Below are 72,089 nucleotides of genomic sequence, written 5' to 3'. Positions count from 1 at the left end.
TCAGAAGCAAGTGACAGCTCAAGAGAGAATGCAGAGCAAGGGGAACACTCCTCCTTTGCTGGTGGAGTACAAACTTGTACAGCTGCTTTGGAAATCAGTGTGGACATTTCTCAGAAAACTGGGAATCAATCTCCTACAAGACTCAGCTATACCACTCTTGGACATCTACCCAAAGGATGCTCAATTAAACCACAAGGACACTTGCTCAACTATGTCCATACCCAGAACCTGGAAACAACCTAGATGTCCCTCAACTGAGGAATGGATTAAAAAAAAAGTGGTACATTTACACAATGGAATATTACTCAGCTGTTAAAAAAAAGCAGGAAATTTGAAAGAAACTGGATGGAACTAGATAAAAATCATCCTGAGTAGGTAACTTAGACTGAGGAAAAAAACATGATATGTATTCATTCATAAGTGGATATTAGCTGTACAATAAAGGATAACTATGCTACAATCCACAGACCAGAGAGACTAGGTAATAAGGAAGGTTCATGGGGGAATGCCTAGATCTTCTTGGGAAGGGGAAATAGAAGAGATTTCATGAGTGGACTGAGGGCAGATAGGGATGGGAACATGAGCAATCAGGTTGGCAGGGACAGAGAAGGAGAGTGAACCAACAACCAGGGAGCCTGCATGAGACTGGCCTAGGCACTCTGCATATATGTTATATCTGTGTAGCTTGGTCCTTGTTGTTGGTTGTTTTTACTTTTTTACTCTTTGCTCTTTTGAGGAGCCTGCCATCCAGCTACCAAATAAATATACACAGAGAGGCTTATTATTACTTATAAATGCCTGGCCTTAGCTTGGCTTGTTTCTTGACAGCTTTTCTTAACAAATTATCCCATCTACCTTTTGCCTCTGGGCTTTTATCTTTATCCTATATACCTTTCTTTACTTTTTATGCCATGTCTTGCTGTGTGGCTGGGTGGTTGGCCCCTGGAGTCATCCTTCTTCTCTTGAACCTAGATCTTTCCTCCCAGATTTCTTCTCCTGTTTATTCTTTCTTCCTGCCAGCCCCATGTAGGTGGAGTTTTCCTGTCCAGACCACCTGTTCCCAACTATCTGTCAGCTGCTTCCCAAATAATTGACTTAATATAAATTATAAATTTATATAAGCTTAATATAAATTATAAATACTCAGCCAATAGTTCAGGCTTGTTACTAACTAGCTCTTGCAACTCAACCCATTTTCTATTAATCTCTGTGCTGCCCTGAGGCTCATGGCTTTTACCTCTATCCTATTTTGTGTGACTGACTCATTCTGCATATGGCTGGTGACTCCTCTGACTCTGCCTTTCTTCTTCCCGTCATTCTCCTAGTCTGGATCTCCTGCTTAACCTTATTGTGTTGAGTTGTTGGCTAGTCAACTTGTTTATTAAACCAACCACAGTGACATGTTCACAGTGTACAAAGGTATTACTCCACAGCATTTCCCTTTTTCTGTCTAATTAAAAAGGAAGGTTTGGGGGTTGGGGATTTAGCTCAGTGGTAGAGCACTTGCCTAGCAAGTGTAAGGCCCTGGGTTTAGTCCTCAGCTCTGGCAAAAAAAAAGGGAAGGTTTTAACTTTAACATAGTAAAATTATATACAACAAAAATAGTTATCAAGTAAGAATTACAGTTACAATATCTAGTCTATTTGTATTTGACAAAATTAGAGAAAATATTGTATCATCTATTTTATCTTTGTGAGTCTAAAGTTTTATACATAATTTACCTTTTATTATAACTAAGGAAACTTTGACTATCTAGTCTTCAGTTCCATCAAAGACCCCAGAAAGGTGAAATGTTACCTAGTGATAGGAACATTTGTCTGTCTGGACAGTCACCTAGGTTCTTCTGTAATGTTGGGGCATCCATCTTTGGCCAACAGGTCTAGTATATCTGACAGACATTTTTAAGATGCAGGAAATTTTGAAGGACAGCCATTCCTTGTCTTGGCAAAGTTTGGCAGTTGCTTTCTTTTTAATCCTTCTGGTCCAGTTTTGACAGTATACTGCCAGCAATTGAGGCAAGAGCAGTTTTCTTTGCTCAGTGGCTAGCTTTTGACACAAAGAAAGCAAAACATCTTTGCATACTTAAAACAATTGGTCTACAGCATAAACAAATTTAACACATCTTAAAATAATATTCCACAACAGGTTCTCTTGTAAGACTCTTAACAGGAGCTGTCTCTGACTATTTTGCTGGCTTTTGGGACCCTACTCTTCATACTGGGTTACCTTGCCCAGCCTTAATATAGTGGAAGGTGCTTAGTCTTTCTGCAACTTGATATGCCATGTTTTGTTGATATTCATGGGAGACCTGCCCTTTCCTAAACAGAAACGAAGGGGGAGTTATTGCAGAATAACTTGTACACTGTGTGAAGATGTGTTGGTGTGATTGGTATACTAAAGAGCTGAACGACCAATAGCAAGGCAGGTGGTATAGGAGGGACTTCTGAGGACAGAGAGAACTCTGGGAAGGAGAGGTGGAGAGACACCAATGATACTATAAAGAAGTCAGACATATGGTACAGATCAGAAGTACTTGAACCATGATGCAAAATGTAGATTAAAAAGTATGGGTTAATTGATTTATGAGAGCTAGTTGGGAAAAAGCCTAAGCTAAGGCCAAGCTTTCATAATTAATAAGTTTTCATGGTGTATTTGTGAGCTGGTAGCCCAAAGAAAAATCCATCTACAGGGAGTGGATGGGGGGTTGGGAACAAAAGAGAGGGAGAGGGAGGGGCTGAGAGGAGAAAGGAGGAAGGAGAAACTGTGGCCAGGATGTTAAACAAACAAACAAATAAATTTATTTATTTATTTTAAAAAGAACCAGACATGGTGGCACCTGCCTGTTATCACCAATAACATGTTCTTGCTGTCATGGATATGTTGATATCAAAGAATGGGAACTAGGTGTGTCCAATCTGCAATCAGTGGGCTACAAGTGGCCAAGGATAACATGGCCTAACACAAGACTTTCCCAGGACTATACTATGGACTTTGATAAATTCTTTTTTTTTTTTTTTTGTGGAGCTGAGGATCAAACCCAGGGCCTTGCACTTGCTAGGCAAGCACTCTACCTCTGAGCTAAATCCCCAACCCTGGACTTTGATAAATTCTTAGTTTTTGTTTGGCAGATGGTGTTGCAGGATATTTGACCACACCATGAACTCCAAGATTGGATTGTTTACTGGAAAAACATGTTTCTAGTTGTGGCATGGTTCAGCCCTATCATACCCCTTTAACCCAAGAACTTTCTGCTTGAATATTGAAAACAAGATTAAATAAAATCCACCACAGGTTGAGAGGCAGGACAAGTAACCAGTTGACAAGAAAAAGCCATAGAGAGTGGGAGGAAGTCAGAAGGATGAAGAGAGATGCACAGGAAGTAGAAGGGAGAGACATCTGATTGGAGGAGTTTTTGTTTTAGATAGGGTGGGAGAAGCTTCCTTTTCCAAGATGAGAGCATAGCAGGAAGGTCAACTGACTGCTTTCTCTGCCTTTCTGAGCTAGCAGGTTTTCACCCCAGCATTTGGCTCCTGAGTCCTTATTGGTAAGGTAGAACAATAGAGACTAACTTAAAAGCAACATTTGGTGGTGGTGGCATCAGTAGCAGAGGCTGTGGCAGTGAGATACAGAGGACCCACTGGGTTTCAGTCCCAGTAACAAGCAGCAGCAGCTGCAGAGACTCAGTCAGTGGCTGAGACAGCAGTAGTTTCAGGTATAGCCACTCTGCTGCTGATAAAACAATAGGTGGTTCTGTCTACATGCTAAGTTTTAGGGAATGAATGGCACTTCCATCATGGAGTCACTTGTAATAAGTTCTGAAGGCCACCTAAGGTCTGGGGCAATGTTACATCCCTGCCCCTGGTCTTAGTGAATAAGTCAAATTGTGCACTCATTCTGCTCAAAGGACCATTCACTTGATTGAATCAATCCTTTGTTTTATGTAATTGGCCACAAATTTTGAGACACAGAACCACACTCTTACTCCAATCAGTAATAGAAGCAAAGGCCCAGCTAATGCTGATAGCAGAGAAGTTAGCCAGGGGAACTGAGAGAGAAGAGACTGGTACCAATTATCTGAATTATGTCTCATTTGCTTTTAAAACACAGTGTGCTGGCTGGTCTTACGTCAACTTGACACAAAACCTTAAGTAATCTGAAAGGAGGGATTCTTGAGAAAATATCCCTGTGAGATCTGTCTGTAAGGCATTTTCTTAGTTAGTTATTGATGGGGGAGGGCATAGCCCATTGTGGATAGTGCCATCCCAGAGCTGGTGGTCCTGGGCTCTATGGGAAAGCAGGCTGAACAGGCCACATGTAGCAGGCCAATAAGCAGCACTACTCCAAGGCCTCTGCATCAGCTCCTGCCTCCAGGTTCCTGCCCTGTTTGAGTTCCTGTCCTGACTCCCTTGATGATGAACAGTGAGGTAGTATGAATGTAATTGGCCCTTATAATCTCATTATGAGTGGCACTATTAGGAGGTGTGGCTTTGTTGGAGTGGGTGTGGTCTTGTTGGAGGAAGTGTGTCACTGTGGGGGTGGGCTTTGAGGTTTCCTATGCTCAGGATGCTGCCCAATATCTCAGGGAACTTTTGTGAGAGCCAAAGTTACATTTTAAGTTTTAATTACTGTGCCTTAGACATCCATGAAACAAAAATGCCTCTGATCTTGAAGCCCTTTGCCCAAGGACAGAGAGTTCCTGAAACACTGGAGGCTGTTGTTTTGGGGAGATAACAAGCCACATGTTTTCACTCCCCTAAACAGGTTTGTTTGACCTATCTGTCCTGATGTGCTTGATCTCATGTGGGTGGGAGGTTCATAGGCTGGAGGTTCGTCAGGATGTAATGCTTGCCCCTGATTGGACATGGTGGAAAATGCAATGAATTATGGGTTTTCTTTCTTAAGCTGCTTCAAACTGTGATTCTGGGTCATATCCCAAGAATCTGGATATGGACCTGGCCAGAGCCCATCTACCTGGATAGTATTTAATTAAGGCTTGCTTCAAATTTGGCTTTAAACGGTGGTAGTGGTCTTATCCTTGATTGGTAGGATTAACATTTTCTGGAGGCCCCCAGTGAGATTCAGACCACCACTCCATTTCTAAAGCTGGACCTTCACCCTGGGGCTGAGGGGTTGCTTCAAGAGGCTCATGCCTTGAGATGTTCCAAAGCTCTGAGACTGCCTTCAGTTTTCAGACTAGCAGAGTGACCTTCCATGCTGAGAAATGCAGCAAGCATCTATGGAGGCCTTCTGGTGAGTCATAATCTGGTTCTATTCTATGGGATCCCTAGCTGGGATGTGGAGGGGGGTTCAATGGGACCTCAATATTCTGACATCTAGGGCATGTAGTGAGATGTAGCCCACCCATCTGGTTCTGGTTCTGGTTGGAAAGTTTTATTTCTTTTCTGCAGAAAGTTTTGTTTGTCTTGTTGGAAAGTTTCCTTTGTCTATTTTTCATGAAAATTGTTTCTCCCTATTTTATTATACGGTTTTATCTGTATTTTCTGGTGTTTTGTTACAAGCATGGAGTTGAGACAAAAATGAGTCAGATATTTCTACTGTTTCTGTGTGCCAGCCTCCAGTGACCACATGGCTGCATTTATGGCCAGGGCTCAGAATTAATCTCTGAGCTCTCTAGTCACTGGATTCAGGTTTGTAGGAGTTCAGATGTCTTTTGGGTGTGGATAACACGAAAGTTGTTTTAAGCCATTCTTTATTGGAAAGCTGACTCCAAAGTTGGATTATGGCTGGCTCGCCCTTCACTAGAGCCAGGCATGCTTATTTCAGAGTTTCCTCTGTGTTGCTGTGTCAGTCTGAGCCCCTGACACAGGGACAGGGAGAAGAAAACAAAGCAAAGCAGAACAGCCAAAAAAGTAGACTTGGTTTATGTGACCATTCTGTACCTTGAGATTTATAGATTTATTTTCTTGGATATGGTTTAAAATCTGAAAAGTTAAAACTAGTTACACTTGGAGTTGATAGTTAAAATTCTATGTGTGGGGCTGGGCGGTGGTGGCACATGCCTTTAATCCCAGCACTTGGGAAGTAGAGTCAGGTGGATCTCTGTGAGTTTGGGGCCAGCCTGGTCTACAGAGCGAGATCCAGGACAGGCACCAAAACTACACAGAGAAACCCTGTCTCAAAAAACCATAAAAAAAAATTTAAGAATTAAAAAAAAAAAACCCTATGTGTGGGTAATTTTAAAGGAACCAGGTGGCATGATTCCATTTTGGATTGCCACCATCTTTAGTCAGCCTTAGGCTGGTTGCCATCTTCACTAGGGTTGGAGAAGGTGGATGCCATGTGACTTCGCTATCTTTGGGCAGCCACAGAGCTGGCTGCCATCTTTGCTAGGGTTAGAGAAGACAGAGGTCATGTGATTTCACCATCCTTTTGATTCAAGGTGACCACATGGAGTGGACCTACCAAGGAGGCAACAACAGGTCTCCAAGATATTTTGGACTGGTGTGGGGGGCAAAGTTTTGTATGATAATTCTCATCCTGCCCTAAAAACAAGGCTTATGAAATATACAATTTAAAAACAATGCTTATTCAATAAGTTATTAAAGCTGCACTTCAATGCTTTTATATGCAAGAATGTACCTTGCTCTGACAGCTAGATTTTGTAATTTAAGAGTCACCTAGGTGATAATGGCTTTAAAGACATGAAAGGATTATGGGGGACAGCTAAGGTTTGCGAATCTGTGGCAAGGCTAGAGTTCCTAAAGAGGGCCCAGCTGTAATGGTGTACCTTAGCAGTTTCGGAAATGCTAGTGCCATGTGATAGTCACCAGTCACACAAGCCACAATGAAATGGAGCAGGTTGAGATCCAGAAGGCAGGCTCTATATATACTGCCAAAGAGGTGATTCGAGTCTCCAGAGAAAAGTAAAAATATTGTGAATGAATCCCAGATACTGAGCTTTGGGTTATTTGCACTGTTGGAGTTTGGTTTTGCCTTATGCAGATTGTGGTTGTGCCCAGTTTTCTCCTTCTTGAAGTAAGAAAAGGGTACTTTATTTTTGATATTGCAAGTATTTTTGATATAGACTTTTACAGAAAATTTAAATAAAAAACAGATTTTTTTCAAGGAACAGATTTTAAAATATTTAAATTTATAAAGCTATGGGACATTTTAAGTTATAAAATGATTTATATTATTAGTATTTAAACTTAGAATAAATAAAAGGCTAAAATTAAGGCCACAGCTATGAGTACCATATACTAAACACCTGAAACTGGCATGTTACTATCTTATGATGCAGCAAGACAATGAGTGACCTAAGCAGTCTGGCAAGGAGCTTGGAGCAGCTTCTCAACCTATGAGTTTTGGCCCTTTGGGGGTTGAAAGAACTTTTTACAGGGGTAGCCTAGGACCACCTGAATGTCAGATGATTGCATTGAGATTCATAATAGTGGTGAAATTGCAGCTGTGAAATAGAGATCAGAATGATTTTCTGGCCACGGTATTGAGAAGGTTGAGAAACACTAGTTTATAGAATATCTTCTTACCGAAAGTCTATTCATGCTTAAGAATGTATGTCTAACCTCACATTTGTTAACTTTGCTAAGATTAAGCTACTTTGATAAATGGAGTGATATAAGAAATTTATATTCTATAATGGTGTACTATAAAAGGATCAGGACACTTCTCAGTTTATCTGCGGACTGTGTCTATGAGTTAAAAGTTTTATTTTGATACTCAGTTGAGAGATTATTGATTTTTAAGGCTCAAACTTAACAGAGATAAAGCTTTCCCCAAGGTCTGGCATTTAGATAAAGCTCCCATTCCCTCAGGGGCTTGAAGAAAGAATCTGCTTGCTAAAAAGGGAGTCATTCTCCTTATCTCTGGGAAAAGGAACTTATGACCTTTCCATTTACATATGGCTGTGGTGCCCATTAACTTGTCAAGGGCAATGTTAGTCTTTAGGCTTCCTCGGTTGCTGCTCACAAGCCCTATCCCAGCAAATCCTAGTCTTATGAAAGCTAAAAAGTTATTGTAAACCATAAAGGATAATTAAGAAAACTCTGACTAAAGTAAATTCTTTAATGAACAAATAGCAGCTGCTGAGAGACATTGGATTATAGAAGGAACTGCTGAACTAAGCCAGCTTATATACTTTAGGATGTCTTGGCTTCAGAACAGAAGTTGGGATATGTGTTACATTGGGGGAAAGATTGTATTTTTGTTTCCATGGGAAATGAAAAGCTATGGATTCCTTCAAAATTAATAAAAATAGATTTGACCAGGAGAGACCTCCTGAAATCTTGGCTGCAATGTGAAGGAGGAAGCCAAGAAAGACTACAGGACAGGTGACATGTATGCTGATTTCTCTGCATAGGAACAGTTCTGAGTCTGAACAGCAAATGTTACAACTAGTTTCCCCAGGACTTGACTGTCCATTTTCTCCATTTTTGGGGGGTACCCTGGAGATTCTATCACCCCCAGACAACAGGAAGCAGTCTAGAGAACATGGCATCCACATTCCCAAGAAGTGGGGGTGAGTGGTTTCTGGTCATTCAGTGGATGTTTGTCGTTGTTTAGGGGGATTGGTTGCAAGTTGTTATTGGTCATATTCAGGGAAGAAACTAAATAAAGGAGGTTAGATTCAAGGATCTTTTTCCAAGGGGGGGGATTTAAGAAAAGATAGATTATTGAATCTACTTTTAAAATAAAAATGATAGGATAAAAAATTAAATTAGGGACTGGAGAGGTGGCTCAGTGGTTAAGAGCATCTGGTTGCTCTTCCAGAGGTCCTTAGTTCAATCCCCAGCAACCACATGGTGGCTCACAACCATCTGTAATGAGATCTGGTGCCCTTTCCTGGCCTGTATATACATAATAAATAAATAAATCTTTTTAAAAAATTAAATTATTGAATCTACTTTTAAACTAAAACATGACTACTAGACTCAAAAATTTCACATTGGTATGGATTTTTGTATATTGATACAAATTTAAGGTTATTTTTGTTAGGTTGTATATATGTTTCTACTCTTGTTTGAGGTATTGTATCTATGCAATTCATTTTAAAATGTAATATACAATTTAAAATACAGGTTAATAGTTAGTCATCTATAATAATCAAACTTGTAGTCATGCTAGATATGTTTGCAAGGTTAAGCCTAGGTTTGTTTAGTTCAGATATAGTTAATAGATAACGGTTCTCAAAATTGTCAGAGATCTGATGAATATGGCATTTAAAATGTTTGATGGAAAAAGCTTACTATGACACAGAGAGAGACTCCTGGCTCCTCACAGTGATACCAAGGTCTCTGAAGAAGATGACAGGACACCACAACAGCTCCACCTGGATTGTGGTAATACTAACCACTGGGGAAGAATGCTCCAATACTGTACCTGCTCCTAGAACCCTGTCCAAACTGGGGATAAGCATGACACTGAAGAGTTTATTGCCCCACTTTGCCTAGACAAAATGAGATCAGTCTCTTCCAGTTCTTCCTCCACAGGAAGGCCTCTCACCTTCTGGGGCTGGTAGCCAAAGACTAATGCTGTCCTGGTACCTCTGCCTCCAATGCCATGGAGACCACAGCAACCTGGGTGACTAAATAATGGACTAGTATCTGTCATGTTAACTGATACACATGCTTTTTGGATTATTCTTCATGCTATAATTTAGTCTTCTCAGATCTCTGTTGGTATTGATGACTAGGCTAGTTATAGTTTTGTCAACTTAGCAGGAGCAGGCAACCAGGTTCTTCCCCAAGGCTGCATCCAGCTTATTAACTCATTTCATATGTAAAAAAATCAAGCCTTGTTATTTTCTAGAGCTACTAGGTATCCTGTAGAGAAAAAGGTAGACAGGTTTGCCTTGGTGGCAGGCTTTATACTAAAAGAGAAACAGGTGTAACTTTCAGGTTTCAGGTGTAATTTTCCACTAAAGGAACATGATTTGCAATGACTGTTCTCAGTAATAACTGTTTATGTCTCTGGTAAATGATTAGATGGAAAGAAAAAAGGGTTAAAGTCTTTGCAAGTTTTAAGGAAATGTTTTAAGGTATATAAAGATCTGAGGATGTGAGAGTTTATGTGATTTCTGAAGCTTTAAGGTATATAAAGGTCTGGGGATGTAAAAACTTAAATAAGTTCTGAGAGTCTCAGAAAATTATTTAAGATGTAAATGCAAGTTATAAAGGTATAAACAAGCAATTTAAGGTATAGGAAATAATTCAGATTTCTTTTCCCTTCTATGCTATTGTTACACTAAGATTTTGCAAGTCCAGAGTTTTAACATTGATCAATGGAGTTCTGATAAGCTGGTAGAGCATTAACTACTTACTGTTTGGTCACAAGCTCAATATTTTAGATTTCTTTTGGTTGTCTTCTAAGTATAGACTTAAAAGTGCTTCTCATGAGATCAAAGACTTCTTTGTCCAATCTATATCTGGCTCTCTGGACAGAGAAAAAAATGTTCATGCTTCTTAACTGTAGATGGATTTCTAAATGGTCTTATTAAATAAAAAACACAGAGCCAGGTATAGGGGTGAAAACCTGAGAGATCAGGGAAATAGTGAAAGCCATAGCTAACCTCACCTCACCAACTCTGTAGCTTCCAAAGCGCAAGCTACTTCCTATCTACCCATGCCTTGCTGTTCTGTCATCTGATTTGCTCTCTCTGTCCAACTACATCACTTCCTCTTCCTGCCCAGCTCTGTCACTTCCTGTCTGTCTGTACAGACCTCCAGTCCTCCATGGTTAACAAGTGTTAGAATTTAAGGCATGTACTACCATGCCTGGCTCTGTTCCTAGTGTGGCCTTGAACTCACATAGACCTAGAGAGATTTCTGCTTGCCAAGTGATAGGATTAAAGGCATGTGCTACCATTGCCTATATAGTAGCTGGCTTTTCCCTCTGATCCTCAGGTTAATTTTATTGGGAGACACAGTATATGCGGGACACAATACATCACCACAATCAACCTCTATAAATTTTGCTAGGACTCAGAGGTATGAGTCTACTCCAGCTGTTTTACAGATACCTGTTATCTACATATTTTATAAATATGGATTTCAGTATAGATTGGAAATGCTAATAATATCTAAAACTTCTATATCTTTTTGTAAACTAAAAAAAATGTGTAAGCTTCAGAGAACCAAGGGAATCATAAGACTTGGATTCACCTGTCACAGGTCAAAAGGACTCCAGATAAGTACAGCCTAATCTTCCCTACCTGCCTATTCCTGAAGATGGTATCTCTCTCTTTCCTGGTCTTGGGACTCCTCCCTTTCTCCAATTACTAGTACTATGGGCCTAAAATTTCCAAATGTAATATTTTCCTTTAAGTTCCTAAATTTTATCTGTCTTAGCAGATTTCCACTTGGCTGACAGACACACCTAAGCATCAGCTGCTGACTAAAAACTGCTCCAAATGACTTATGAACCCTGGACTTGCTGAAAGCTAATGTGTACCAGTCCAGTCAATGTGAAGGCTCCCTGTCTCTTCAGCTGGGTCAGTGAATCAGATGCTTCTGATGAATGCCCCATTACCTGAATTCCCTCCTTGCCTTTGATTAGCATTCCAACCTTCCTGGGCCCTGACAACAACATCCTAGTTTCAGCAAGAAGTAGTTATAGAAGAGTGTACATTGCCCCTTGTCCCCAACAGGCTGGAATGTTAGATCAAAAGGAAACTCCCTAGCATAGGGGACAAAATAACTACCTATAGTGTCTATTGGCATACCAGGAACAGTACCTGTTAAAACCAAATAGACCCAGATAAATCAATAGGTAGATTCATTAGCTGAAATAGTTCTAAATATGATAGGGCACTCAACCTGCTCTATGTAAAACAGAGACATTATTATAGCTTTAAGAAATAATCATTGTTTCTATATAAACCACTCAGGAAACATTAGAAACAATCTGGCTGTACTAAAAAAAATCATTGCAAAAAAGGGGGAGATGAAGTAAATAACTGGTTCCCATTCTCATTTCTGGTTCCGTCTAGATAGCAAGTCTTATGCCAGCCATCACAGGGCCTTTGGCCCTTTGCTTCTGCTAATTGCTGTTGGCTCTTGCATCATTGATGCCTTAACCAAATAATTCCTGTCTGGGTACCATTAAGCTGATGGTTATTAGATCCCATTGCAAACAGGTACTTATTACAGAGTTGAGGATTTGACTCAGGATACTACTAAAGGGGGCCAGGGAAATGTGAGAGCCAAAGTTACATTTTTTTCCTTTCTTTTTTTTTTCAGAGCTGAGGACCAAACCCAGGGCCTTGTGCTTGCTAGGCAAGGCTCTACCACTGAGCTGAATCCCCATCCCCCAAAAGTTACATTTTTAAGTTTTAATTACTATGCCTAAGAGATCTATGAAATAAAAATGCCTCTGATCTGCAAGCCCCTTGCCCAAGGACAGATAGTTCCTGAAATGCTGGAGGCTTTTGTTTATGGGAGATAACAAGCCACATGTTTCTCATTCCCCTAATAAGTTTGTTTGACCCAACTGCATCAATGTGCTTGATCACCTGTGGTGAGACACTCATAGGCTGGAGGTACATCAGGATGTATGCTTGCCCCTGATTGGACCTGATTGTGATGAATTATGGATTTTCCTTCTTAAGCCACTGCAAACTGATTCTGGGTCATTTCCCAGGAATCTTGTTATGGACCTCACCATCCACCTGCCCAGTAGTTAATTAAAGCTTGCTTCAAATTTGGCTTTAAACTGTGGAAGTGGTCTTATTTTCAATCCGTGGGATTAACACTGCCTATTGCCTTTTGATTAAGTTGTAGTTAGCATCATTTCTGCTATGCTCCCTGCCATGATGATAGTGGACTGAACCTCTGAAACTGTAAGCTGCCCCCCCCAATGAAATGTTTTCCTTGATAAGAGTTGCATGATCATGGTGTCTCTTAACAGCAATAAAAACCCTAAGAAAGAAGTTGGTACCAGGGAGTGGGGTATTGCTGTGATAGGCCTGATCATGATTTTGTTTGGAGTAATATGGACTTTGAAAAGCAGTCAAACATTGTAAGTGTTGCTTAATGGACCATACTAGTAGAAGCATGGAAGACAGTGTGCTGAGTATGATTTGATGAATAGTGAGGTGCTCACTCAAGAGGTTTCAGAGGGGAAGAATTTTAGTATGTTGCCTAGAGTTCCTGTGATATTTTGGTAAAGAAAGTGGCTGCCTTTGCCTTTGTCAGAAGAGTCTGCCTGAGACTAAAGTGAAGAGTTTTGGATTAATTCCATTGACAGAAGAATTTTCAAAACATATTATATATAGTATAGACTCTGTTGTGTGGATATTAGGGATAATTCTAATGAAGATTTATAATGAAAAGGAGCAAGCTGAGCAGGGTGAATTACAAAATGTAAATTTTGAGGAGAAAAAGAGCACCAGGAAGTGGGATGGAGCTAAGTGTTCAAGGAGATAAACGGACGAAGAAATGGAATAAAGGGAATGAGGACCTCAGGACAAGATCACACCCAGCTAAGTTTCCAACTTGTGCAAAGAAACTAAAGAAAAGATTAGAGCCAGGTGTGGTGGGGCACACCTTTAATCCTGGCACTGGGAAGGCAGAGGCTGGTGGATCTTTGAGTCTGAGGCCAGCCTTGTCTACATAGCAAGTTTCAGCACATCCAAACTTAGGCAGTGAAAGACAGAAAGCTGGTGAAATTGCAATTTAAAAGAGGGCCATGTTCCAGCCCCTGCAAGCAGCGAACTTGGCAGCTTTAGTTGCATGGTTCTGGACTTAGAGCTAAGGATTGTGGTGGTATTGTGTTCCCCAAAATATTGTGCACCATAATAAACTTATCTGGGGTCAGAGACAGAACAGCCACAATATTAAACATAGAGGATAGGCAGTGGTAGCACATGCCTTTAATCCTAGCATTCCAGAGGCAGAAATCCCTCTGGATCTCTGTGAGTTCAAGGCCACACTGGAAACAGCCAGGCATGGTGACACAAGAAGTGAGCCTTTAATCCCAGGGAGTGATGGCAGAAAGTAGAAAGCTATATAAGGCATGAAGACCAGAAACTAGAAGCATTTGGCTGGTTAAGCTTTTAGGCTTTGAGAAGCAGTTCAGCTGAGATTCATTCTGGATGAGGATTGAGATGCTTCCAGTCTGAGGAAACAGGATCAGCTGAGGAACTGGCAAGGTGAGGAAGCTGTGGCTTGTTATGCTTCTTTGATCTTCCAGCATTCACCCCAATAACTGGCCTCAGGTTTGATTTCATTAATAAGACTCTTTAAGATTCATGCTACAAAGGGTAGAAGAAAGGAGCTTTGGAATAAAGCCACTGAGGCCAGACATGTGTCGGGGGTATCCCTGAATGGAGACCTAGTAGAGAGGCCATTCCTTGAAGCTGTGAAGTTGAAGCCTGGATTGTGTTGGGGATCACAAGATGTTGGAGATGCCATAGCCATGGGATACCTGCTGAGGAAAGTGTCTCACAGGGAGTGGAACCAGGCCAAGGAAAAGAAGTGTGTTGCAGTCAAAAGGGCTGAACAGTGTTGGAGATCTGAAGAGTGTTTTGATGTCAGACATGGAGGTGCAAAGTTTGCAGTTTGCCTAGCTGGTATTTGATCTTGCTTTGGTCCACTATTTCCTCACTATGCTACCTTCCCTATGTTGGAATGGTAATGTATATCCTTTATATACATATATGTTGGAAGTATGTGATCTGGTTTTTTTTTTTTTTTGACTTAACAGGGGATTTCAGTTAAGAGATTGCATAAATCTCAGAAGAGACTTGGAACTTTAAAACGTTGCTGAGATTGTGACAGACTATGGGGACTTTCGAAGTTGGACTAAATGTATTTTGCATTATGATATTGTTAAAAAGTTTATAAGGGTTAGGGAGTGGAATTTGGTAGTTCGAATGTAATTGGCCCCCATAATCTCATAGGGAGTAGCCATATTAGGAAGTGTGGCTTTGTTGGAGTGGGTATGACATTGTTGGAGGAAGTGTGTCACTGGGGGTGGGCTTGAGGTTTCCTCTGCTCAGGATACCACCAAGTGTCTCAGTCAACTTCCTGTTACCTTCTGATCAAGATGTAGCAGCCAGCATCATGTCTGCCATGTTTACCACCATGCTCCCTGCCATGATGGTAATGGACTGAACCTCTGAAGCTATAAGCTGCACACCCCCAATTAAATGTTTTCTGTAGTATATACCTGCTGAGCTCCTGGCTTGGCTCCAGAGGGCAGCCCCTAGCTCCAATCCTTCCTTTGTTCAACCACACCTTTTGTTTCTCTTACCATCACCTATGTGAATCTTGTCTGAGAGTCAAGGATCAGAGAGTCTCCCAGAGATCAAAGGCCTATGTAAAACTTGGTCCAGGAAACCCAGAAAACCATGGTACCTGAGAAATCAAGTAATTTGCACTTGGTGTTTGGTCTCTGGGAGCTCCTTTTGGGTTGCTTTGAAGGTATGGAAATTAACTGGCTAAACTGTAATTAGAGAGAAATAAAAATGCCCTAAGCAAGGGGAAAGTGCTTCAGTCCTTCAAGGCTGAACCCCCCTGCAGCTGTCAAGGGCTAAATATATTCTTAAGGTGCCTCTGAGTCTTCTTTCCATGGAGCTGCATGTACCCACATAACCGTGCCATGACGTACAGCGACAGTTTTTCTTTATAAGAGTTGCTGTGGCCAGGCAGTGGTGGTGCATGCCTTTAATCCCAGCACTCTTTTTTTTTTTTGTCACAGCGATAGTATTCCTAACTAAGACACATGGCAAGATTTCTGTCAATTACTCTTGATTGATTAGTATAGAAACAACAGGTTTCTTCTAAATTTCTTCTAAATCCATATATAGTCTCCCTTATTTTATGAGAAGTAAGCCTAAGCCTCTTTGATTTTGTAGGACAAATTATCCTTGGGAATTTAATTCAGAAATGGAAATTTTAATACCTCTAGACCCTGATCAACCTGTTTAGTTTCTTAAAGTCTTTTTTAATCTCTCATGATAAAGGGTGATGTGCTATTAAGACAACTATGAGGGCTCTGTCTAGGAGTGGGGTAAAGACTGGAACACTTTTTAATTTGTACTCCAGGGTCCATATTAAAATTATTTTACCTTCTTCCCCATTATGTAGATATACATGGGGACAGAGTATGTAATAGAATGTATAAAAGGTGTTTCTCAGGGTGGAAAGCATCAGAATAGGCACATTTAGTCAAATTATTAGTACCTGCCCACCAAGTAGTCTCAGGGCCTCAGTAACACTGCTGTTGTCCAGATGAGTTGATCCACAAGTGAGAACAGCAGGCATCAGAATAAGGGAAGTGCCTAGGTTAAATGTTTAGAGTATTAGACAAGTTCCAGCTCCTTGTAAGTACTCTAACATTAATTTGGGTTGTCCCTAGTCACAATGAGTTTTGTCAGTCAGTGGACTGACAGTCTTGTTTGTTCATATCACTATGTAGTATGAGGATGGAGGATCTAAGCATAATGAGCAATATTGACTGATTTCTGGCTGGGAATGATTATCTTGTTAAGAGTAGAAAATAGGGATGAGGATCCCTTAGCTTCCTGGACAATGGGTGGCAGGACTGTGACTCCCATGTTTGTTAAGTGAGGTAGTTTCTTTAGAGGATTGAGTTGGTCAGGACTCTGGTATGGGTAGGAGATATTTGTTAGGACCCAGTGTTAGGGAGACCAGGAAGAAGAGGCAGTTTAGTCCAGATAATAAATCTATATCAAAGGTCCCTTCCTAAGGCATGGAGTCTGAGTGCCCAGGTTTTCCCTGTTTCCCACAGGCCAGAATTTTTTGGATGTCCCTTGGCATTGGAGGATAGCAACTCATAGCGGAATTCATATAGCATCTAGGAGGGCCAAGATTCTCTCTTTGTTTTTAATGTTCTTTCCCCCAACCCTGAGAAGCCCTCTTTCTCTATAAGTAATATCATGGATAGTAGATCTATTCCAAGGATCCCTTCCTGTGGCATAGAGTCTGAGTGCCCAGGTATTCCCTGTTTTTTATAGGCCAATTTTTTTTATGGCATTGGCAATGGAAGACAGTAACTTGTAGTGGAAGCCAAATAATCTCTAGGAGGGCCAAGTGTGGTGATCAGAGTGCTGAGATAAGCCACTAGTTAGCCATATAGGCTACACAGTGGCGGCACACACCTTTAATCCCAGCACTAAGGAGGTGGAGACAGGAAGTGATATGGTTAGGCAGAGAGAGGAATGTAAGGTGGGAGGAGACAGGAGTTTATTCCTTTTCAGCTGAGGATTTTGTAGAGGTAAGAACTAGTGGCTGGCTGCTCTGCTTCTCTGATCTTTCAGCACTTACTCCAATATCTGACTCTGGGTTTTTATTGTTAAGACCAATTAGAATTCATGCTATATCTAGTGCCCAACTTTTGTGGAATGAATTCACGGAAAAGTTGCTTGCCTGTGACTTTACAGCCATCAGTACAAGCTGAAGCCACATGCAGCCAGAGTCACTACCCCACCAGATAAGTTTCTGTTGCATCATATCTGCAGCAAACTCCATAGGCTTTTGGGTTCCAGAAACCTTAGGAGTTAGTCAGTTTTGTGTGTTCCCCCTTGCAGACAGCTGGCTTTTTGGCTTCTTCTCTCGCAATGGGTTGTGGGCTCTCCCTGGACCCCCTCCTTGGGCAGCTGCCACACTAGGTAGCTACCTTGAAACCCACTTGGGCTTCTACTGTTCTACAAAGAAGCAGTCAGCCTCACATCAGAATCATCATTGTAGGCAGATTTGGTGAGGCAATTGGGAATTTTTTTAAATTTATTTATTATGTATGCAGTATTCTGTTTGCATGTATCCCTGCAGGCCAGAAGAGGGAGCCAGATCTCATTACAGATGGTTGTGAGCCACCATATGGATGTTGGGAATCAAAGTCAGGACCTCTGGAAGAGCAGTCAGTGTTCTTAACCTCTGAGCCATCTCTCCAGCCCTGGGAATTCTTAAAGGGAGGAATTAGTTAAAAAAGTTTTTTTTCCCATATTAAAAAAATAGGAAACACTTTACAATGCGGGGAGTTAGTTCTCTGTATGATAATATGCTAGATGGTTTGAAAATGGAGCAATTAAATGAGAGGATAATTAATGTAGATGGGATTTATGTAATGTCAATTATAAATATTATCTGTTTGATCATTTTTGTTTTATCATTTAAAAAGTTGATTAATATGAGTGCCAAGATAAAAAGTTTAGAAAAACTTATTAAAACAGATCATAGAGATATTCAGCCAGACAGAAGAATTTAAAGGAGAACCAATCTCAGCATTGTATTATAAGGTTACAAAGGAACAGCCTAAGGTTTTCAAACAGGCAACCTTAATTTATCCAGTAATCTTACAGGAACCGCCAAGTGAGAGATATCCTCAGGGCTATGTAAGAACTGAATAGACTCCTGTGAAAATATTAGATTTGAGGAGATTAAAGGAAGTGATAATCTTATACGGCATGCATTCACCTTTTGTGAAGCAGATGTTAAACTCGTAGTCAACTTGTAATAGAATTATCCCTCAAGGCTGCAGAGACTTAGTTATAGCAGTCTTGGAGCCTGGTCTTCAATTACAATGGAGGACCTGATAGAAGGCTGAGGCTAAGACCATTGAATAAGGACAAGAGGTATAGAAATCTCCCAAGACCAACTTCTTGGTGAAGGAGATTATGCTAATTTAGAAAGAAATTTAGAAATTATGCTAATTTTCTAATTGAAGTAGGAGAGAAAATTGAGTCATTTACTAAAGTTATACAGGGCCCAAAGAAACCTTCATTGATTTCTTATAAAGATTGACTTCAGCAGTAAATAGAATGATACCAAATTCAGAAGCTAGACAAATGATAATTGAATCTCTGGCTTTTGAAAAATGCTAATGTCATTGGATGGTGGTGACAAATGCTTTTAATCTTAGCACTTGGGAGGCGGAGCCAGGTGGATCTCTGTGAGTTCGAGGCCAGGCTGGTCTACAGAGTAAGATCCAGGACAGGCACTAAAATTACACAGAGAAACCTTGTCTTGAAAACCAAAACAAAACAAAACAAAAAAATTAAAAAAAAGAAAGAGAAAAAAAAACTTTAAGAAAATGCTAATGCACAGTGCAAAAAAAGTAATTAGGCTTTTAAAGGCAAGATCAGCACCCTTGGAAGAATGGATCCAAGATACAATCAATATTGAATTTCATAACCATGATGATGCTTGGATAGGAGAGGTGATTGCCAAAGGTTTGAAGAAAAATCAAAATGTCAAGTGTCTAAATTATGGTAAACAGGGTAACCTAAAAAGGGATTGTAAATAGGGCATTTTTAGTAACAATACTTTTTCTAAGAATAATCCCATCAGAACACCCCTCCTTTCTGGAGTATGCAGACGGTGTGGCAAAGGCAGACATTGGACTAACAAATGTAGATCAACAGGGACAGTCAAGGTAACCTTTTGCCATTGGGAAACACCTTGGGGGGCTTCTTGCAGGCCCCCAGGTCAAATTCTGTTTAGTCCTTTCCTGTCACCATGGAGTAAACTCCTTCCCAGAGGAACCTAATGCCTACTGTAAGAAACCATATTGCTCTGGATGATAACACAGCTATAGAAGAAAGAACAAAAAATTCAGGAAAAACCATAAAGCAAATATTTTGGCAAATTTCTATAAATGAACAAAGATCAAAATTAAAAATACTAATAAATGACATTGTCATTGAAGGTCATGTAGACACAACTGTGGATATAACATAACAATAATTGCATCAGAATCTTGGCATCCAAATTGACCTCTTCAGGAGTACCTTTTGCTAATGATGAAATTGACACAAATTATGGGCAGAAAGTGAACCTTGGCAAAGAGCTTGCAGTAATTTTTTGGGAGAGGTTAAAAAGATGATTCAATCTATAAGGAGAACTAACTGGATCCTTCCTCTCATTGTACAGGGAACACAAATATCTGGAGCCCCTACATTCTATACTGATGCAAATAAATCAGAAAATATAGTGATATTTTATTTGTATTGAAATGTGATTTTATTTGTATGTCAATAAAGTTGCCTTGAGGTCAGAGCAAGCCAGAGCAGAAGCCGAGCAGTAGTGGGGCACGCCCTTAATCCCAGCACTTGGGAGGTAGAGCTAGGCGGATCTCTGTGTGTTCAAGGACACAGCCAGCATAGCAGACACACGCCTTTAATTTCAATACCAACCATAGAAGACCTGGAGGTCTGTACAAACAGGCAATGACGAGGAGGTCATGTGGCTGGGTTACAACCAATGAGGGAGGAGAACAGAAAGTCTTTAAATAGACAGGATGCACAGAAGTAGGTCTCTTGCGGAGAGGAGGAACTGCAGAAGCAGTGAAGGGTAAGGTTTTCTGCTTTGGCTCTGACCTCGTGGTTTTTAACTCTGCAACTGGCTCTGTGTTTCTTATTTAACAAGCAGGATACATCTACAAGAAAAGGCAGGTTATAAATCAGAAAATTTAAGTAAAGTGTCTCAAAGCCCTTATGATTCTGTCCAAAAGTCAGAACCACATGCTATTCTGATGGTATTAATGGGTTTTACAGAACCTCTTAACATAGTTCCAAACTCTTGGTATACAGAAAGAGTTGTTTTATACATTGAAATTGCTGAATTTATTCCAGATAAGTCAGAATGCACCAGAGGAAAAGCTGGGTCCTACTGTGCTCTCTGTCCACCCACCAGTGGTGGGTCAGCCCCCTCCAGGTCTTCTCATTTTTCATTTTTGACAATTCTATGTAGCTGTTAGTGACAGTACTCTCTAGGTTCCCCCTTTGTGGCCACAATTTGGTCCTTAAAGTTCCTCAGTCCATATCCTGCCAATCCCTGGAACCTACCTGCATGGTAGGAATTATGATAATATAGAGTCATTTATATCTCTTTCTTTGGCTTACAACCAGTGAGAGAGTGGATCCCATGAAGTTCTAATTTCCCTAGGAATCTCATTGTGGAAAAATACTGAGTCCTTAAGATGAAAGTATCTCTGGTGAAGAAACCTTTACTCCATATCTGTGATTAATAGAAAAAGGCTGTTAACTGACTAACCATGTCTAGATATTAAGCTCATAAAACAGTACACATATTCTTGACCTTTTCCTTATATCTCTCATTGGTTTAATTTCTTCCCTTGTAACCCTTATAGCTATCCCTTTAAGAGATAGAACTTTTTGTAACCCACAGCTGTTGTCAGTCACCAATTAAGATGACCAAGTCTTTGCCAAGTGTGACTCTTATCAGAATACGTGTCCCTGAGAGTTTACTTTGTAGTTTTTACTAACAACTTGTTAATGAATGGAGATATATATTTGGGGGGACAAAGATGAGGATGAAGATGGAGAGATCCAGGAAGGGTATAGATAGAATTGATTTAAGAAGAATAAACTGAATGGACTAAAGAACTCAATGTGCTTAGATTCATTGGATATCCCTCAGATTAGTATCCTAGCTGCTTGTAGCATCTGTTCTAGGCCCTTGTAGAAACTCTTCAGGGCAGGTACATGTGGAGAATTCATTAGTAGAGCTGACCCTCTACTAATGGGTAATGGTAAGCTGGCTTTGAAGGCATGAGAGTGGGAGAACTGGCCCTGCCTCCCCCACCCCATTTTTTTATGTGGTGGTGTGGGGGAGGGAAAGATTCTCTTGAACTTCTATAGCCCCTAACCACCTGTGGTAGGCAGGAGAGCTAGCCTCAGAGACATGAGAGCTGGTCCTGCCCCTCACCAGCTGCAGCACATTGGAGAGTGGGCCCTGAATCTGGGCAAAACTGTCCCTGCCCCTTGCTGTTTATGGCATTGGGTGAGCTAGTCAGGGCAGTGCTGGAGAGACTGCCCTGGTGTGAGGATGAGGGGGAGCTGGCAAGCTGACCAACCCAGCTATCACCCAGACACAGAACCAAGGCTATGAGATGGCCCACCCTGTCTATGAACTGCTAAAGCATTTGAAGGGGCTGGTCCTGTAGACCCAAAGCTGCAGGATTTCTATGACAACAGGGCAATAGCAGGATATCCAAGAGGAGTCCCAGTGAGGGTCCAGTTTTGATAGTGTAGCAGAAGCCAGAGGCTTCAAGTCAGAACAATGACTCATTGCAATGAAAACTTGCAAGTAAAGCTGTAAAGACTAAAGTATATTCTGTGTGACTCACTGTGACACACTACAGCTTCCATGATGAGATTTTTTTACTTCTTTTAATTTAATTTTGTTTTGTTTGGGTGGGGGGAATTTGCAAGAGTAGAGGGCAGATACAAAGGGTTGGGGAAATGAGTGAGATTGTGATGCATGATGTGAAATCTACAAAGAATCAATAACAAGTTAAGAAGAAAGTATACTGACTATGTATATGGTGAGGGACTTTCCTTTTCATCTTCTGACAGCCTAGATCAGATCTATCAGTTCTCTGGGTTCAGGTACCTGGTTTGGGAATCATTTCAGTTAAAATAACTGTTGCCGCTCCCACATACCTGGATTCATCTTTAATGAAGCTGTTCCTATTTGTGTCAAATGCTGCATCAAGAACTTTCAGAGGGATGTGCTGTGGAACAATCCTTTTCTATACTATGAATATGTATTACTCTCATTGGTTAATAAAAAGCTGACAGGCCAGTAACTAGGCAGAAAGTTAGGCAGCAAAGCCTAAGGATGATGGGAAGAAGGAGGGCAGAGTCAGAAGAGATACCAGCCAGCCACCAATCAAGCAGGATGTGTAAAGTGAGGTAATAAGCCATGAGCCATGTGGCAAAGCATAAATGGAAATATGGATTAATTTAAGTGTAAGAGTTAGCTAGAATCAAGCCTGAGCTATCTACTGAGCATTTGTAAGTTATATTCAGCCCCTGACTGAGTTATTTGGGACCAGGTGGTCAGGACAGGAAATGTCCATTTACATATGACATTCCAGCATGTGGCTGAAACTTCCACATAAAACCTGACAAAGCTTAAAAAAGGATTCTAGACACACAAGAATGGAGTCAAGCATGGCTTCTTGGTAACTGCACTTTCTCTGGTGTCTCTGTTTGCTGGCAGTGCACAGAGGTGTGGCTCCTTTAAGAGACTGCTTCCTGGCTTGGTGTTAGTGGCAAAAATGGGCAGCTCTTTTAAAAGGCCCTACTGCCAAACTCTCATGTGGTGTTTATGAACAGGCAGTGGCACGTAACTGGGTGGCAGCATGGACCCAGAAACTTCCCAGAGTTAGAGCAGTAAACATGGCTTTCAGAGCTGGCAATAAACATACCTCCTCCATGAGACTAGCCTCTTAGGGAATCGAGGGGAAGGAGCCAGCACCAGATTGCCATGATTTAAATTACACAGCAGTCTTTTTTTTTTTTTGTCATGCAGACAGAAAATGTTACAGATGCAGTAAGGACAGATTCAGACAAAAAGAGCCTCTAAATGGGTCACAGTGTGTTCATAGGTTTGGGAGAGAGAAGGAAAAGTGTATAAAAATAGTTTAAGAATAAAATAATAAAATCCTTTAACAAGAAATAGAGTAATAAAAAATTATAATAAGCTATGCAAAGATGAAAATACACAGAGAATATGGATTTGTATGTTATTGTGTTGTCTTTAAAATTTTGGCTGCTAAAAGACCTTGGATTATGGAAACTGCTGGATTAATCCAACCTATATATGTTAAAAATATCTTGACTTCAAAATTTAAGTCAAAAGATACGTTATTTTGGGACAGAGGTTCTACTTTTATTTCCACAGGAAATGAGAGGCTCTGGATTCATTCTGGGTTAAGAAAAATTAGGTTTGCTAGGAAGCCTTCATGGGACCAACCTAGGCCCTCTGCATGTGGGTGACAGTTGTGGAGCTTGATCTGTTTGTGGGACCCCTAGCAGTGGGACCAGGATCTGTCCCTGGTGCCTGAGCTGGTTCTTTGGAACCTACTCCTTGTGGTGGGATGCCTGGCTCAGCCTTGATGCAGTGGGGAGGAGCTTAGTCCTGCCTCAACTTGATGTGCCATGCACTGTTGACTCCCTTACCTGTGGGGCATACGTGAGCTACAAAGATGGTGCCAAAAGGAAGTTAGCCTAAGTTGTTTACTCAGAGTTAGATACAAATGGTGCCAGAGGAAGTTATCTTAAGATATGTATGTAGAGATTAGATACAAAGGATGGTGCCGAGAGGAAGTTAGTTTAAACTGCTTACCCAGAGAGTAGATACAAGGATGGTGCTGAGAGGAAGTTAGCTTGGGTTGTTTCTATGGAGATTAGACACAAATGGTGCAGAAGGAAGTTAGCTCGAGTTGTTTATGCTGAGATAAGATACTAAGATCAGGAGATGATGTCAGTGGTAAACAACTCATAAACAAGAAAATGAGTATAGGGTGACCTTTAAAATGATTGGTTGGTTCCTTCACCCCCTCCTAGGGTTCTGAGGGTTTTTGCTATAAAAGAGGCTTACTGCCTAATAATAAAGGAGCTTGACTTGACTCCCTGCTGCATCTGATTGTCTCCAGGTAAGAGGAAGGCTGGGAAATGGGGTGAGCGGCACACTTACCTTTCCTTGGTTCCAGGCCACCTCTTCAGATGTCACCTAAGTTCCTGGTGGGACAGGACCCCACACTTACTCTTTCTGAGGAGTTGATGGGGGTGGGTAAGAAGGAGATGGGGGAGGAAATGGAAGGAAAGAAAGGAGGAGAAACTATAGTTGGAATGTGAAATTTAAAAAAATTAAAAAAAAGAAAAGTCAGGTTTGATACATGAAGATTCCCTGAAAAATCTCTGGTGGGAATAGATGGGCCAGATGAGCCAACATTCAGAGTGCCTCTGTTGCCATTTCCTTTTGGTTCTGCATCCAGAACAGCTTCAAGACTGCTGGCTGAGATGATCCAGCCTCACAGAATACTCCACTCAGGACCTGACCATAATCCTAATTTTTCTCAGAGTCCCCAAAGATTACCAGGACCCCCAATCAACAGGAAGTAGTCTACTGAACTATGCTCACATTCCCCAAAATAAATTATGAATGTTTGTCACCATTTAGTGGGGTTGATTACAAGTTGTTGTAGATAATGGTCAGGAAAAAAGCTAAGAAAAGGAGATTAGATTTAGGGATCTTGTTCTGAAAAGAAAAAGGGGGATATAAAAATGATAGGATAAAAGGGTAGATTATTGGATCTACTATAATCCAAAACAACTATTAATCTTACATATTTTACATTAGTATAGATTTTGATTTATTGATACAAATTTAAAGTTAATTTTGTTATATTGTATGTATATTTCTACTCCTGTTTAAGGCATTGTGGTATTGTGTTTATGTGGCTCTCTTAAAATATACATAAAAACTAAAAATTTAAAAAATACAGATTAATAGTCATCTATAATAGTCAAACTTATGGTCATGTTAGGTATATTTTCAAGATCATAAACATATATATTTAGATAGATGGTCTTCAAACACTTAAAAAACCTGCAGAATATGGAATTTAATATATTTAATAACCTAAGGCTTTTCATATGGAGTTTGTTTTCTTTATGGCAAAGGTTAGCTATGTGGGCAAAGAAACTCAATTGCTGACAGTTACTATCCAAACTGGACCACTGGGACTCGAGAAAGGCAACTGTCAAACTTTGCCAAGACAAGGTAAGACAGTCCTTCAGGATTCCCTGCATCACAGAAAAATCCAAAGATGGATGCCCCAATGTTGCAGAGGAACTTTGGGTGACTGTCCAGGCAGCCTGATATCCCTATCATTATGTAACATTTCATTCTTCTGGGATCTTTGATGGATCTGAAGACTAAGTTGTAGCATGAATCTTTTTTTTTTTTTGTATGTGGAGCTGAGGATCGAACCCAGGGCCTTGTGCTTGCTAGGCAAGCACTCTACCACTGAGCTAAATCCCCAACCCCATGTAGCATGAATCTTAAAAGTTCTTAATTATAAAAAACAAACTCAGAGCCAGTTATTGGGATGAACACTGGAAGATCAGAGAAGCAGAACAAGCCACAGCCACCTCACTTTGCCAATTCCTCAGCTGATCCTATTCCTTCAGACTGGAAGACTCTGAGTTCTCATCTGAATGGGTCTCAATTGAACTGCTGCTCAAAAGCCTAAAAGCTTAACCAGACTTAGTTTCTCTCCTCACGCCATAAATACCTTTCTGCTTCCTGCCACCACTTCCTGGGATTAAAGGATCTTGTTACCATGCCTGGCTGTTTCCAGTATAGCTTTGAACTCACAGAGATCCAGGTGAATCTCTGCCTCTGTAATGCTAGGATTAAAGGCACGTATGGCACCATTTTCTGGCCTCTATATCTAGTGGCTGTTCTGTTCTCTGACCCCAGATAACTTTATTAGGGTGAACAATATTTTGGGAAACACAATATCACCACAACTAAGTAGTTATAATTATACTTTTCCTTAAACTTTAGACTCACCAAGGTAAAATAAATAATTAAGTATTTTCTCTATTTTTCCCAAATGCAAATGGATTGTATATTGTTACTATAATTCTTACCTAATAACTGCTTTTGTTGTATGTAGTTTTACTATATTAAGATTACCAACCAAGATTAAAACCTTCCATTTTGCTGGGCAGTGGTGACGCATGCCTGTAATCCCAGCACTCGGGAGGCAGAGGCAGGTGGATCTCTGTGAGTTTGAGGCCAGCCTGGTCTACAAAGTGAGTTCCAGGACAGCCTCCAAAGCTACAGAGAAACCCTGTCTCGAAAAACAAAAACAAAAACAAAAAAACCTTCCATTTTAATTAGACAAAAAGGGGAAAATGCTGTGGAACAATCCTTTTCTATACTATGAATATATATATTACTCTCACTGGTTAATAAAAAGCTGACAGGCCAGTATCTGGGCAGGAAGGTAGGCAGGAAAGCCAAACTGAGGATGATGAGAATAAGGAGGGCAGAGTCAGGAGAGATGCCAGCCAGCCACCGAAAAAGCAGGATGTGTCAAAATGAGGTAATAAGCTATGAGCCATGTGGAAAATATGGGTTAATTTAAGTGTAAGAGTTAGCTAGTAACAAGCTTGAGCTATTGGCATTTATAAGTAATATTCAGCCTCTGAGTCAGTTATTTGGGACCAGGCTGTCAGAACAGGAAATGTCCATTTATAGGGATGTCATCTTAAGACAGTCATGGATGATCACCTGCAGGTCATCATCAGAAAAGATGGTAGTAGGATTTATGGTGGTTGATTTCTCAAACCAGACAGACACAAGGGTAATCCAAAAGTAGAGCTTGGTACTGGGTCATGCAGGCATTAGACAGCCAGCATTCTGGTGTTTCTTGTAGGAGGACCTTGACCACTTTGGGGCTGTGAGTTAAGATCTTGACCCAGAGTTAACGTTTGCTTTTTTTCCCATTAGACTAGCAGTAGTTGCCACAGCTCTTAGATGAGTGGGTCATCCTGTGGCTACAGGATCCAATAGTTTGGACAAGTATGTCACAGGACATTTTTGTGGCCTCAAAGTTAGGATAAAAGATTTGTTTTTGGAATGTCTTTTGTTCCATGGACAGATGAAAAGTTTTTGTTTGAGACATCTGGAAGTGTTAGGGCTGGAGCTGAAGTCAGAGCTGTTTTTAAAGCCTTGATTGCCTATTGTTTAGTCTCAGTCCAGATTAGGAGCTCAGTGCCCCACTTTGTGTTGGCATATAGAGGGCTTGCTATTCCACAGACTCTGATATCCTAGCCATACCTAGTAACTCTTGAATCTGTCTCTCAGTCTATGGATTTGGGATCTGAAGGTTTGCACCAGTCCTGGCTCCTTTTGCCTCCCCTCATCAGGTGTCCTCTGATGCACCCATCCAATGATGGGCTTTCTTGCCCCCGCCAGCGGGGTTTCAACAGGGGCAACCCACCTGTGGGAGCGAATGAGAGACAGGGGACACAAGAGATGGACAGCAAGACAAGATTCCGATCAAGCTGCCAATCTTTATTTCTCTTCGCATGGCTTATATAGCATAGGAGGGGAAGGGGCAGGAGGAGGGAAGGGGAAGGGACATGGAAGGGGTGCAGAATGTGGGAGACGTGCAGGTCGTGCAACTGCAAGATGTCGGCTAAGGTCACTGGTCAGGGGCCATTTGTTCTGTTGCTAGGCTACCTGACCATGGAATGCTCTTTGCATTTGGTTGCCATGGCACCTGACAGTGGAATGTTCTTATGTTTGGGAGCCTCCAGTTAGTAAACAGGTGTTACTGCTCTGGGGAAGGGTGGTGAGCTTATGACTTGTTCTCTGGCTTAGCTACTACTTTCCATGGTTCATGTTTGGTTCCTGAAATCTTGGTCCCTAACACTTTCTGAGCCATCATTGTGCAGCCCAAGTTTTATAACTCTTGCAGTAGGCCCTCAGTTGGCCCATTTATAATATATTTTAGCTTTAGAGTCTAGGTGGAGGTCATCTATATATAAGAGTATGGTCCCAAGAAACCTCTGAGGGAAGGGGGAGAGGTCAGCACTTAGTGTCTCATCAAACAGGGTTGGAGAATTTTTAAATCCTTGGGGCAGCCTGGTCCAGGTAAGTAGCCCTATGTGGCATCCCTCATGTCTGCCCATTTAAAAGCAAATGGGTTGACTCACTTCTACCAATCGGAGGCTGAAGAATGCATCTTTCAGGTTCAGGACAGTGTATACCCATTTCTCTGGAAGAATCAGACTCATGGGAGTGAATAGGTTTGGACTGCAATGGTGCATGGTATCAACACTCTTATTAGAAGTCCAGTGTTTGCACAGGCAGGAGAGGTACATTCCAAGTAATTGGCAGTGACCAAGAGGCCTGTTTTTCTAAGCTAGGCAGCTTTGAGTATTGTTTAATCTGGTCAGGGGTAGCTGAACTAGTTAATTGAACTTGGTGTTGGGCCTGTCCTGGGGGCTTAGTTTCTGCCTCACCCCTTGTAATCTTTGTTGCCAATCTGAAGGATAGCCCAACTGTATCATTTGATTGGGGGCAGGAATTTCAGTTAGGAGATATTGTTTTGACAGAGGACAAGACATCAAAATTTTGGTGGGTATCTGGAGTCTGTGTCTCATCAATAGAGAAGGTGACGGTTGCTTTCAGTTTATGCGAAAGGTCTTGTCTCTCAATCAATTTTTGTTTGTTCATTTTTTTGCTAAACACATTTTGAGATACCTCCATAAACTGGGACCTATTTATACCTTTAAATCCATCTAATTTGTATAACCTTTTTTCTAATGCATAGGGCCAACTGGGTGAAAAGGCAATCTTTTTAGCAGCCGTCTTTAATCCTTCTAAGAAGGACCTGATAAAAATTGCCTCCTTGACCAGTGTTGGACAGAGAGAAAATCCATTCCATCCTGGCTGCATTGTCCAGCAGTGGTCCCTTTGCCCAGCCAATAGCAGTTTCTTTGGTCTTTTCAGAAATGGTGGGTTTTCATTTTCCAATTACATATGTTATGGGTTTAAAAGAATACATAAACTATGAAAGAGGAAGGAGCAGATTTTTTTTTCCTTTTCTCTGTTTATTGGGTGCAACAGGCTATTTATAGAAGGTGGGGGAGGGAACAAAGGGATTCTATTATTCCCTCTCTGTGTGTATTCTACTTAAGAGGCAAGGGATCCCTTCTCACTTCCAGACAGGAAAGAGGGCTGTCTTAGGTAGGGTTTCTATTGCTGTGAAGAGGCACCATGACCACGGCAACTCTTTTAAAGTATCATCATGGTGTAGAAACATGGCAGCTTGCATGCAGGCAAGATGGTGCTAAAAGATCTACATCTTTATTAACAGGCAACAGGAAGTGAACTGTCACACTGGGTGTGGTTTGAGCATATATGGGACTTCAGAACCAGCCTCCACAGTGACACACTTCCTTCAAAACGGCCACACATCCTAATAGTGCCACTCCTTATGGGCCAAGCATTTAAATACATGAGTCTATAGGGAGTTATATCTATTCAAACCACAGCAAGGAGCCATTAGGAATTAATGGAGTCAGTTGATGAAACAAGGAAGTGCTCCATGAACCAGGGTCTGGAAGAATAGGTTTTAGGATTTTCTGGGTGATCTGGCAGACTTAAAAGGATTTGTGCCCCCCACAAGAGGGCATGTATGGGTCTTAAGCTGGGAGAGGGATGTCACCCACCAGAAAAAGGTATCAGTCAATACAGAGAAACTAGTAAGGATGTCTGGGATTTCATGTTTCAGAAGACCTGAACCACCACTGGGCCATTTGACTCCAAAGATGACCAACTGATTTCACAGAAGGTCCAGAGCTTTCAGTGCAAGAAACATCATATCTGTCATCATTTGCAAATCTCTCATTTGGGCCTTGGTGGCCCACTTCTACCATTGCTGCCACCATTGCCATAGCAACAGCAGCAGCCATTGCTGCATCCATAGTCACTGTAGGAAGGGACCCAGGGCCCAGTCCTCTCCTTTACGCCAAAGAAAGTCATCTCAGGGGGTGGCAGCTGCTGGCTACAATCTGAGGAAGAATCACTCCCTCTTCCATTTTAGATCTCTTTCTCCAGTCATCAGAATAGAGGGACACACAGAGACAACACATAGTAAAGACAACCAGAGGTGGCTACCACACATTCATACACCTGATTTTGAATGTTTGACTCATGGACACTGGATCAGCAGCCACATCCAGCCTTTCCTTTGTGTCCTTAACAGAAAGCGTCTTAACCAGACTCACCTCCAGAGGTGACAGACCAGGAAACTTTCTAATTTGTTTCCTTTTGGGGTAGATGTGTCAGACTCTTCCTAAGTCTTAAGCAGTGACTGATCAAAGGAAGTTCTGGGGACCTGGAACTTATTCAGGTTGCACAATCCATTGAACACCATATATTCTCTGCTCTGAGGAGCTCCAAGGCCCCCAGTGTCTTGAGGTTTGGTCTTAGTAGGACCTCCAGAAATGTTGTGAGGTATTCTCTCAAATATTATTAAAGGACCAGCCTTAATAATATTTTTCCCAGGGGCCCAGAAGAGAAACTACAAATGGCAAGAATTGTTTTGGGGGAAAGTATCTAAGTGCATCATGTCCTTTGTCCATTAACTTTATTCCTCTATGACAAAATTCTATCCATACAGCTTCAGCTCCAGCCTCACATTGAGCTCCTCTCTGTGCCCACTTTTCCTGTCCTCATAGTTTTAGTAAGCTCCTATGCTTTTGACCTCATCTTCTTCTTCCATCTATCTTTCCCAGCTCCTTACTCTTGGCCCTGATAAACTCTACAAGAGATCTGCCTTACCATCTACAGAATCTGCCTTTCTCTCTTCTCTCTGGCCATGTAGCTCTGTCTACCATCTACAGAAAAACTGTCTTGTTCTTTCTGTCCTGCCTAGGAATCTTGTTCCATCTTTTATTCCACTGGGATATGCAAAAACCTCCTTTGTTCTTAGTCAATAGTTCTGTAATGTCACTAGACCTGAAGGCAAGGGATGGTCTGAGCTTCATTTGCACAAGAAGCAAAACTATATGTCTACAGCATGCTTGTCTCCTAGGCTCTGCAGGGGAGTTAGTTACCTAGAGAAAGGATCAGCATCTGAGAAGCTTATACTGTTTGCCAATATGGTCTAGTAGTATATGGGCCCACAAGAATTTCACAGCAGAAGACAGATGAAATATTAAAAACTGAATAGCACCAAATATTCCATGATAAGTGGCTTCCTCTAGAAAAATACCTTGAAATTTCTAGGTATAGCTTTAATATCCAGCAGAATCTCTATATATTCTTGCGGTCTGCGAGAATTCCCATTTTCTTGTATAGTAAAAAAGGGATGTTTAATTCTTTCTAGGGTAATGAATGATGTTGATAAATATTGTTTGGAGATGACTGGATAATTGATAAGTAATTATCAATATATGGTTAATATTTGTATCAATAATATATATTTATAATCTATAAAATATATTTATAATCAATAATCTATTAGATGGCAAGCTGAGAATTAGTTTAACCATCTAATAGGTATATTTGTATATAACTAGAATATCTCTGTCCCAAGAAGGGGGGCAGAGGAATATTATAAAAATCTATCATTAGCTAGTATATCATAATATGGTCAAATGTGTCTAAATACTATGATTTTGACTTATCAAAAAGAAATGATTAGTTTGGGATATTGACTCTATCTATTAATCTCTGGTAGTAGTATAAATTTGGTTAAACTGTATTTTAAGGAGGTATAGTTAGATAAAATTATCTGAATTAGTCATGAGCATCTGTGAGACCAAGGCTGCAGCTGCAGCTTACCTAATTTAAATTTATAATCAATGCAATATTAACCCATAAGCTGTGAGAGGACAGCAATAACCTGTGTCAGGGTATACATAGCAAGACTTACATATAGAACAGTTGTGAAAAGTACATGAGGGGAATATCTGATAGTATATACATTTCAGGATCAGGAGCAGAATTTATACAATTAATAATAGAACATTTTTTAAGGGCAGTCCAACCCCTGGGCTGGAGAGTTTAGTTCAGAAAAAGGGTAAGTGACAAAGGGGCTGTAGAAGTCTCTCATGGTTACTTCCTGCTGATATGGGGACAAAGCTGAGGGTCTTAAAGGCTGGAATGATGTGGAAACCCAGGAAGAGCAGGCTGTAAAATATGTGTAGCAGGATTTCTTGTGTTGTTGGCTGGAAGGCAGGGTGCAGAGTTGAGCTAGACAGCACATCCATTTGGGCTAGAGGGTGGGGTGCAGACCTGCAGCTAGACAGCATGTCTGTGGTCCCGAGGGTGACAACCTGTAACTCTTTAGATGATTAGAATTTCTGCTTGGAATAAATATATGTATTAATGGTAAAACATTCAGTTGAGGAGTTTTAAAGATGAGGAATTTTAAAGAGAAAAATTTTCCTCTTAGGTGTACCTATGGAATATTAAATGCATGGTTTTAGCAAATGAGAGAAGGAGATTTCAGGACAGGGAGAGGTAAGGCTCCCCTCCCCCACAGAGGAAAAAAAAGAAAATTTGAAAGTGGGAGACATAAACTGTAGTAAGGTTGCATTCCTCCTGATCCTTCTTGGCTTGTGAGCACTGATGAATTTTGGTCTCTTGAATCTTATAAGAACCTTCCTTTTTTTTGCTTTTTAAAATTATTATTATATTTGTGTTTTAATTTTACACATCAGCCATGGGTTCCCCTGTCCTCCCCCATCCCGCCCCCACCCTACCTTCCCCCCATTCCCTCCCCTCCATTCCCATCTCCTCCAGGGCCAAGACTCCTATTGGTGAAATTATTAAGGCCACTCCACATAGTTAAAAGGGAGGTTTATTTTGTGGGGTAACTTCCCTGAAGGATGGAATGATAACACCCCCATAGCAAGAACTGCTTCTTTTCCTCCCAAACTCAGTGTAGCTGCTGTTCTGCCTATTTAGGTAGTAAGTGTTGTGTGATCTCTCTTTTTTAATATGCCCAATATTTAGTTTTTTTCTACAAGACAGGTAGCAGTTACAATTCTCTCAGCATTTAAAGGTCATTGCTTAACCTAGATAAGAAGCGCATCAGATCTCCAAGTAATGGTATCAGCAGTGGACAGTGGCCCCTAGGATAAATTTTGATATCCTAGGCTATGTCTGTCATTTATAATTTCTGGAACAATGGGCTCAATTATGCCTTGGGATTATATACTAAAGTTCTTTAAAGTTTAAAACCCATCTATAGCATTTGAGCTGGTATTAGTTCATAGCAGAGGTTAATGATACATCCAATTGTTACAATATGATTTTTTCTCACAGTGTTAGGTATGGAGGATGACATATGGGCAGAATATGCCATAATTTTCTCCATATAACCATCTTTATTCTTGAGCTTCTGGCTACATTATTAACTTGAACTAGGCCTATAAGAGATGAAGAAGTAATAGTCAATTTAATTATTTGGCCAATCTTTTCCTGAAATGTAAGAAATGTCCATGCTTATGTCTAGCAATTTAATTATTTTTTCCCTGTATTTTAAGCATTTAGTTAGTCTGAAATATTTAATTTCTGAACCCAGAAAGCCATAACAGTTTAATCCAAACTGGCAGCTCCCAAGGGAGCTGCCCTATATGGATCTGAATTGTTTTTGTAGGAGGTTTGCAATGATCTTAATTCTCCCAGTAAATCAGGATCAACCGTTCCTGGGACAATTTTTAGACCTTGCTCAACAGAGGAACTATGGCCTATTATTAGCCCCAGTGCTCCTTCTAGGGGAGGTGTGTGGACTCTGGATTAAGGCATATATAAGTCCATTCTTAAAAACTATATATCTCAGACCTCAATAAAAACTTTATCCATCCATCTAATTTAGGCATACATCCTCAGTATCTCTAGGTTATTTATTGAGATTTGTGTATCATTTATAACTTATCTGGCTGCTTATATATTTATCTATCTCAATAATTGGCAATTTATATATCATAAGTTATTTTTTAAGTCTCCTAAATCTTCTCTATATCTAAGCTTTCATAGCCTAAAAAACTTACATCTAAAAGCATACGTTGATTCCTCAGGAGACATAGGTGACTGGTTATTAAGAACAGCCAAAGTAAAGTGACTCCCCTTACTCAAAGGAACAGTAAAATGTCCTTCTGAAATCTGTTTGGTGAGTTATCTGTTATCTGAAGTTAGAATCTTTAGACCTGGTAAATGGGGATATAATCTAAATGATCTCAAACTATAATTTGGGCAAAATTCTGGCAGTAGGAGGCATGGCAGTTTTGTCTACAGTGGGAAGCTTAAATGTTTTAAATGCCAGGAGGCTAAGAAATGAATTGATTATATTCAGCATACTTAGCACATATATAATTATGATTTTGTATACATTAGAGAATTTGATCATTATTAAGATGATCAAGCTTTAGTTTGTATCTTAATGATTGTCTTTAATAGTTTATAATTTAAGTACAATTGATCCTTAATAGTTTACAGTTAAGTTGACCAATAGTCAATAAGTTGTATTTCTTAATTATCTTTAATAGTTTATTAAAGTTTATTCTTAACAGTTTATAAGTTAGTTGTCCTTGTAAACTTAGAACTTTAAGTTTTATACCTGCAGGTTAGCCTTTAAAATACTAAGTTTGCACTGAAGTTACTTTCATACAGAATCAAGAGCTCTATACAGGAACACAGCATGTAAGGAGAGTAACAATTCAATAAATCCTTTATGGTGTATCATGAATTAAGATAAGCACAGTAAAAACCCAAATAATTGTTATATGAATTTTAAAAAGGGAAGAGGGTCCCTTTATGTTTTACTTTTATTTTACGTGCACTTGTGTCTTGCCTGTGTGTGTGTCTGTGTGTGGGATGTCGTATCCCTTGGAACTGGAGTTACACACAGTTGTGAGCTGTCATATGGGTACTGGGAATTGAACTCTTATATTTTTGGTTGTCAGCCTAGCCTTTAACAGCTGAGCCATCTCTTCAGCCCCGAGAGGATCAATTAGTAAATGCTGCAGCCTGAATAACGTTCACTGCCAGTCACTGGGAATGGCAAGGTGGGGGGAGGTGTGGAGATTTAGGCTGAAGTGAGCCGAGACATATACAGAGGGTGGTTAGATTCAGAGAGAAAAAGGAGGCAGATATTCAAAAAGAAATAAGCATTTATTTAAGTAGGATTTCCTAGTTCCAGGAGTCTCTGGATGTCCAAGGAAACCTGTAAGAATTCCGATAATGGGAAGGTGTCCCTTCCTACGTATCTGATCGTTAGCTAGAGGTTCTTAGACCTGGCCAAAATTTTCTATGACTAAGAACTTTGTAAATACAGTCAACCCAAGGAAGAGGAAGAGGGAGAAAAGGACAGTTGTTTTTTGCTTTTTGTTTGTTTGTTTTGTTTTTAATACAGCGATTGGAGATGGCTGAAGAAAGTTTGCCATTAGTTTTAAACTGGCTTTGGTGAGGAGGCTTTTTTGTAATTTTAAAAGGTGGCCTGCAAGAGAATTCAGCAGAGAAAATTTCTCAGAGGTGGGTTTAAGCCAAAAGAAATTCTATTAGCTCAACAATGACTACACTGGTGTTCAGGATTCAAGTGCAGCCCCGAGTCTTTCTCAGTATAAGTTTTAAGCACCAAAACCATATCCTGTTTGACACACTTCACTTAACAAGAACAGTTAGCCTGAAGCAGAACTGCAGAATCCAAAAAGCAAGGTTAACACATTTAGAGACTTTCCTAGAGCTATGGACTTTGATGGATTAGGTCTTTGTTTTGGCAGGTTGTTCTGAGTTTTATGGCATGAATGGTCCTTCCATTATAGAGTCAGTTGTGCTAAGTTGGGGGCCTGTTATAATAATCACTTAGTTTTTTCCCCCCTACATCTGAGCCAAGGAGGTTTGTTTATCAGATGCAGCTGAAGAAGGGACGGATTCAGAAAATCTCAGACATTGGTCTCTGTTGGGGCTCAGGCTGTAACCATCCAGAAGGAAGCTGAGGTCGACATTTTCTGTACACACTGTCAATGTCCACACATGGACCAGGGAAAAGCATTTCCCAGAGCCTAATGCAGAGAAGGCTCTGCCATTCCCATAGGTTTGAAGTACTGGGGTCCTTGAAGTGGCCGTGCCCATGCTCATACCAACAACAAACATTCATTCAAGATTGCATCCACACACTCACTTAAGGCTTCCTCTACTCCGCACATTCAACACAGTTGGTAAAACTGAACCACTTCCAGTGAGAGTGCTTGTCTCCCTAAGACAACTCAAAGAGTGTTAAACAACCAACTGTCCTAACGTAGGGCCAGAAAGTTTGTGGCTTTGCATTTGACTGTATTAGCTCTCCTCCTCCTTTCATCCCAATGCTACCCTACAGTGTTATTTATGAAAGTCTTTAGGAGAAATAAATAAATCAGGAGCTGAGATGGTACCATGATTAAGAGCACATGCCATTCTTGTGGTGGACCCAAGTTCACTTCCCAGTACATACATTAAATAACTCACAATTGCCTATAACTCAAGCTCCAGGGTGTCCAACAACCTCTTCTGAATTTCACAGGCACCTGCAATCATATGCACATATCCTCACACAGATTTACACATGTACACATAATCAAAATAAAAATAGATCTTAAATCAGTAAACTTTACCTCATGTTTTTAACTATACTTAAATATGCTTTACCTTTAGACCCTGTTGTAAACTACATTATTGAGCAATGCTTTATATATATATATACTGTCTTCCCCTCTCCCTTAACTTAATAAAGTAATTTTTGCTTTATTCTAGCTCATCCTGAAAACCTCTTCTGTGGTGGAAACAAGGACTCAGGTTTATTTAGAGGTTCCTAAGGGTGAATGGATTCCTCTGGCTACTGGCAGTGTGGAGGGTTATCTCCCCAATACTGATGACAAAATGAAGCCTTTTAAACTTACAGAAAATTTAGAAAGGTTTTGTTGTTGTTATGATTTAAAAAAAAATCTTTGACCCAGATTTTATAATACTAAGCCATGTTAAAGAAAGTGTTCTAAAATTGGCAAAATACCTCCCATTGGCGGGCTATACCCAGCAGAACCTTAGAGGAATAAATCTAATCAATTTCTGATAGCCATAGCCAGTTGATAAATATTACTAATGTAAGCAGAGTGTAATGAATATGGGGGTCCTGTAAAAAGAACAGTATTCACTGGGGAACCAAGGAGATTTTTTTTTGTTTTTTTTTTTTTACTTTGTTGTAGCTAGAGACCATAATTGGTGCAAAAGATTGACTGACATGGAATGTGGTCCTGAGAATGAAAAGCACAGGTCCCTCACACCCCAAACCTGATGAGCACATGTGGAGAACAACTGGGCTAGCTTTAGGTTACTCTGAATTGTATGCAATATCAGCTTTCTTTCTGCCTACCATTGAATGGCTCTGTCTTAGGAAGCAGGAATTATGACTGAATTACTGCTCTATCTTGAGTTGTAAGTGAAGAAATGACTCTACACCTTACTGATACAAGTGAACAACCATCTGCCAGCACACCAGGAGGTACAAATTGATAATTTATTTGTACTAGTAATGACACTTGAAAATCTATCGAATTAGTTCAAACACATGAGCTTACCAGTCATAAACAATGGAACCATCTCACCTAGAACCATAAAAGGACTACTACCTCAAGATCAAAATGTGGTAGACATGACTAGTCATCTTGTCACTCATCATGAGCCTTATTCTCAGAAAATTACTACAATGAAAAACACCTGCCTCTACCATTCTAGGTTGAGTACAGTTTCTCCTGTCCTCAACACTCAGCTCACTATAGACTGACCCTCAGGTAACCTGCCATCTGGACTAGCATTTCACATCTCTACTGAACAGCATCTACACTCCCTAACATTTTTTTCTGGTCTCTCCAGACTCTTTCATGGGCCTATATCAGCTGTGTCTGAACTTCAGCACAGCCTCTTTAAACTTTGAAACATCTCTATCCCTTTCTGAGCCACTCTGTAACCTGCATATTTGTATATTATTGTGTGGCATGTTAATGTGCAACTGAAGACTTCAGATTGACTTCAAGATTGGAATAAAATAACTTGTGGTTGCCAGCAAACAGCTATCAAGTAAAACTTGGATTACTTGGTAAATTGTAACCAGCAAGACTGACAAAGGTTGTAAATTTATTGCTTATTCAATAACTGACACTATGGTGTAGTGGTATTTTATTTGTGCTCTAACAAATAAAGCTTGCCTAGAGATCAGAAGACAAAGCCAGCCACTATACTAAATATAGATATCAGGAGGTGGTAGCACACATCTTTAATCCTGGCATTTGGAAGGCAGAGATTCATCTGGAACTCTGTGAGTTCAAGGCCACAATGGGAATAGAACCAGACGTGGTGGCACGCATCTTTAACCCCAGCACTAGTTAGCCATAAAGGTCTGGAGGTCTGTACAGACAGACAAGAAGTGATAGAGCTGGGAAGAAATAGGAAGTAATGTAGCTGGGTGGAGAAAGGAAGTAAGATGGCAGGGCACAGAAAGATATATAGGCGTGAGTATACAGGAAGTAGCTCTGGAGGCTGAGGAGTCGGTAAGGTGAGGTCGGATGTGGCTTGTTCTGTTTCTCTGATCTTTCAGCATTGACCCCCAATATCTGGCTCTGGGTTTATTTTATTAATAAGGCCATTTAGCAATTTTTGTTACACTATGGGAACACATACACATCTATTTCCACATTGCACAGATGACCCACAGCAATCTGTATCATAAACATATTCATCTATCCTTCTACATAGCAGAAGCATGATCATACAGTATCTTGCAAGGTGACAGTCTTTTTGGTGGAAACAACAAAATGCTCAATATTACCCATTACTGAATCTCTTCACAATGATGAACTAGGAACATAGCAAACTCTTCCAAAGGGATCATTCACATGAAAATATTTCAGATAGGTGTTATTAAGTAGGAAGAATTTTCCAGATGAAACCATAACAACATACTTTAGAATCCAGCAAAATACTAAATTCAAGTGATAATAGAAACATAAATGTAGAAAAATCAATGTAAATTTATGATCTTGAGTATTTACAATTATCATCATCAGGGCCAGAGAGATGGCTCAGCAGGTAAGAGCACTTGCTGTATTTTCTTGCAGAGGACCCATGTTCAGCCTCCATCATCCAAAGGGTGGTTCACAATTTATCTTAACTCCAGTTCCAGGGGGATATGGTGTCCTCTTCTGGGCACCTCAGGCACCAGGCACACAGCAAGTGCACTTACACACATGCAGACAAGACACACATACACATAAAAAAGTCTTAAAACATGAAAATATTTACTATAATCTTCATTTACTACTGATGGCATCTGTATGTTGGTTTAGGGTTTATTCTGTTTCTTCTGTAGGTTCTTTAATACTTAACTTTTTCAACTTTGTCAATTGCTCACATGCTAGGGACAGGTGCAAGTACTTGTGACTAAAGTGCCAGCAAAATCAAGGTTCCAGTCAAGTCTTGGCTTCTGGCTTCAACTGAATGGTATCAACTTTGTGCCTAGTCCAGCAATGGTTATACCACATGGCTTGAATTATGTTAATATTATTATGCTATTCATTCAGATTGATTTCAATTCTTATTTATGTTTTACCCATGATTAGAATACCCAGATCTATAAATATTTGGAAGTAATAGTTTCTCCACTGATTACTTACCCACAACAAACCAGACCATTGGAAGCTTTAGAAGCCATCATCTTACCCAAATGACCAAGCTTAATTTCATCAATAATACCATAGCTAACACCTAAGTGTTTCTGGACATGTTGCAACATGATATATAATCTGCCATGTGTTCTTACCCAAAATGTTTCATCTGAATCTAACTTCTCTTAGATAGAAGATACAATGGCTAAGGGCTGGGAATGTAGCTTGGTGACTGAGCACATCTGTACCATGCACACCCTGGGATCAACCAGCACTGAAAATTTAATAAAGAACAGAGCAAGGCTGAATAATATATATTATAGTTTCCTTAGGATACATACATTGGTAAAAAGGACAATTTGAAGGCTAATGACAAATTTCTGAATGTTGTAAAATTCTGGATCATTTCCTCAAGAATTATGGTACATGGATAGATGAAATCCCATCTTGGCTAATGTAGTGAGGGGTAAAATGTCATGTCTTCAGCTTTTTATTTATTTATTTATTTATTTATTTATTTATTTATTTATTTATTTATTTAGAAAGAGGATCTATGAACAGCCAAAACTGGACGTGAAGTCACTATGTAGCCAGGCTTGCCTCCAGCTCTTGATCCTCCTGTCTCCGCTTTCCAATTACTGGGATTCATTCATATACTATGCCCAATGCTAGAACATATTGACATAACACCAAATACCCATGTATACAGAAAAACTGGATTAACATTGTAAATTGTTAACAATTCTGAAGCTAGGTGAGGATAACTTTTCCATAAGCATGAAAAAATTCACACATGTATTTTTATAAGTGGCTTCAATATGTCTATCTGTAATGTGTTATGTACCACTCAGGTACAGTTTATAACCAACTTAAAGTCCTTATTCCAGTTGGCTAGGACTACACTAAGGTATTCAAGACTTAAATGTAGCCTCAAGCTTTTAGAGCAAGGGGCTTTAAAAGCAAAAACCATTGTTAGCTTGCTCAGCAGCTGTAGGGAGTGCTTTTACTCAAGCAGGCAGTTTAACAAAAGCCAAGATAAGCAGTTATCTGGAGATGTTTGTACATAAAGGCAGTTTAACAGGAGCCATGTTAAAATTATCAGGGACATCTTTGCCTCAGGTTCCTAAAACAGAGTTGGGTAAATTTCCACAAGATTCTCTATCAGAAGTCAATTTTAGTCAAGCCAAAAATGGCCTTGAAAAGAACAGAAGATGGAGGAGATTCTGTCTTGCCCTGTCCCAAATCCTTAGTTTATCTGTCTGGGCAGAGGGCATAAATTATAGGGTTTCCCTTTTGAATTTTATGGGTTTAATCATTTAAAAAAGTACTTATTCATCCGAGTTTTAACATATCCACACAAAAAACTTAAGAAATGGATTCTGAATGAAAATCCTTTCAAGTACTTCTCATCTGATTGCATCCAGAATGAAGTTATTTAAAATTTAATAGTGGATGAACGCATGAGGTTATTCCAAACTATCTGCAATATAGTTTGTTATTCATATTGGTTACAGTAATGCTAGTAAAAGTGAAAGCAAAGTAAAAGATATTTTAAAGAACACAGGCATGGACCAAATACTTTCTCAAGAATTTTATTATCTATTACAACTCTGCCCACAGCTTTGGCTTGTATTGTGCTAGTGATTAATGAATTATCCAAAAAGAAAGTAAACAGTCTAATGTCACAGGATTCATGGGATAAAAAATAGTATAAAGGAAAGTTCCTTGCTCTAAGTTGACAGTACTGAGTGAGTAGTATTTGAGGAATTGTTTATAGAATCAACAAGATGAGAGTAAATGAAGAACATGATGGCTACACTATTATTTCTGACATTCATAAACAATGCCAACAGTTTCACCTACAAATAATAGACTTCTTATATTCTCATTCCCAGAGGATGAAATGGCTGCTTTTGTGTGTCAACTTGAGACAAGCTGGAGTCATCGGAGAGGAAGTAGCCTTATTTGAGGACATGCCTCCGTAAGATCCAACTGGAAGGCATTCTCCCAATTAGTGTTTAATGAAGGGCCCTATTGTGGAATATTATTTTAACTAGGTAAAGATGTGTTATATTTTTAAACTGGGGATTATTACTTTAACTGTGTAAAGGTGTGTTACATTTGTTTGTGCTGCATTTATTTAACAATGTAATGTGTTATATACAGATGTGTTGCATCTGTTTCACCTTGCCTAAGGAACCTAAATGGTCTAATAAAAAGCTGAACAGCCAATAGCTAGGCAGGAGAGGGACAGATGGGGCTGGCATGCAGAGAGATTAAATAGGAGGAGAAATCTAGGCTCCAGAAAAGAGAGGAACAAGAGGAAGAAGAGAGGAGAGAATGAGGGTGATACCTGGGGCAAGAAGCAAGATGGCCTCCAGCCAGCCAAACATAGAGACAGCAGGAAAATAAGATATGAAGAAAGCAAAAAAGGTAAAAAGCCCCAAGGCAAAACACAGATGAAGAGAAACAGGTTAAGGTATAAGAGCTAGTAAAAGAGTTCTAAGCTAAGGGTGAGAATTCAATACTAATAAGTCTCAGTGTCATAATTTGAGAGCTGGTTGATGGCCCAAAAGAAAAAGCCTGGTACAGGGCCTAGCCCATGGTAGGTGGTACCACCTCTGGGAAGGTGCTTGGGAGTTATATAAGAGAGCAGGCTGAGCAAGCCATGGGAAGCAAGCCAGTAAGCAGCACCCCTCCATGGCCTCTGCATCAGCTCCTGCCTCCAGGATCCTGACCTGTTTAGTTCCTGTCATGACTTCCTTGAATGACAAACAGCAATATGGAAGTGTAAGCCAAATAAATCCTTTCCTTCCCAACTTGCTTTTTGGTCTCAGGGTTTCATTGAAGCAATAGAAACCCTAAGACAAAAGGGTTCTTGGCACGAAGAGTATATGAATACTCTGATGGTGACCAAATACTAGATACTAGAGCAGATTAAAGTTTTTCCCAAATTCTTTTCATCCACAATCTTGCCAAAATGAGTTCTCTGATGTTCACTAAAATTTTCATACGAGGACTTATCCACTTTCTTAACATGCACAGGACTCCTGATGATCATGGATTTTCTGATGTTGTGTAAGCTCACCATTACAATAAATGCTTTCCCACATGTTTTACATTCATAGGGTTTCAGACTTATATGGACTCTGTGAAGAGCTTTAAGAGCTTGGCTAATTCTAAAAGTGTTCCCTCATTCCTTGCATCCACAGGGTTTCAACTAAGCATGGATTCCTTTATTTTGAAGGCCTGAGTTCCAATTGAAAGTATTTTCTCATTCTTTAGGGTGTCACACCAGTATGAATTCTCTGTTATTCAGCGAAGGCTGAACTAAATCTAAACATCTTCCCACATTTCTTACATTCAATGTGGTTTCTCACCAATACAAATTTTGATATACAGCTAGCTTAGCATTATTGCTAAAGGAATTTCCACATTCCTTACTTCTATAAGACTTCTTTCCACTATGAATTTTAGTGTGTCCAACCAAGTTTGATTTTTGACTAAAGGTCTTCCCACATTCTTAACATTGGTAAAGTTTCTCACCAGTGTGAATTCTTTGATGTACTTTAAGGTATCTACCACAAGTAAAGCACTTCCCACATTCTTTACATTCATAAGGATTCTTGCCAGTATGAAATCTAAAATGTCCAAGAAATTGGTAATGATATTGAAAGCCTTCCCCACATTCCTTACATTGAAAGGGCTTCTCACCAGTGTGGATTCTCTGGTGAATTTTAAGGAATGTACCACGAACAAAACCCTTTCCACATTCCTTGCACTGATAAGGTTTCACATCAGTATGAATTTTCTGATGTTGATTGAGTAGGGACTTAAGTCTGAAGGCTGACCCACACTGCTCACATTCAAATGATTTCTCTCCAGTATGAATGCTCTGGTGCCGAGTGAGCTGTGCCAGAACAATAAAGGCCTTTCCACATTCCTTGCACTGAAAGGGTCTTTCACCAGAATGAATTTTCTGATGTTGCTTGAGGTTTGAGCGATGATTAAAGGTTTTCCCACACTCATTACATTCATATGGTTTCACACCAGCATGAATAATTCTATGACCAACAAGACTAGAGACATAATTGAAGGACTTCCCACACTCCTTGCAAGCAAATGGTTTTTGATTTGTATGAATGCTTTTATGGTAATTAAGCTGGCTGGAAAGATGAAAAGCCTTTGCATTCAAAAGGTCTCTTGCCACTATGAAATTTCTGATGTCGTAGAAGATGTATATTAAGTCTAAAGACTTTTCCACATTCTTTACAACCAAAGGGTTTCTTTCCAGTGTGAATACTCTGATGATCAGTAAAACTTGAACGCCGACGAAAGGATTTCCCACATTCCTTGCACTGATAGGGTTTCACATCAGTATGAGTTCTCTGATGCTCACTAAGTTGGTCCTTACGTCGGAAGGCTAACCCACATAACTTGCACTTGAAAGGTTTCTCATCAGTGTGAGTTTTCTTATGCTCAGAAAGGTATGACTGAAGCCTAAAAGCCTTCCCACATACTTTACACTCAAAGGGTTTCTCACCAGTATGAATACTCTGGTGCCGCAAAAGGTATGAACCAAAACTGAATATCTTCCCACACTCCTTACATTCAAATGCTCTCCCTCCATTATGAATATTCTGATGCCGATTGAGCTGTGCCAGAAAAGTGAAGGCTTTTCCACATTCCTTACACTGAAAGGGTCTCTCACCAGAATGAATTTTCTGATGCTGTGTAACATATGAGCGACGTTTAAAGGCTTTGCCACACTCATTACATTCATATGGTTTTGCACCAGCATGAATACTCCTATGTTCAACAAGGTGGGAGACTCGCTTGAAGGACTTCCCACATTCCTCACATTCAAATGGTTTTATACCTGTATGAATGGTTTTATGGTACTTAAGCAGATTGGGAAGATGAAATGCCTTTCCACATTCATCACATTTATAAGGTTTCTCACCACTGTGAGATTTCTGATGTCTTGTAAACTGTTGCTGGCATCTGAAGGCCTTCCCACAATCCTTGCATTCATAGGCTTTCTTTCCAATATGAATAGTCTGATGCTGAATAAGAGTTGAAGTACAACCAAAGTACTTCCCACACTCTTTACATTCATATGCTTTTTCTATATTGTGAGTAATAGTTTGACTGGCAAAAGTAGGTATTTTTTCCTTCTTTGTAATCTTTTGATCATCTTTTCCTTCTGGACAACTCTGTAGTCCCTTGAATGTTCTATAGTTGGGGCCATTACTAAAACTGGAGCCCTGGAGGTCAAAAGTTTTCTTTACATGCTTTATGCTCTCTTTGAGTAAATTTATATTATGATTGTCTGGAGATAACTTTTGAGCTTCATAATTTGATTCAAAATCTGAAAGAAAAGGAGAGAGCAAGACTATTTTATTTCTCTGTGACACACAAAGACAATATCCATTCAATCAATGGCCCAACTCTAAAGTATTTTCTGAGAAGCTGAACAGGAGCAAGAAGAGCAGCAATAATGAAAGTTTATGTAAGACAATACTCTTTTGGGAAGGCACATCTGCTTAATGAGATTAAAACAAACTAAACTGAAATAATAGTATGTGCTTTTTTGCATACTATTTGAAATACACATCCTTTGGTGAAGGTTTTTGAACCAAATCATGAGAAAAAAAATCAATGCACAGAAATACAGAATATGTGTCACACTTTAAGAAAACTAGCCTGGACTTGAAATTCTGAAAAATAAAACAGGGTAAAAAATCTGTGATGGTGGATGTGTACAATTGTAATCCCATCAACAAGGAGCCAGACATAACAGGGTCCTGAGTCCTAAGCCAGCTTGGACTAAATAATGAGACTCTGCCTAAAAAGAAAAGCTTAAAAGCTAAAAAGAAACCAGAAAGAAAGAGGAGAGATACCTGGTGGTGGTGCACTGTAGAATATTCCTTTACATTAGGTGAATATATGTCACTGTGACTAGTTTAATAAAGAAGCTGACTGGCCAATAGCTGGACAGGGTAAGGTTAGGCAGGAGAATGAGACTAGGAAAATTCTAAAAAGAAGGGTGGAGTCAGAGGAGTCACCAGCCAGACACAGAGGAAGCAGGACATGTATGAAATGAGGTAACAAACCATGAGCCATGTGGTAGAACTTAGATACCTGAACCACATAAAGACCCAACAAAGAGAACTACAGACCAATTTCCCTGATGAAAATAGATATAAATATTCTCTACAAAATATTTGGAAACCAAATCCAAGGAAACATCAAAAAGATCATCCACCATGATAAATAGATGCTGCGATGGTTCAACATATATAAATCAATAAATGTAATCCATCATATAAACAAAATGAAAGAAAGAAGTCACATGATCATCTCATTATCCACAGAAAAGGCCTCTGACAAAATTCCACACTGATTCATGGTAACAGTCATGGAGATATTATGGATAAAAGGGACATACCTCAATATAATAAAGGCACTGCACAGCAAGCTAATAGCCAGCATCAACTTAAATACAGAGAAACTGAAAGCAATTACACTAAAATCCAGAATAAGACGAGGTTTTCCATTCTCTCCATGCTGATTCAATAGAGTACTTGAAGTCTTAGCTAGAGCAATAAGACACTAAGGAGACCAAGGGCATACAAATTGGAAAGGTCAAAGTATTTTTATTTGCAGATGATATGACAGTATACATAAGTGACCCTAAAGATTCCACTGGGGAAACTCCTACAGCTCATAAACATATTCTGCAAAGAAGATGGATACAAAATTAAATCACAACAATCAGTAACCCTCCTGTGTACAAATGACAAATGGCCTGAGAAAGAAGAAGAAATCAGGGAAACAACACTTTTTACAATCACCCCAAATAATATACAATATTATTTGGTAACTTTAGCCAAGCAAGTGAAATATTTGTATGATAAAAATGACAAGATACTGAAGAAAAAAACTGAAGAATGTATCTGAAGATGGAAAGATCTTCCATGCTCATGGATTGGTAGAATTATTATAGTAAACTTGGCCACCCTACCAAGAGCAATCTACAGATACAATGCAATCTCCATTAAGATTCCGACACAATTCTTTACAGCTTGAAAGGCTAACTTTCATCTTCATATGCAAACACAAAAACCCCAGGATAACTAAAACAATCCTGAATAATAAGAGAACTGCAGGAGGTATCAACATCCCCAATCTCAAGTTGTACTACAGAGCTATAGTAATAAAACCAGTATAGTACTGGCAGAAAAACAGACACATTGATCAAGGGAATTGAATTGAAGACCCAAATATAAATCCACACACGTATGGACACCTGACTATTGGTAAAGAAGCCAAAATGTACATTAGAAAAAAAAGGTGCCAAAAAGGATGGCTGTATGTACAAGAATCCAAATAGATCCATACTTACCACCACGCACAAAACTCAACTCCAAATGGATCAAAGACCTTAACATGAAACCAGATACACTAACCTGATAGAAAAGAAAGTAGGGCATGGCCTTGAACTCAGCACAGGAAGAGTTACTGAACAGAACACACACAGGCACAAAGATCAACAATTAATAAATGGGCCTCATGAAACTGTAAAGCTTCTGCACATCAAAGGATACTGTCACTCGGATAAGGCGGCAGCCTACATAGCAGGAAAAGATTTTATCAACCACAAGCCTGATAATGGGCTAACATCCAAAATAGATAAAGAACTCAAAAAACTAGATATCATGAAAACAAGTAACCCAATTAAAAATGGGGTAAAGATCAAAAAAGAGCATTCTCAAAAGAGGAAAATCAAATGGCTGGGAAACAATGTTCAATATTCTTAGCTACCAGGGAAATACAAATCAAAACTACTTTGAGCTTTCATCTTACACCCATCAGAATGGCTAAAATTTATAAAACAAGTGACCACTCATGCTGGTGATCATGTGGAGTAAGGGGAACACTCATCCATTGCTGGTAGGAGTGCAAACTTGTAAAATTACTGTGGAAATCCATGTGGTGATTCCTTAGGAGAGTTTGTTTCATCCCAACCCAATGTATCATTTTCCGTTTTAGCTTTATTTTATTACATTATATTATATCATATTATATTATATATCATATCTATCTCATAGAAGCATGTGTGTTTTCTAAGGAGAGACAGAAAGGGAGTGGATCTGGATGACAGGTGAGATGGAAAGGAACTGAAAGTAGAAAGATGGGAAACCATGATCAGCATATATTATGTGAGGAAAAAAATCAATTCTCAATAAAAAGGGGAGAAAAAGACATTTAAGGAAACCCAATAATAAATGCATTTAAGAATTTTGAAACTGAAATGTTCGGAATATTAAAATCAAATAAAAACTGTCCATCAAAATGGGAAAACCCATAGAAGAAACTGAACTTCTGAGGATCCTCCTGAGATACTTTTCTTAGGATGATAGTTATAAGGATTGATGGAAGCTTGTTAGTGGATAATATCCTACCAGTGGATACATGAAATACTTAGATTCAAGTGTCATATTAGTGACTTACCATCAAACAGTCCAAAGAAAGTGTTTAAACATATAGTTGTAGACAAACACAGAACATAAGGCAAAACGTTATCAATTAGTACATTTAGGTGACATTATCAATTAGTACATTTAGGTGACAGAAGTTCTTTTCTGATGCTTTATTTGGGAAGGTTTCATTGTTGCTGTTATTATTTGTCTGCATTTTAAAAGGTTTTGGCTTATTTTTAATGATTCATTTCTTTTCATTTTATGTATTTTTGTGAGCCTCTACATGTATGTATGTATACAATTTGCATGCCTGGTACCCCAGGAATCCAAGAGATTACCAGATTCTTTGGAATTGGAGTTGTAGGTGGTTGCAAACCTCTGAGAGTGTTGGGTATTGGTAGTAAAAGCTGGGTCCTCTGTAAGAGTAGTAATTGATCTTAACCACTGAACCATCTTTCTAACCCCTCTATGTTTTGAGATGGTCTCATGTAGCCAAGGCTGGCTTCAAACTCAGTAAATAGCTGAGGATAACCTTGAAGTTCTGATCTTCCTGCTTCCACCTCCTAAACCCTGGTATTACAGATATGTCCCCTGTATTAGTCAGGGTTTTCTAGGGGACGAGAACTGCTCATTCTATATATATGAGATTTATGAGAGTGGATTACAGGCTGTGGTCCAGCCAGGCCAACAATGCCTGTCTAGCAACACAAAGTCCAAGAATCTAGAAGTCTTTCACTCCACGAGCCTGGATGTCTCAGCTGGTCTTCAATACATGCTAGAATCTGAAGAATCAGGCTCTCAAGCCAGAGAAGGAATGGACTTGCCAGCAGAGTGAGGGGAAGCAGACAAAAGGCAAGAGCTTCCTTATTCTTTTATTCATTATTCCTTACATCCTTTTTAGAGGATGCTACCAGAAGGCATGTCTCAGATTTAAGGTACACCTTCCTACCTCAAAAGAAATGGATTAAAGGTGGGTCTTCCCATTTCAAATGATTTAAGAAAATTCTCTCACATGTGTATCCAGCTGCTTGGGTTTTAGTTAGTTCCAGATGTAGTCAGGTTGACAACCAAGAAGAGCCATCACAACCCCCATGCCAAGCTAGGTAGAAGGCTGTGTTGTGTGTGCACTCACATGTTGTTTCACTGGCTTACCCACCTGGTGTTTTTGTTTTTTTGTTTTTTTTAAGTCAGGGTCTCTCATTTGTCTGGAGCTTGACTGGAGGAAGCCATGCTGTCACCCCTGGGAATGGTGCATAAATGTTTTGTTCATTAAGACAAGGCCCTTTGGAGAATCCTGTCAAAGACCTGTAGAACATGTGGAGTAAGGGGAACACTCATCCATTGCTGGTAGGAGTGCAAACTTGTACAATTACTATGGAAATCCATGTGGTGGTTCCTTAGGAGAGTTTGTTTCATCCCAACCCAATGTATCATTTTCCGTTTTAGCTTTATTATATCATATCATATCATATCATATCATACCCCCAAGCTGATCCTAGGGAGCCCATGAACTTCAGGCCTCTCTAACTTTCATTATGCTTATTCTTATAGTAATTCCTAGTTTTGTCAAATATGTTTGTGGCTGAGTTTACTGGGAACAAAAGCTGAACATTTTTCTAAAAGTTCCTACAAAGAAATTAAGCCTCTCTGCAGCCATTCACAGAAACTGGTTTCTCTAGTCACTCTTGGCTGCCTTTGCAGTCATTCTGAGTAAGCATGAGGAACTCACTAGGGCTAATGATTATTGCTTAACTATCCTAAAAAAAAGAGATAACTGTATTCCAAAGAACTTAAGAACTTGGGAGACAGTTTCTTAAAGATGACACTAAAAACGTATAGGACTTCTTCCTTTCCAATTTGCCAGTGGCCATGTCAGAGGAGCAACAGGTGGCAATTGAAGTTCAAGGTGTCAGCCCACCAGGAGGCAGCTCCATAATGGGTGAATCTTGGATAGGCAAGGCCCCGAGATGACAGGCCCTGGAATGTCTCTTGCTTCTGCTGTGCCTTTACATGTTTGCTGCTGCTGTCTTTCTCTGGTAACTGACATGGTGTGAATGGATGTGGGGAGATCACCGCTGCCTGTAGTGTGTTTATCTTATTATGAAGACAATTTCTTCCTAAGCTGTACTGTCTAATTGATAATAATGTTAGTTTGCACAATTTTGATTAATAAAAATAAATCCAAGTAAATGTTACACAGCTAGGGCCTATGAGTTTCACCTAAGGATCACAGTTCAAGTTGATGATTAAGAAAAACAAATGATGGGCTGGAGAGATGGCTGAGAGTTTAAGAGCACTGACTGCTCTTCCAGAGGTCCTGAGTTCAATTCCCAGCAGCCACATGGTGGCTCACAACCATCTGTAATGAGATCTGGTGCCCTCTTCTGGCCTTCAGGCAGAACACTGAATACATAATAAATAAACCTTTTAAAAAAGAAAAGAAAAGAAAGAAAAACAATTGAGTCCCAGGAGCCAGGCTCAAATTCCTTTAATCTTAATGCTTAAAGCTGAAGTCACAAGTTTAGGTGTGCATCATTAGCTGAAACAAAGTCTTAAAATAACTTCAGGTTAGATCAGATGTTTTGATAATAGCTTTGAGATGAAAACCCCCCAAAACAATCTAAAGTTAACAAGGACACAGGCTGAGGCCAAAAATATAAAGCAGCCCAATTGTTATTGCTAGTGTGGACGCTGATCAAAGGCAATGATTAATTCCTTGTACTCGTTTCTGCCCTCAATCTCCTGAAATAAGAAACTATTGATAAATGAGTATGTACCTGAGAGATTTTACCTTTCTAGAATTTTGTTTTTACCTTTCTAGAGCTTTATTGAGAGAGAGAGAGAGGGAAGGAGGAAGAGAGAGAGAGCGCCCACATGGAGGGGGGAGAAATACAGAAGGAGTGCGGAAAGAGGAGAGAACACAGAGAGAGCATGCCCACTTTTTCACCTGAAAGATTTAAAGTACAGCTGATTATTGTTTAGGTATAAAATTTAGGTTTAGGATTCCTTATAAGATTACCTTTCAAGGTAAATAATAAAGTGGTTGATTCTTTCTTTGTAACTGCAAATTGATGCCTGCCAACAAAAGAGTTGGCTAAGAAAAAAATACCTTCTAGTTGCTCATATTCTATTAATCTGTAATAAGTTACTTAGAAGTAAATGTATGTGGGTTATTGGAGTGACTTTGTTTTAATCATGTAAGGGAGATGGAAAACCTGTATTCATTATCATCATTCATTTGAAAAATAGAATGTAACCACATTGTAATTCCTATATTGCCTGAAAGATTTTGTTGGAGTATATAAGCTATAGAAAAATGTGTACAGTGGAAGAATAAAGAATAAAGAAAGAAACCAGCAAGAAAAAGTGTGAGTGTCTTTTTCCCTAACCCTGTCAGGTAGAAAAGTCTAATAGGCACCAATTCTGTGGATTTCCCTTTGAGTCTTGTGCTGCTGGAGGCTGATCCCCCAGGCAGTGATACCAATTTGTATCCTCTTGATCTCCTTTTGTTGTCTTATTGCTCTAGCTAGAACTTTGAGTACTATATTGAATAGATATGGAAAGAGTGGACAGCCTTGTCTTGTTCCTGATTTTAGTGGAATTGCTTTGAGTTTCTTTCCATTTAATTTGATGTTGGATGTTGGCTTGCTATATATTGCTTTTAACATGTTTAGGTATTTTGCTTGTATCTATGATTTCTCCAAGATCTTTATCATAAAGGGGTGTTCAATATTGTCAAAGGCTTTTTCAGCATCTAATATCTATTCAATACAGTACTTGAAGTTCTAGCTAGAATAATAAGACAATTTAAAGAGATCAAGAGGATACAAATTGGAAAGGAAGACGTCAAACTTTTCTAATTGCAGATGATATGATAGTACACATAAATGACCCCAAAAATTCTACCAGGAAACTCCAATAGCTAATACACACCTTCAGTGCTGTGGCAGGATACAAGATTAACACACACACACACACACACACACACACACACACACACACACACACATCAGTAACCCTCCTACATACAAATGATAAATGGGCTGAGAAAGAAATCATAGAAACAACACCCTTTACAATAACCAAAAATAATATAAAATACCTTAGGGTAATTCTATAACCAAACAAACCAAAGGCCTGTCTGACAAGAACTTTAAGTCTTTAAAGAAAGAAATTGAAGAAGAAATGAGAAAATGGAAAGACCTCCCATGCTCATGGATAGGTAGGGTTAACATAGTAAAAAATAAATAAATAAATAAATAAATAAATAAATAAATAAATAATAAATAAATAAATGGCAATCTTACCAAAAACAATCTACAAATTCAATGCAATCCCCATCAAAATCCCAACACAATATTCATAGACCTCAAATGAACAATACTCCATTTCATATGAAAAAACAAAAACCCAGGATAGCTAAAACAATCCAGTTCAATAAAGAAACTTCCTAACTTCAAGCTCTACTATACAGCTATAGTAATAATAGGTTGGTATTTGCATAAAAACAGACATGTGGATCAATGGAATTGAATTGAATTAATTCAATTATGACATTAATCCACATACCTATGAACACCTGGTTTTTGACAGTCAATTATACATAGGAAAAAAGAAAATGTCTTCAACAAATAGTACTGACATAATTGGATGGCAGCATGTAGAAGAATGCAAATAGATCCATATCTATCACCCTGAACAAAACTCATCTAAGTAGATCAAAGACCTCAACATGAATCCAGTTACACTGACCCTGATAGAAGAGAAAGTGGGAAGTAGCCTTGAATGCATTAGCACAGGAGACTACTTCCTGAATATAACACCAGTAGCATAGACTCTGACATTGACAATTAATAAATAAGACCTCCTGAAACTGAAAAGCTTCTGTAAGGTAAAGGACATGGTCAATAAGACAAAACAGTGGCCTACAGAATAGGAAAAGGTCATCAACCCCACATCTGATAGACAGCTAATTTCCAAAATATATAAAGAACTAAAAAACTAGATATCAAAATACCAAATAATCCAATTAAAAATGTGGTACAGATAGAAACAGAATTCTCAAAAAAAGAATCTCAAATGGCCAAAATATACTTAAGAATTGTTCAACATCCTTAGTCACCAGGGAAATACAAACCAAAAGGATTCTGAGATACCATCTTACACTTGTCAGAATGGCTAAAATCAAAAACTCTGACAACAGCTTATGTTAGAGAGGATGTGGAGTAAAGGGAACACTCCTTCACTGCTGGTGGGAGTGTAAATGTATACAGCCACTCTGGAAATCAATATGGCAGTTTCTCAGAAAATTGGGAATCAATCTATTCCAAGTAGTTATACCAATCTTGGGCATATAAACAAAGGATGCTCAATAATACATTTGCTCAACTATATTCATAGCAGCATTATTCATAATAGCCTGAACCTGGAAACAACCTAGATGCCCTTCAACCAAAGATTGGATAAGGAAAATGTGGTACATTTACATAATGGAGCTCTATATTCACATTACTCAGCCATAAAAAACACCCTCACAAAATTTGTAGGCAAATGGATAAAACTAGAAAAAATAATTGAGTGAGGTAATCTAGACCCTGAAAGACAAATATGGTATGTGCTCACTTATAAGTGGATATTAAAAGTACAGGCTAACCAACCTACAATCCACAGCCCCAGAGAGGCTAGATAACAAAGAGGGCCCAAAGAGGGATGCATGGATTTACCTGGGAAGGGGAAATATAAGAGATATCCTGGGTAAACTGGGGATGGGGTGGGGAGATGGGAACTCGAGGCAGCAGGTTGGGTGGGCCAGGTGCAGGAGACAAGTTGGGGTCAGGATGGAGTGGGACAGTAATGAAAGAGATGACTTGATGGGGGGACAACTTGGGGTTAGGGAGAAACCTGGTGCCAGGGAAACCCCCAGGAATCCACAAGGATGACTCCACCTAAGACTGCTAATCATCATCAGAGAGCCGTCATCCAGTAACTGATGGAAACAGATGCAGAGATCCACAGCCAAGTACTGGGCCGAGCTCCAGAGTCCTCCTGAAGAAAGGGAGGAGGGATTATACAAGCCAGGGCGGGTCAAGGTCACTAGTGAGGAACCCACATAGACAACTAGCCCAAGCTCACAGGAGCTCATGGACTCTGAACCAACAGTTAGGGAGCCTGCATGGGATCCACCTACGCTCTCTGTATGTGTGTGACAGTTGTGTAGCTTGGTCTCTTTGTTAGGGTCCTAACAGAGATCAGGACCTGTCCCTGGCACTTAGCTGGCTTCTGAGAACCTGTTCCCCAACCTGACTTACTTCACCCAGCCTTTATGCAGGGGGAGGAGCTTGGTTTTACCTCAACTTGATGTGCCATGCTTTGTTCAAGCCTCCTTTCTGAAAGGAGATGGAGGAGTGGATGGGGGGGGGGGGTCAATAGGAGGCAGAGGGTCATACAGAAAGAGAGGAGAAAGGGGAAACTGTGGTTGATATGTAAAATAAATGAAAAAAAACTGTTAAAAAATTTATAGGAACATATAAGGAAGAGATAAAGGACACAAGAGGACAGATATCTCTCTGGTGCAAGGACATGAATGGTTAGACTTTTTTTCAGTTAAAACTCCCAGTTCCCTTGGAAGTAAAAAGTAAATATAGAAACTGCCAGAATATAAACTTGGTCCCATCATTTAAAGAGTTAGGTAATTATTACCACTTTGAGAATGTATAAAGAATAGGATTACAACAGTTGTTTACAAATTATTCAGAAATTGACTTAGCCCTGAAATAATATCATAGGTATGGCATCATACATTCAGCTGATTACAAAAAATATAAAAAGTATCCCATTGTTACGCCGGGCGGTGGTGGCACATGCCTGTAATCCCAGCACTCGGGAGGCAGAGGCAGGTGGATCTCTGTGAGTTTGAGGCCAGCCTGGTCTACAAAGCGAGTTCCAGGACAGGCTCCAAAGCTACAGAGAAACCCTGTCTTGAAAAACCAAACAAACAAACAAACAAACAAAAAGTATCCATTCTTAAAAACTAACCATAGGGTTTGAATCTCTCTTGTTTTATAACTGCAATGTTTGCTGTTATCTAGGGCACAGTTGGAAAAAGATGTGCCTGGCTAGATATAATCATTTGGCTTCCAATATAAAATTAATAATATGGGGTAAAGGTCAATGATGTCAAGGGAGTGGGGAAGAGGAAAAGAAACTAAATTATTCATAATGATTCTTGGAAACTGATTAAAGAGAAAAGTATTCAAACTGTTCATGCTTGAATGCATCAGAACTTGTATAATAAATAAAGATAGCTTGAGCTATCTGGTGCCATCTGTTTGAAAGACAACTGGTGGTCTTTTTCACCAACTTCACACTTCTTTCCTGTGATCAGAATCCCACTGGAGCTGGATTCCAGCACTTGACAGGTAAAGTAGTCCGAGTTGTTAGCAAGACAAGGGATCGGCCTTTTCCACTTCCCCAAAGTGCTGCAGTTAGAAGCATAGGCCACACCATCACACCTTGATTAGAGTGACTATGAAGATATACAATTAAAATATTTGCTATGCCTTCACTGGTGTTCAGATTGTCTTCTCATTGGGTCAGCGGTTAAGGACACTGACTGCTCTTCCAAAGGACCTGGGTTCCAGTACCAGCAGCCACCTGTAACTCCAGCCCCACACTCTTATGGCCTCTTTGGGTACCTGCACACCTGTGTGCACACACACCACCAATAAGGTATGTTTAAATTGGTAGGAAGCGGGTAACTGCTCCAGTAAGAGGGAAGAAGGTGAGGACAACTTAGTGACTCGTGAACTAGAAGCCCCTGTGACAGCCTTTGCTATATGACCTTGACTTCCTTCCCAGGTCTCAGGCATGTTCTTCCACAGGCCTTGGCGATTTGAAGAAAGTGTGTCAACCCAGTGTCAGCCATGAGGCGACTCTCCGACCACATGCTGTGCCTGGCAATGCTGGAGTCCTGCCTTCCTCTTACTCACCTGGGCTGGGCCTGTCTGTTACTTCCGTCACAACCATCCAGGGCTCTCTCTCCTGCTCTAATAAGGCGATCAGATCGGGTTTGGAAACGGAACTTCCCACTTAAAAGAAAGAAGAAATAACACATGTGGGGACTTTTTAAAACTTGGTCCCTCTAGTTATCCCAGAATGTCCTGGAACTCAATATGATGACCAGGCTGTCCTGGAACTTTCTTGATCTGCATGCCTCTGCCTCCCAAATGCTGGGACTAAAGGTGTGTGCCACCATGAGCTGCCTGTGCAGAGTTTTAAAAATACAGACTTATTTATTATGAAAGTCTATACAGTTTGGGATGGTGGACCATGCCTGTTAGCTCAGCAGGTGGGGAATGACCAGGGCCAATCTGTGCTGCAGAGCAAGACCCCTCCCTGTCTTGGAAAAACAGATAAAATACACTAAGAGACAAAATAATACTGAGGAAAGACTTCAGAGGAGAACCTGGGTGAGAAATCAGCTGTTTCAGAAAAGGGTTTCATCTCATTTAAATGCAGATAAGGCTTGTCACTTAAGGGGAAAGTACATACAGTGGGGGAGAACATGAACCAAGGCTACACTGTCTAGTGTAAACCCCTTCTCTGAAGCTCACCAACAATGCCATTTATTTAGGCAAGTCCCATAAGATTCTATGATCAATTTTCCCATCTAAAAACTGGGCATGATGGCACACACTTGAAATCACAACACTTGAGAAGTGGAAGCAGGCAAATGAAAAGTTCAAGGCCAGCCTTAGTGTCATAGCAACTCCAAAGACAGCCTGAGCTACATAATAATTATTGAAAGTACTCTAACACTGAGTTATATTCCAAGCTTTATATTATTATCAGTTATCATTATTATTTAGATTGAGTTGATATCTATTGGATAGGGGTAATACTGACATTAAACACTATATTCAAAAACTTTGAATACTATCTGACCTATACTAACACAAAATTATTATTATTATTTTTAATTTCTATTTATTCATTTTATAATGATAGAGATTGAACTAGGGCTTTGAACATGCTGGGTAAGTGCTCAACCACTGAGTTATTATTCCCAGCAACAAAAACTATTATCAGTATTACTATTTATGTTGCTTTCTTTTACAGTTACAATTCAATCTTATAGATTTGCTCAATGAAAACAACAAACTTCACAGCCTGAAACTTCCACAACAAACCAGGTAAAGGAAATGTTCATTGAAGAAAATATAATGTGACCACTTCTGTTTTAAATCAATTCTGTTGATTCATTAGTAAGTGAATCCTATTGGCTCTTTTACTCAGTAGTGTATGTGTGCACATATGGCGTATATATGTGTTCATGAGATATATGTGTACATGTAGGTATTCATTTACACGTGTGTGTGTGTGTGTGTGTGTGTGTGTGTGTGTGTGTGTGTGTATAGGCCAAAGACTAGTGTAAGATGTTCTCTAGCTTAGTTTTTGAGACAGGGTCTCTCACTGAAACTAGAGCTCAAGGAGAGGATCTCCAAGGGGTGTGGAAAAGGCAGCTGCTTCATGAAGCTCCTGTTTTCAACCCAACAAATCTCTAATGGTTAATTTGAGAAGAAAAACTCAGCTACATCTTTTAAAATTTTATTGATTAAAACCTAATTTAAGTGCAAGTGAGTGTCTGTCTGCATGTATGTCTGAGCACTACATGTGTGCATGGTGCCCATCAAGGCCAGATGAGGGCATCAGATGCCTTGGAACTGAAGTTATCGATGGTTTCTGAGGTACCTTATATGTGGTGGGAACTGAACCCAGGCTCCTGCAAGAGCAACCAGTTCTCTTAACCAACCGATCTCTCTAGTTACTAATTCTATTTATTGATTTGTTTCCTTATTTATTTAATTTAGTTTGTTGTTTAGTTTTGTTTTGTTTTAAACTGGGCCTCATCCTGTAGATTAGGCTACAGAACTCACTATGTACCTGAGGGTGACCTTGAACTCACAACAATATTCCTGCTTCAGCCTTATGAGTAAAGAAATGACAGGCATGGCCACCAAGCCCAGCTTCAGCTACCACAGAAAAATGGCCCTATCTTTTCATTCAGAGTGAGGGAAGCCAGCAGTGTAGAGGGCACATCCCCTTTCATGGGGACAGATGGCCTTACCCACTGTGACGAGGTTACTGTAAGTCTCCAACATCATGTCCCTGTATAAGACCCTCTGAGTAGCATCCAGGCAGGCCCACTCCTCCTGAGAGAAGTCAACAGCCACATCTCTGAATGTCACTGACCTCTGAAACCACAAACACAGAGTGAAATTGGGGAAATGTTCAAGATGGAACTCAGAGGGAAAAGGACTCAGGAACAGAAAGAAGACATGGAAATGCTCAAAGTACCTCACTGCACCAGCTCCCCCAGTAAAGGATGATGGTACCCACTCTACACATCTAATAAATGTGCATTTCCATTCCATCCACATCCTTCAAGTTATACCCCACAAGAGAGAAATGTCACCCAGGTTCAGTGTAAACTACCTAAGAAACAGTGTGCGTCTTTGAGTTTACTATGGTATCAGATGATATCATAAAGACTCTTTGTCACGAGAATGATTTTTGTAAACTATGTTAGAGTCCAAAAATTATATAAAAGTCCATATTGCTGGCATATTAGGTTTAATGGGTTTTGTCCTGAAAAACAAAAACTTTCAAGGTGAACAGTGTGTCTCAGGTCTTCCTGAACTCTGGAGGCGACAGTCCCCTCCCAATCACAGCCTGGATGACCTTTCCCTCTCATCACTGAACTCTCTCTGAAAGCCCCTCAAGCAGGTCATCTCATCACACACATGCACTGAGGCCATTCACTCTCAAACCTGTGTCATCTGCCTGAAAACACCAAAGATGTCAATCAGGAGTCCCAGTGCAGTCAAAGGAGACCATCACCTCAATGTTCACCCCCAAAGACCCTACTTCCCTGTGGACTGTCACCTCTTCTGCAACAACAGCCCTCACTGACCACAGACCAAGCAGAAAGCAGATGTGCAGGAATGCATTCAAAGGAAACTCCAGAACCAGCAAGAAAGAGGCACAGACAGGAAGTGCTTTGACCTTCTAACCCTCACTGTAATGGGGTAGACTAGCTGGAGGATTTCAGGTCCTTGAGAAACTTCAGGAAAAAAAGAGAGTAAAGAGTCACCTAACCTGAAAGTCACCCTATGTAAAGAGACAAAGGTCAACTTACACAGACCATGTCTTGAGAACTAGAGCTGGCCATTCTTCAGGATCCTCCCCTGGTGGACAAAAAGAAAGCCTTTCAGTGGATTGTGACTTGATGTTCCCAGAGTGACTTAGATCAGCATGATTTCCTCAACCACTCATAAACTCCTCTCCTACCGCTCATAGCCTCCCATACACAAATTAGAAGCAGAGAGGAGTCTACACAAAGCCGATTCTGTCCTAACCCCAGACAACCCATTGCATGAGGGCTCAATGTGGATATGCAGAGCATAAGCATGACTGTCTTGAAGTTCCTCCAGAAGATGCCAGCAGAAGGCATCCCATCTTCTATCCTGAGATCCAACTAGCCCTAGACTGGGCCCCTCTTCCTATTGTAAGCAGATCTTCCTATTGGAATCCCACCTTTCAGGGCTGACAGGGGTAACAGCATCCAAACTGTAAACTCCTTTAAAAACTCGGGGTTGAGTGAGGCACAGCAAGGCCAGAGGGTCTGCAGCTGCAATCCTCAGGCAGTGTTCAGCACTCCGTACCCACTTTGAGTCAGTGGGATAGTACACCATGGAACACTTTCCTGAGTATTGTTGCTCAGATATGATTGTGGCTTCCATTGTATCAATTAAACTGTAATTGTTTTTTTAATTTATTAATCAATTCATTAATTTTTTAACCCAAACATAGTTTCCCTCTTCTCCTTCCAGTCTTTCCCTGAATCTCCCTCACATGCCCTCATCCACTACTTTTCCCTTCCCTTCAGAAACATTTATGCCTCCCATGAATATGAGCCAGCCATGGCATATCAACTTACAGCAAGACTAGGCACCGCCTCTCCTATTAAGGCTAGATGAGGCAACCCAGCAGGAAGAAAGGGTCCCAAGAGTAGGCAACAGAGTCAGAGACAGCCTCTGCTCCCTCAGGCAGGAGTCCCACAAGAAGACCAAGCCACACAACTGCAGAGAGCCCAGGTTAGCCATGCAAGTTTTCTGGTTGGTGGTTCAGTCTCTGTGAGCCCCCATGAGACCAGAACAATTGACTATGTGTGTTTTCCCATGGTGCCCTTGGTCCCTCTGGCTCCCATAATCCTTCTTCCACCTCTCCCACAGGGTTTCCCAAGGTCTGCCCAATGTTTGTCTGTGGGTCTCTGCACCTGTTTCCATCCGTTGCTAGGTGAGGCCTCTCGGATGACAATAGGGCTAGACAAAGATCTAGGAGTATAGCAGATAGTATATATCATTTCATTGACTTTTTTTTTTTTTCTTTTTTTGCCAGTCATGTTCGGTTCTACCTTAGGTGCCTAGGCTTTCCAGCCTCTGGGGCCTGGCGCCCTCTGGGAAGTGTCAGGTGTAAGCTCCCTCTCTTAGTATGGGTCTCAAGCTGGACCACTCATTGGGTGGCCACTCCCATAATTTCTGTACTACCTTTGTCCCAGCATATCTTGTAGGCAGGACAAATTGTAGGTCAGAGGTAATGTGGTTGGGTTGGGGGTCCCAATCCCTCCACCGGAAGTCTTTCCTGGTTTTAGGAGATGGCTGCTTCAGGCTCTGTATCTCTCATTGCTAGGAGTCTTAGCTAGGGCCACCCTCATAGACTCCTGGGAGTTTTCACTGCACTAGGTTTCTAGCTCATCCCAGAGATCCCCTGATTCCAGTTGTCTTTCCCAGTGCTCTCTCCCTCCATCCTCCCCTCACCTGATCCCTCCTGGTCCCATGCCCAGCCCCCATCCAGACCTGGTAGAAGAAAAAGTGGGGATACCCTTGAACGCATTGACAAAGGAGACAACTTCCTGGACAGAACACCAATTGTTCAGGCACTAACGTCAACAACAAATAAATGGGACCTCACGAAACTGAAAAGCTCTGTAAGGCAAAAGACACTGTCAGTAGGACAAAATAGCAGCCTACAGAATGGGAAAAGATCTTTACTAACCCCACATCGGACAAAGGGCTGATTTTCCAAAATATGTCAAGGACTCATGAAACTAGACACCAACAAACCAAATGATCCAATTAGAAAACAGGGTATAGATCTAAATAGAGAATTCTCAACAGAAGAATCTCAAATGGCAGAGAAACACTTGAGATGTTCAACATCCTTAACCATCAGGGAAATGTAAATCAAAACAACTCTGATTTACCATCTTACACCTGTCAGAAAGGCTAAGATCAAAAACACAAGTGACAGCTCGTGCTGGAGAGAATTTGGAGCAAGAGAAACACTTATACACCTTCACTGCTGGTGGGAGTTCAAACTTGTATGGCTGTACACCTTAGAAATCAATATGGTGGTTTCTCTGAAAATTGGAACTCTATCTACCTCAAGACCCAGCCATACCACTACTGATCATATACCCAAAGGATGCTCTCTACCTTACCACAAGGACACTTTATCAACTATCTTCATAGAAGCTTTATTTGTAATAGCAAGAACCTGAAAAAACCTAGATGTCCATCAGCCAAAGAATGGATAAAGAAAATGTGGTACATTTACACAATGGAGTATCACTCAGCTGTTAAAAGAAATGGCATCATGAAATTTGCAGGCAAATGGATGGAACTAGAAAATATCACCCTGAGTGAGGTAACCCAGACTCCAAAAGATAAACATAGCATACACTCACTTAAAGGTGGCTATTAGTCACAAAATAAAGGATAACCATACTACAATCCACAGACCCATGATTTTTATGAAAATAATTAGGCACAAAATATTCTGTCACAGGAGGTGAGTAGGATTTGTTTCATTTTTTCCATAATTATGGGGTATTTTGCCCAAAATAATATTAAATTCATTCCAGGTGTCCTAAGTCTTAATTCTGTAATTGGGTTTTTCAATCTCAGCATGTTGACATAATTATTCTGTGTTGGGGTATGTGGGAGCACTATCTTGTGCTCTGTACAACCTTCAGCAGCATCAACCTCTACTTACAAGATCCGAGAAGCACACACATCCTCAGAACTCCCTACAACGTTGGTCTAGGGAGCAGCCATCACCAAATGGGGAACCAGTGCTTGGTTAAATACACTTGGTTTAATACAAGGTTTAAAGCCTTGGTTTAATATACTTTGAAACTGTTTGCTTTTGAGACAGAGTCTACAGTATACCAGGCTGTCCCTAATTCCTAACACTGCTTCCTCCATTTCCCATGCTGAGATTACCACCATGCCCAACTCCCAAGTACACATTTGATAATCTTATAAAATTATACATTTTGTCTCCCCACAAAATTCACGTACAAATTTTCCTTCTTTCTTAATTCTTACTTCCCTCCTGCCTCTGCACACACCAGGCTAGCTAGCCTTCCAGGAATTCTCTTGTCTCTCCCTCCCATCTTGCAGTAGGATGGCTGGGATTAGAGACATGCATGGCTGCATCTGACATTGCATAGTTTCATGCTTGCACACACTGTACCCTCTGAGCCATCACCCCAGCTCACATTTATACATGTCTGTGATAGTTCAGTGGGTGACCTCATGACATTATAACTGTCTATGCTTCATAAGGTTTGTGATCCTGAAGGCCAATAGGAAGTCCTGCTAGTGGTGGTGACATACGTCTATATTTCCAGCACTGGGCACACAGAAGGAGGAGGCTTGCTCCAAGTCCCAGGCTAGCCTCTGAAATTAGTGGTACTGGCAAAACTGAATACTAACATTCAGGAGTGACATCAGACCTTTAGTCACACCACAGCAAAGTCAACTCAAAGCAGACTCAGATTTAAGAGCTGAAGCTGACACTACTAGAAAATATACAGGAAAGCCTCCGTGACACCGGGCGTTCTGAGCAGCACTGAAAACACAAGCAATAAAAGGAAATGGACAAACCAAAGTAAAAACTACACAGCAGAGGAAACAGTCAGGAGTAGAGGGATAATCTAGAGAATGGGAGAGAATATTTGCAAACTGTACCTCTGACAAGGAGTTAACATCTAAACTCCTTCACAGCAAAGGAATGCAGACATTCAGTGACAAGGACACAAGCTAATCAAGAAAGAGGAAAACACGGAAACAGACATTTCCCCACATGGAACATCAATGTACCTATTAGAGGTACATGAAAAATAAGCACCAGAGAGATACACATTAAAATCACAATGAGAGGCCTCCTCATGCCTTGTAAGAGTGTCAATTACAGAGGGGGGGCTGGAGAGATAGATGGCCCAGTGGTTTAGAAGACTTGTTCTTACAGAGGACCTGGTTCAATTCCCAGCACCCACATGGTGGCTCATCACTGTCACTACAGGGGACTTAACATCCTCTTCTGGCCTCTTGGGTAGCAGACGTGTACATGGCGCACAGACAGACATTTAGGCAAAACACTCATAAGTATTAAAAAATGAAATAAATAAATATTTTAAGAGAAGTTTCCATTATTAGAAAGAAAAGGTAATGCGGAGAATGTGGTGGGAAAAAGCGCATTACTGGAGGGAATGTAAATTACTACAGTCATTATAGAAAACAATACAGTGGAGCTTCAAACAATTATAATCAGTGCTGTCACATGATCCATCAATCCACTACTGAGTAGGGATATACAAGGGAAATCAAATCAGTACCTCAAAGAGACATTTACATTCCCACATTTATTCCAGCATTATTCACATGGCTGTGATATGGAACCCTACCAAAGGATGAATGGACAAAGCAAATCCAGAATGAGGTTCACGGACACAGTGCAATGATATCCAACCATTTACTACAACATGGGTGAACACGGAGGAAAACAAGGGACATAAGCTAAAGACAAAAGACAAATGGTGGGGCAGGAGAGATGGCTCAGAGGCTAAGAGCTGGTATGGCTTTTCCAGAGGTCAGGAGTTCAGTTCCCCAACAGCTCACAATGCCTGTAGCTCCAGCTCCAGTGGATCCCTTACATCTGATCTCTGAGGGCACCTGTGCTCATGTACATATAACCCCACACACAGAATTTAGAATGAAAATAATTAATCTTTAACAAAAGACAAACACCCACCATCTCACTCATGCTGAATCTGAAAATGTTCTATCACAAGAACAAGTTAAATGGTGGGTAAAGGGTGTATGAGTGCCTGAGGTAATGGGAGTATGAGTGGCTGAGGTAATGGGGGTGTGAGTGGCTGAGGTAATGGAGGTGTGAGTGGCTGAGGTAATGGAGGTGTGAGTGGCTGAGGTAATGGAGGTGTGAGTGGCTGAGGTAATGGAGGTGTGAGTGGCTGAGGTAATGGAAGTGTGAGTGGCTGAGGTAATGGAAGTGTGAGTGGCTGAGGTAATGGAGGTGTGAGTGGCTGAGGTAATGGAGTGTGAGTGGCTGAGGTAATGGAAGTGTGAGTGGCTGAGGTAATGGAGTGTGAGTGGCTGAGGTAATGGAGTGTGAGTGGCTGAGGTAATGGAGTGTGAGTGGCTGAGGTAATGGAGTGTGAGTGGGCTAAGGTAATGGAGTGTGAGTGGCTGAGGTAATGGAGGTGTGAGTGGCTGAGGTAATGGAGTATGAGTGGCTGAGGTAATGGGGGTATGAGTAGCTAAGGTAATGGAGGTTGAGTGGCTGAGGTAATGGAGTGTGAGTGGCTGAGGTAATGGAGGTGTGAGTGGCTGAGGTAATGGAGGTGTGAGTGGCTGAGGTAATGGAGGTGTGAGCGGCTGAGGTAATGGAGGTGTGAGTGGCTGAGGTAATGGAGTGTGAGTGGCTGAGGTAATGGAGGTGTGAGTGGCTGAGGTAATGGAGGTGTGAGTGGCTGAGGTAATGGAGTATGAGTGGCTGAGGTAATGGAGGTGTGAGTGGCTGAGGTAATGGAGTATGAGTGGCTGAGGTAATGGAGGTGTGAGTGACTGAGGTAATGGAGTGTGAGTGGCTGAGGTAATGGAGTGTGAGTGGCTGAGGTAATGGGGGTGTGAGTGGCTGAGGTAATGGAGGTGTGAGTGGCTGAGGTAATGGAGGTGTGAGTGGCTGAGGTAATGGAGTGTGAGTGGCTGAGGTAATGGAGGTGTGAGTGGCTGAGGTAATGGAGTGTGAGTGGCTGAGGTAATGGAGGTGTGAGTGGCTGAGGTAATGGGGGTGTGAGTGGCTGAGGTAATGGAGGTGTGAGTGGCTGAGGTAATGGGGGTGTGAGTGGCTGAGGTAATGGAGGTGTGAGTGGCTGAGGTAATGGAGGTGTGAGTGGCTGAGGTAATGGGGGTGTGAGTGGCTGAGGTAATGGAGGTGTGAGTGGCTGAGGTAATGGAGGTGTGAGTGGCTGAGGTAATGGAGGTGTTGCTAAGGTAATGGAGGTGTGAGTGGCTGAGGTAATGGAGTGTGAGTGGCTGAGGTAATGGAGGTGTGAGTGGCTGAGGTAATGGAGGTTGAGTGGCTGAGGTAATGGAGTGTGAGTGGCTGAGGTAATGGAGTGTGAGTGGCTGAGGTAATGGAGGTGTGAGTGGCTGAGGTAATGGAGGTGTGAGTGGCTGAGGTAATGGAGTGTGAGTGGCTGAGGCGAGATGTGCAACATCATGGTTGAGAGTGGGAGATGTAGATCCATAAGGGAGATGTGAAGATGCTGATCAAGGACTACACAAGTTCAGCTCCACAACACAAGTTCCAGATACATCATGCAACATAGTGACTATGATTAATGGTTATGAAAGTCTCAGGGAGGAGACATTAAGTGTGCTCACTGAAAAACGTGACAGGTAGATTTAGACATCCCAAAAGACATAAAGATTCCAAAGTATGTATCATTGCCACAAAGTTCAAAACATTTAATCTGAAAATTAAAAGAATTCTTCTGTACATTAGTACATTCACTTCCTCTTACTTCTTACTTTTGAGGCAAGGTCTCACTGTGAGGCCCTGCTAGCCTGGAACTCGCTGTGTGGACCAGGTTGACTGTGAACTCACAGAGGTCTTCCTGCTTCGGCTTCTCAAGTACTGAGATTCAAGGGTATACTAGAAAACGTAGCTTTTTTTTCCCCCCAGTAATCACGTTATTTCTAACACTCCCTTTTACTATACTATAGAAAACCCAAAACAACCACATAAAGCAACAACTAAAACACATCAGGCCCTTATTATGCAGCTGGCACTGTACTAACAGGCTTTACAACAGTCATCGTACAGTACATGACAAGGCTAGATAGCCTTAAGAGAACAGAATCAAGACTCCAGCCCAGATATCACAGATACACATCCCCATGTTCAACCACAGCACTGCACGTCTGGATCTAGCCAATATTACCCATTTCTACACACAGACACCCTGAAAATCACTAGCTCTCAAAGATGCCAAATTTAGTGCTATCACTTTCCCACTCCTGAAATCCTCATGAGTGAACAGAAATAACTACCACCTCCATTCCTCCTCTGCTTTGAAAGGAAGGCCTTTAAAAATCAATGGCCACTTAATGTGTGATGTCATCAAAACAGAGATTTAGGAACTCAGGGTTTGAAAGCGCTAATGTTAACTCTGGAGGGTCCTATCTGTAACATCTTGGGAGTGAGTGATTGTACAGAGAAGATGTTAGTGATCTCTAACAGAATTATGTGAATATTAAGTGGAAAGAGATGGGGCAGTGGAAGGACCACAATGGTGAAGTTATCAATTGGCCATGTTCCTCCTTCATTTATGACAGTTCTATATTCTTTTTTAAAAAATTCTCCTCTCATATATTACATATCAACCGTGGTTTCCACTCCGTCCAGCTCTGCCGGTACCTGCGTCCCAACCTCAAACCCACTCCTCTTTTCCCATCAGAAAAGGCAGGCCTCCCAGGGATTTCAACCAAACATGGCATATCAAGTTGCAGTAAGACTAGACACCTCTCCTCGAATTAAAGCGGACAGGACGAGGAGACAATTCTATAGTCTAAAACTACAACCTCGCTTCTCAAACAGGAAGAAAGAGCAAACGCACTCTTGAATCTCAGATGCGTGGCAATAATGTCCGCATTCTTCTCCAGGCCCTCGGTCGAAGAGCCGCAGACTCGGGAGCCCGAGCAAGCGTGAGCCCCAGGCTACACGTCCGAGGAGCACTTTCCTTCACTCCCCACGGCACTCGCCACGGCCGGAGCGCTGAGAAAGTTCCGACCCTCGGAGGCGCTTCCGGCCTCGGACGCTCGCCCCAAGCTCAAGTCTGGATCAGGGAGAGCTTCCCTCAGACTCCGTCCCTGACCTCTCCTTCCTGAAGCCGGGTCCTCTGCCTCAGCCCCGCGGCCGTGGGAGAAAGCAGGAGCGGAGAGCCACGAGCAGTGACTCAATGAAGGGAGCTCCAGGCGTAGCGCGCGCACACACACTCACACACATGGACACACACACGCGGACACGGACACACACTCACACACATGGACGGACACACACACACACACACACACACGGACACACACTCACACACATGGACACACGCGCACGTGCGCGCCTACACACACACACGCGTCACTGTCTCTCACACTCACACACATGATGGTGATCCACCCACCCCACCCTACCGTCCACACCCAGCCCGCTGTCTCCCGCCTTACTCAGTGGAGAATTAGGCCAAACAGCAATTTCTTACTCCCACCAGAAGGCTTTGAGCTTCCGCAGTAGCGAGACCATCAGTTACTTCCGGTGCGGTGGACCCTGGGAAATGCAGTCTTTTGAGGCATTATCCCGGGAAAACCTACCGCTTCAGAGAAATCTCAGCACGCAACTTGGGCAGCCCATCTGGGAGCTGCACCCAGGGGCTTGTACGAGCTCCCACGGTGTTCTCCAAATTTCTGTGTTCTTCGCGTGATGTATTTTCTCTCCTATGGAATGTACAAACGAGCCTAAGGGTTTGTTTTTTTGAGATAGGATTTCTTTGTGTAGCCCTAGCTGTCCTGGAACTCAAGTAGATCCGCCTGGCGCTGCCTCCTGAGTGCTGAGATTAAAGTTGTGAGCCACCACTGCCCAGCTGAACACAAGTTTAAAGTGCAGAACTGGAATAAAATCAGATCGAGACGTAACTGCTTTGATTACGCATTCCCTGAGACCCACTGCAGGAGTCCACCTCGCTGTGCGATGGTAGGGACTATGATACACTTCAAAAGAAGAAACTACAGAATTGTTTGGTTTTAAACGTGGAGAGGCCGGGCAGGTTATATCAGAGACTTCAGAGAGCCAGGTGTGCTGGACCTTTCCTGGGTTCACTGTCCCTGTGGTCTAGATTGGAAAATGTGACTGAGGACCACATCGATTTCTATTGATAGAAATCTGTCGAACCATGTGGAAGGATGAGTGCGTGAATAGCACGTGAAGGTGTCCTAAACACACACAAACGTTCGCTTCGCTTTTGTTGAAAAAAACAAAAACAACGAAAAAACCTACTTCTGTTTTAACATGACACAAACGAACTTTCAAAATCTCTTTTGTTGTTTCTTACATTTACACAAACTTTTGTTTCATTCCAGAACGTGATAAGAAATAAATGTCAAGGGACTAGAGGATCCTTGTAATACCACTAATCGATTTAAATGTATTATAAATTATCTAAACCTAAAGTATAAAGTATAGATTGTCAGATTAGGTTTGAAAACAAGCAGGCCCAACCATGTGTTAACTACAGAAAATATGTTAAAGGTAAGTACTCTAGCAGATTAAAGTGACCATCCTCACAACAGTCAAAAGATGACTTAAGGATTGGGGATTTAGCACAAAGCCCTGGGTTTGATCCTCAGCTCAAGAAAAAAAAATTAAAAAAAAAAAAAGAAGACTTAATCAAGGCAGTGGTGGTGAACACCTTTAATCCCAGCACTCAGGAGACAGAGGCAGGTGATTTGGTGGCTCTCTGTGAGTTCAAGGATAGCCTGGTCTACAGAGTGAGTTCCAGGACAGCTGGAGCTACACAGAGAAACCCTGTCTCGAAAAACAAAATAAAACAAACAAAAAAATCAAGGCAGATTTAGGAACAAAGAACATTGCCAGTGATAATAAAGAGGGCAATTAATCTAGTGAAAATAAACTTGGCTGGGAGTGGTAGGGCATGCTTTTCATTCCAGGCAATGGGGAGGCAGAGACAGGTGGATATCTGTGAGATTAAGGCCATGTAGGACTATCTACTGAAATCCTATCTAAACAACTAAAATAAACCTATAGTATAATCCTAAAAGCAAAGCTTCAAAACATGAAGGAGCAAAAATACCTGCCATAGTAATAAGGAATGATCGCTAACTCCATAGTCACATTCAAATGATTTCAATCTTAATAATTGATAGATCAAAACCAGAAAATAAACAGAATAGTCGATTTGTATGGCATATTAACAGTGAATGCTGTCAGAATCAAAACTGAGACAATTAAATTTTATTGGAATTAGGGGGCCTTGAAGGGAGCCCTTTCTTGTACTCATACCTATGGCAGAGATGCCCATTACCTGGAGATAATTCTGTTGAAAGCTTAGGCTTTTTTGAGAAACACGAATACTTTCTATATTTCTGCACTATTTTGGAGGGGGGGGGGCGCTTTTTGAGACAGAGTTTTTCCATGTAGTTTTAGTGCCTGTCCTGGATCTCTCTCTGCAGACCAGGCTGGCTTTGAACTCACAGAGATCCACCTGGCTCTACCCCCGAGTGTTGGGATTAAAGGTGTGCACCACTGCCACCCAGCCACCAACTTTAAAAATTAAAGACCATGTCTATTTTAAGATAGTCCATGGGCTGATTACTAAAGTAGAGACTGTAGGTAGGGGTGCCCATCCAGACCCAGCTGACTGTTTCTGCAAAGCTTTCTGTTTTGTTCTTTCCCATGATTTGGGGTCATTTACAAACATTCTTAGTTTCCTGTCATGCTGGTGTATAACAGTCTTCCTTTCTCTCCAGAGTGTCATTTCCGTTGGTCTGCTCCATCTTTCCTGTGTCCACAGTCTTTTCTTACCGCTATTGCATATCACTCATGGAAAAATTAGATAATTGCCTCCCCTTTCCTCTACAGCTGCTGTGTGCAATTTGGGGGAGCTGAATACATAACAATGGAGACTGCTGTGCACCATAAATATTTCATTAACTATAAATAACTTGAATCCCTGCTGCAGTTCTGCCCAGCTACCTGCCTCAGCCCTCAGCTCTCAGTGCCTTTGTCTCCTGCTCTGTGTGTGCATGTCAGTTCTCACACAAAGATGCATCTGTATCTCTTTTCAAATAATCTTCTCTCCTGTTCTAAAGGTGGTTGTGGCCATGTGTTGAGAAGCCCCTCCATTCCCTTCCACCTTGTCTTTTTATTTTGCTAGCCTGGAACTCATTACGTGTAACCCAGGCTTGCCTTAACTTTCTGGCAATCCTCCTGCCTCAGCCTCTCAGATTCTGGAATTAGAGGCAAAAGCCACCACGCCTAGCTTCAAACTTTAAAAGAAAGGGGTCTCTGAATTGTATTTGCACCCAGAACTTCTCTTCTAGACGGGAGCCCCCACCCGCAGGCTCTGTTGTTGCTGCTGCTAGACAAAGGCAGCGTCAGGTGCGGCATCTCAAGTCCTCGCATTTTAACTCTGCTGTCCTGTGCCCCAGGCCCTGGAGGGAGTACAGGAAAACTTGCCTTCCAGTCACTTCTGGCAGCATCCTGGGGCAGGCTCTGGAAACTCAGTTAACTTGGACAATTAGTATGCTGAGAAAAAGTTGTCAGGAGACTTTTCTTGTGGACCTTGTCACTGAGAGCAGAAATAACACAATGATCACTGGTCCAGAGAGAGACAAAGTTGGGGAAGCAGTACCTATAACCATTCCCTCCAGTGATGAGTCTGGTAGCCTCCAAGCCTGGCTTCCTAGAACAGAGGTGTGTTCAAACTTGTTGGGGAGCATGCTTTTAACCCCAATGCTGGGGAGGTCGAGGTGATAAGATTAGTAGCTCAAAGTCATACTTGGTTAAGAGACACCATGACCACAGCAACTCTTATAAAGGAAAGCATTTCATTGTGGCTAGCTTACAGTTTCAGAGGTTTAGCCCCTTATCATCATGGCCGGACATGGTGGCATATGTCACCATGGTGCTGGAGAAGGAGTTACATATTGGTCCACAGGCAGAAGAAGAAAAACTGTCTGTCCCACTCATCAGACTTGAGCTTATAAGACCTCAAAGCCCACCTCCACAGTAACACACTTTCTCCAAGAAGGCCTCACCTACTCCATCAAGGCCACACCTCCTAATAGTATCACTCACTATGGACAAAGCATTCAAACACATGGGTCTATGGGGCCCATTCCTGTTCAAATCTCCCTGGCCTCCATGAGCTTGTAACATAATGCAGAAATGCATTCAGTCCAACTTGAAAAGTCTCATAGTCTATAACACTCTCAACCTTGTTTACAAGTCCTGAGTTCAGTGTCTCTTCTGAGATTCATGCAATCCCTTAAATGTAATCCCCTGTAAAATCAAAATGAAAAAGCAAATCACACACTACCAACATAATGGCATGGGATATACATTACTATTCCAAAATGGAGTAAAGAAAAGATAGCATGGAAATAGTGGACCAAAGCAAGTCC

At 40.8% G+C, this 72,089-nt stretch overlaps 1 protein-coding gene across 1 annotated transcript; it reads right to left on the bottom strand.

Moving 5' to 3' along the window:
- Positions 1 to 42,800: 42,800 nt before the first annotated feature.
- LOC118579230 (zinc finger protein 60-like) lies at positions 42,801 to 67,925 on the bottom strand. Its single transcript, XM_036180366.1, is given in 6 exon segments — positions 42,801 to 44,166; positions 44,168 to 45,350; positions 56,454 to 56,552; positions 58,592 to 58,718; positions 59,663 to 59,711; positions 67,514 to 67,925. Coding segments are annotated over 5 exon segments (2,106 nt in total). The 5' UTR covers positions 59,696 to 59,711; positions 67,514 to 67,925; the 3' UTR covers positions 42,801 to 43,502.
- Between the last annotated feature and the right edge of the window lie 4,164 nt (positions 67,926 to 72,089).

This window comes from Onychomys torridus, chromosome 1 (genome assembly GCF_903995425.1).
Source record: "Onychomys torridus chromosome 1, mOncTor1.1, whole genome shotgun sequence".
Taxonomy (NCBI): domain Eukaryota; kingdom Metazoa; phylum Chordata; class Mammalia; order Rodentia; family Cricetidae; genus Onychomys; species Onychomys torridus.
This window is presented reverse-complemented; position numbering and strand designations above follow the sequence as displayed.